Source organism: Notolepis coatsorum (assembly GCF_963971535.1).
Source record: "Notolepis coatsorum genome assembly, chromosome: 2".
In the NCBI taxonomy this organism is placed as follows: domain Eukaryota; kingdom Metazoa; phylum Chordata; class Actinopteri; order Aulopiformes; family Paralepididae; genus Notolepis; species Notolepis coatsorum.
Genome location: NC_140166.1, coordinates 209,589,528 through 209,661,616, shown reverse-complemented (window position 1 = coordinate 209,661,616; position 72,089 = coordinate 209,589,528).

Sequence of the window (72,089 nt, the reverse complement as noted above, 5' to 3'; positions counted from 1 at the left end):
ACCCTGGCAAGTGTTTTTTCAGTTTTTTGTTTGTTTAAAGGGCCCATAGAGCAGAGGCCCATACTACTAAATCATACACAGGCTTGCAATATATCCCAGATGTCCACTCTAGCCTTTAAAGACCAAGGTGAAAACCTTGTGTATAGCCAACTGGTCGAAGAGTGAGTGTGGTGGTGCTTCAGGCCTGCCAAGGGTGTCCAAGATTGAGGGATGTGAGCATGTGTGATTAAATTGAAAGCAGATATGGGGTGTTGAAACTGGGAATGAAATTCCACCGGTTATCAGCCGAGCGGTGCAAAGTGTACTGTCACTATGTAGTGTCCTTACCGCCTGGAGAGGCAATGTGTGCTGTGTTAACTCCAGCAGGAGCTAATGTTGCTTTTTAAATTGAACAGGAATCTTTCAAAGAAAGGTTCACCCTTTCTGCCCATCATGCCTTGCCCGGGCATTTTAGTTATTTCAACCTTCCTGACCTGTGGATAGTTCTGCCCTGCACATCTTTTTAAATACCACACGCTGGATTTTATTTGTGGGGTAGGTTCATATATATTATTGAAGAGTCTGATTTGTAGATTAAAAACAATATTCTTTTTAAATGTTCAATCTTAACACATTGTAAATCAGAATATAGATCTGTTGTACTCCAGTGTTTAACATTGCCCATGCCACCAAACCTTTTACAACCACAAAGTACAGAAAATATTATTTAAAATGTATATTTGTCTAGTTTTTATAGTTCTGTACTTTTATAATACTTATATTAGTCTGATCCTAGTATCAAGAGTTCAGTCAATCAACCAGAGAATGAAAACGTTCTATGCATTCTTAGCTCTCATAGGTATAAGGTCTACATTCTAGCATTCACGAAAGGTTTCTTATCTGGGATTTGTTTAATGTTTAATGTTTGTTTAAATTAATAATTAGTTTAACAGGATTTAAGAATGCGGAAAAGCAGTTGTAGATAGGCCAGATTGGTGTGTGCCCATAACAAATTAACATGGTGATCGCGTTCACATCGATTCTACAGACATCCTTGGATTTAAGTAATTACAATAATAATAAATACGACAATATTTGTATGATTAACAATTACGTTTCACATTTATAGTCATGTTTCAAAGAGGCATCGTGATGTCCTAAAATAAATAAAAGCACTACACAAACACTGAATAACAGTGAATAAATAAATAAATAAGAACTAAACACAATTGCTCGGATATAGCTATAGTGGAATAGAATGTAGGCTATTGTATTAACTGTATTGTATTAATAGCGCATATACGTCTTGTATATTGATATTTGTTGTGTATTGTGTTTAAATTTTTTTTTTTTTACCTTGCTTAGTGTGCACATTGTGGAGCCAGTGGAGCAACATTCCACTGGGCAAATAAAACCTTGAACTTGCATGGGGGCTTGAACATCAATTGAACCATGCCATCCAATAATCAGCACTGTCCACCTTGGGCTTTTTAGCCTCTGGGACATTCCAGGGGGAGCTAGGAGACAGGGTGAGCATATGGAATCATATACTGTAACTGTCCACACAATACATCCAATTCCAATATACTGAACAACATCAGTCAAGAGAGGATTCTATGCCATTGCTGTTCTACCCAACACCATTGGCACAATTGACTGCATGCAAGTGCGCATCAAGGCACCCTACCAAGATGCGTTTCCATGTTTCAACAGAAAGCAATACCACTCCTTCAACGTTCAAATCATCTGCAATGCCCAGACTTTCATTTCATTTTTTCATTAGGAGATTGCGGATATGCGCTGGCCCCCTGGATGATGACCCTCTCACCAACCCCCAGATGGAGCAGGAGGTGGCCTACAATGAGAGCCATGGGCGCACTTGTTCCACCATCGAGCGCAGCATCGGACTGCTGAAAAGACGCTGGATGTGTTTGGATTCAGCAGCTGACACACATCACAAAACAATGAGCTCGCTGTTCCTCCTCCAGTGGCCAGTATCTTTCTCCTGTGTTTTGCCATTCTTTGTTCACCGGAAACATGACTCGTCCCATGCCGCTTTCTTTAGGTGGCCTTGTACCCTTGTTGTGTTTCTTTTTCAAATGTAGCCAAGACCCTAACCCTATCAAAACAGCAGTCAAAGTGTATATTGTCAGCACTACATTTGTTTACCAATGATTTTAAGTGTTATTAGCGAAAATGAGTTTATAAAACACCTCTGCACATTGCACCGGAAACATGACGGCGTCATGAAATCGTTGTAGTCCTAAGAAAGAGGAGACCCAGGGCTTTCGATGGACGTCAACATTTCATAAAACTACACTACCCAGCTCACACCAGCTGCAGTCAAAGCTGCAGCCACTTGACGTGAAAAAGAAATATTGACGTGAATTATATCTCACAAACAAACTGAACAAACCTCAACGTTATTGCCATAAAATACAATGTATATTCTTTCTGTGAACGTCTAGGAAAAAAACACGTCTCAATCCGGTAAAAGAAATGGCGGAGCTATGGACATTATACAAAAGTAACTGTACTTACAGTAGATTTCATTCACAGTCTTTGCTGCCCGGTAACGGGCACCTGGTGGTACTAAATCCAGATTTAACTCTGCCATTGGAAAGAGGAGATTTGGGCCGATCCATAGATGTATGACGTCACCATAATAAGGTCATCTATAGGCCTGATATTCTATATTAATTTACTTAGGTATGTATTTTTAGGTGAATTTTCTGAAAATATAGCTAGGGCTAGGTTAAAGATTTTTTTTTACCGTTTTGAAGTATCGATTTTGGCACCGGGATTGAACAAAATAAAACGATAAACAACCCTAGTGTAACATGCCACAAATTAAGACAAAGTGACTAAGTGACTACTTGTACTGTTTGTTAAAAGCAACAGATTGGATGGTTCTCTGTACGTTGATACACAGTAATTACACACAGGTTCTCTGTATGTTGATACACAGTAACTACACACAGGTTTTCTGTATGTTGATACACAGTAACTACACACAGGTTCTCTGTATGTTGATACACAGTAACTACACACAGGTTCTCTGTATGTTGATACACAGTAACTACACACAGGTTTTCTGTACGTTGATACACAGTAACTACACACAGGTTCTCATGTGAAAAGTTGAAGGCTCACCAGCCGAGTCAAAGATATTTACAGTCATTTTTAGTTTGTGACAAAAACAAAACAAGACATTCAGTATTTGATCTTGTGTGAGGTGAGGTAAGGTGAGGTCGCAGCCTAGGGTGTTCTGGGAAAGTACTTACCAAAGAGTGGAGCCCGCAAATCATGGATATGGCTTTCTTGGCCCAGCTGGGAGGCCCTCCCCTGGGTTGTGAGAAGATCCTCCTCAGAGAAGACCCCCTCCACCAAGGTAAGGAGAGATGGCACCTCCTTATCGCCCTCCTCAGAGAAGACCCCCTCCACCAAGGTAAGGAGAGATGGCACCTCCTTATCGCCCTCCTCAGAGAACACCCCCTCCACCAAGGTAAGGAGAGATGGCACCTCCTTATCGCCCTCCTCAGAGAAGACCCCCTCCACCAAGGTAAGGAGAGATGGCACCTCCTCAGAGAACACCCCCTCCACCAAGGTAAGGAGAGATGGCACCTCCTTATCGCCCTCCTCAGAGAAGACCCCCTCCACCAAGGTAAGGAGAGATGGCACCTCCTCAGAGAAGACGCCCTCCACCAAGGTGAGGAGAGATGGCACCTCCTTATCGCCCTCCTCAGAGAAGACCCCCTCCTCCACCAGGGTAAGTAGAGATGGCACCTCCTTATCGCCCTCCTCAGAGAAGCCCCCTTCCACCAGGGTAAGTAGAGACGCTAGCACCCACAGCAGCATCTGGTGGGAGCAGGCGACACATGAGAAGTTACATAAAATAATTATTGGTATGTTTTTTTCTTAACGTGCACCGGGACATATACGTGCTCACGAGCACTTGCGCGCAAGTCATGTCACTTTGCGAGCGTCTAGCGGCTCGGGCTGCATTTTTTGCCAAGCATATAATATACCATTCGAAAGATCTATTTGTTGCCGTTTGAATGCCACCTCACTCGACCAAATCAGTGCCTCGGTTCTCGAGTTACATGACGATAATATCATGACATATGTCAGGCAAGCTTCTTTTTATGCGCCACGTGTCAGATGACCACCGCGGACTCCAGATGCTCCAGAACTGCCAATCATCCACTGATGGTCAGAGTTGTAGCCAACGAGTGTAGTTTCCAACGATACCCCACGTGTGTGTGTGTGTGTGTGTGGGGGGGGGGGGGGGGGTACGAATAAGGGAACTAGGTGAAGGTTGACGAGCGAAAACCAGAAGTGAATCAGACTTCAGAACACACAGCAGTGGATGAGGAAATGGATTTTGGAACGCTTTCCTTTTTGTTGTCTGTTTTACTTGGACGTCTCTCAAAGACCCATTTCTGAATGGATCTTTATAATATTTGGACCTGTACTACATAAGACTTCAGGCTATGGAACCGCAGTGTGTTCCAGCTTATAACTCTATGCTGGAATATTGTAATATGGAATCTTGCAACCACTATAGAAAAATGTGAGTACACAAGTTAAAGTTCAACTCAAGTTTAGACCTCTGTTTGTTATGGTTTGACACCGACCCCAAACGCAACGACACAAGAGAGTAGGATTCAGAGTTGCCAAATACGAGGGCTTGTTTATTTGGTACTAGGAATAAGAGAAACAGGGAAAGCAAGTCAAACAAGACAGGTACAATGATCAAGGGGCAAAGTTCTGCTGCTCTGCAGCTTCTCCCGTGAGGGTTGTCTTGGGAAGCAGGTGTTGACTTCTGAACCGCTCTGCAGAATCCTCTCGGTGGGTTCTCAGATGTTGTTGCGAGACCGAGAGAGGGAGAGAGGGAACGAGTCAGTGACAGAGCAGTCTTAAACGAGCAGGAGAACAGGGTGTACAATTCTTCGTGTTAACAACACAGTGAGCACAGTTCCAAACACAGCCCAAGTGAATCTCTTCGTGTTAACAACACAGAGAGCACAATTCCAAAAACAGCCCAAGTGAAACTCTTCGTGTTAACAACACAGAGAGCTAAATCCAAACACAGTCCCAGTGAATATCTTCATGTAAACACACAGTGAATATCTTCATGTAAACACACAGTGAATATCTTCATGTAAACACACAGTCCAATTGTGAAATAATATCTTCGGTGTGAGCAAACACACAGTGAATCTCTTCATGTAAACACACAGTCCAATTGTGAAATAATATCTTCGGTGTGAGCAAGCACACAGAGGGAGATGGTAGATCCCAAAATATTATTCCATAAAGGAAATAGCAAAAATAGATAATGGCTGGGTGAGTGACTGTTTGACAAAAAGGTGGTAGTCTTCAGTGTAAATTTACACACGAAAAATGGAATAGGTCAAGAACAGTCAAAAAGATAACTCACCCAGACGAGATGCGTAATTGGAACTGGAACAACAGTGGAGGCGAGCGCGCGCCACGGGAGCAGGAATCCAAGCGAAGGCTTCTAGGAATTCCTGGAGAACAGCACAGAGAAAAAGGCAGCAGCAGCAGCAACGGGGAAAAACATCCAGAGACAAATCAAGGCGACAAAACAAGACGATCCAACAACTTAGGGTGGGGAGAAACGGGGTATAAATAATGAGGGATCGATTGATTGAAAAGCGTGGGGAAGTGAGAGAACCAATCAGCGGCGTCTCTGATGACGTCAACGGGGAGAAAGCAGTGACAGCTGGGGAATGTGATTGAAAAGCGTGGGGAAGTGAGAGAACCAATCAGCGACGTCTCTGATGACGTCAACGGGGAGAAACGTGTGAACGAGGGGATAGAACCAATTGACAGAAAAAATGAATGAAAACAAAGCGAGGGTGGTTAAAGGAACAGAACGAGTGAGAGCGCAAGGACAGAAACCTCACAGTACCCCCCCCTCCACGGGAGCCACCCGGCGACCAGGCCGACCCGGCTCGTCAGGATGGGCCCGATGGAAGTCGGCGATCAAGCCGGGATCCACGATGAGCTGCCGGGAGACCCAGCTACGCTCCTCAGGGCCGTAACCCTCCCAGTCCACCAGGTATTGGAACCCCCGGCCCCGCCGACGAACGCCCATCAATCGGCGGACCTGCCACTGGGGGTGACCATCCACTAGCACAGGAGGCGGCGGATCAGGAGCTGGAGGCATAAGGGGACAGAGGGAGACGGGCTTAACCCGGGAGACATGGAACACGGGGTGGATGTGCATGGATGCAGGAAGCTTCAGGCGCAGGGCCGCCGGACTGAGTACTTTCAGGACCTCGAAAGGCCCGACGAAGCGGGGGTTGAGCTTCTTGGCCGAGGACCGTAGCGGGAGGTCCTTCGCGGAGAGCCACACCCTCTGCCCAGGGCGGTAAGTCGGCGCGGGAACCCGGCGCCGGTCGGCACCACGACAGGCGCGCTCAGATGTTCGGAGCAGCGCGGTCCTGGTGATCTCCCAAACTCGACGGCAGCGGTCGAGGTGGACCTGCACGGAGGGAACTGCCACTTCCGTCTCCAGTGCGGGAAAAAGAGGGGGCTGGTAGCCCAGGGAGGCCTCAAAAGGGGAGAGGCCGGTGGCGGAACTGACCATTGAGTTGATGGAGTACTCAACCCAGGGAAGGAAACGGCTCCAGGATGCCGGCCTCTCGGCTGCCACACACCGAAGAGCAGACTCCACGCTCTGGTTCATCCTCTCCGTCTGCCCGTTTGTCTGGGGGTGATAGCCAGAGGAGAGACTGACCGTTGCCCCCAATCCTTTGCAGAAAGCCCGCCATACCTGGGAGGTGAACTGGGGCCCCCGGTCAGAGACGATGTCCTGGGGAAAGCCGTGAAGGCGGAACACGTGGTGCGTCAGGAGGTCCGCCGTCTCGGCTGCTGAGGGAAGCTTGGAGAGGGCCACGAGGTGGACCCCCTTGCTGAATCGATCCACCACGGTCAGAAGGCAGGTGTTCCCCTGGGAGGAGGGTAGACCAGTGACGAAGTCGAGCGCCACATGTGACCACGGACGGCTTGGAACGGGAAGGGGCTGCAAGAGCCCGGAGGGTGCCTGGTGAGAGGCCTTGCTGCGGGCACAGACCGCGCAGGCCAATACGAACTCCTTGACGTCGTTCCGCATGGTGGGCCACCAGAAACGACGAGCCAGGAAGGAGAACGTGCGATGGACGCCTGGGTGGCAGGCGAACCGGCTGGTATGGCCCCACAGCAGTACCTGGGACCGGACAGAGTCGGGGACGAAGAGACGGCTCCTAGGGACGTTGCTTGGAGCACGTTGGAAGCGAAGGGCACGCCTCACCACACCCTCGATGCCCAAGGTGATGGCTCCAACCACTCGGGCCTCCGGGATGATGGGAGATGGGACCTCAGAGGGTGGAGCCCCCTTGGAGTGCATCCGGGACAGAGAGTCGGCCTTCGTGTTGCGGGAACCGGGGCGGAAGGTCAGCGAGAAGTCGAACCGACTGAGGAAACTGGCCCATCTCGCCTGCCGACCGTTGAGGCGCCTGGAAGCGCGGATGAACGTTAGGTTCTTGTGGTCCGTCCAGATGGTAAAAGGCTCCTCGGCACCCTCTAGCCAATGACGCCACTCCTCCAGCGCAGCCACGACCGCCAGTAGCTCCCGATTGCCGGTGTCGTAGTTCCTCTCGGCGGGGAGGAAGCGACGCGAGTAGAAGGCGCAAGGATGTACCTTCTGGTCGGAAGGAGAACGTTGGGATAGGACAGCGCCCAGACCAGAATCCGAGGCGTCCACCTCCACGATGAACTGTCTCTTGGGGTCAGGGTGGAGCAGGATAGGGGCGGAAGTGAACCTTCTCTTGAGGGAGCGGAACGCAGCGCATGCCGCTGGGGACCAGTCGAACGGCAGAGCGGGGGAGGTCAGCTTGGTAAGAGGCTCCGCCACTTGACTGTAGTTCCGGATGAACCTTCGGTAGAAGTTGGCGAACCCGAGGAAACTCTGTGACTCCTTCCGAGTGGTGGGTTCCGGCCAATCCTCCACAGCCTGGATCTTGCGAGGATCCGCTCGGGTCAAGCCCTTCTCAACGATGAAGCCCAGGTACTCGACGGAGTTGGAGTGGAAACGGCACTTCTCCGCCTTGACGAAGAGCCGATTGTGGAGGAGGCGCTCCAGCACCCGGCGAACATGCAGGATGTGTTCCTCGAGGGTCCTGGAAAAGATAAGAATGTCGTCCAGGTACACCACCACGAACACCTCCAGCATGTCACGGAGGACATCGTTCATGAGTGCCTGGAATACCGCCGGGGCGTTGGTGAGGCCGAACGGCATCACAAGGTACTCATAGTGGCCCCTGGGGGTCTTGAAGGCGGTCTTCCATTCATCGCCCTCACGGATACGGACAAGATGGTAGGCACTTCGGAGATCCAGCTTGGTGAAGAACGAGGCCTGGGTCAGTGGCTCGAAGGTGGAGCTCATGAGAGGTAGGGGGTATTTGTTCTTGATGGTGATCTCGTTGAGCTGACGATAGTCGATGCAGGGCCGCAGGTCTCCATCCTTCTTACCAACAAAGAAGAACCCGGCTGCCACCGGGGAGGAGGAAGGCCGAATGAGTCCTGCTTCCAATGACTCAGAGATGTAGAGATCCATCGCCTTCTTCTCCGGGACAGTCAGACTGTAGAGGCGGCTGCCGGGAAGGGGAGCCCCTTGGCGGAGGTCGATGGCGCAGTCATAGGGGCGGTGAGGTGGAAGGGCCTGAGCCCTGGTCTTGCTGAATACCTCCATGAGGTCGTGGTACTCGGGAGGAATGGACGAGGGGTCCGGGGGCAACTCACCAGCCGGTCTCCGGGGCGGGGGACAGGACGCCGCCTGCAGACAGCGGGCGTGACAGGAGGAGCTCCAGCCCCTGATGGTACCGGAGGACCAGGCGATGTGGGGCTCGTGCAGCGCGAGCCAGGGCCTACCCAGGACCACCGGGACAAGGGGGGATTGGGTAATGAGGAACTGGATTCTCTCGACGTGGTTCCCAGCGATGGTCAGCACGACTGGGCCGGTGCGTTGAGAGATGTCGGCCAGGCAGTGTTGGTCCAACGAAAAGATCTCCAAGGGCCTCACAAGGGCCTCAAGAGGTATGTTGGCTTGGGTGGCAAACTCGAAGTCGAGGAAGTTCTCGTCTGCCCCAGAGTCGATGAGGGCCTCCACCGTGGCATGTTGGTCCCCCCAGGCCAGGGTGACGCTCATCAGATGGTCAGGTGGTGCGCGGCGCTGGGACTGGGAAAAACGTCTCACCAGGATCTCTCGGGGTCTTGGTGAGCCCGATCCTTTGGCCGGGTAGGGCAGTCGGCGATACGGTGTCCCGCACCTCCGCAGTAGAGGCAGAGACCGGACCTGAGCCTTGCCTGACGCTCCGCCTGGCTCAGATGAGAGCGTCCCAGCTGCATGGGTTCCTCTTCGCGCACCGGACGGGGAAGCCTGTTACCATCAGTAGTGTTGGGGACGGGGCGTCCAGGAGTCCGGGGTGCTTCAGGAGGTGACAGTCGGGTCCTCTCGCGCCTTCTCTCCAGGAGGCGTCCGTCAATACGGATGACAAGGCTAAACAGCTCCTCGAGGGAGTCGGGCACCTCCCTGGTAGCGAGCTGGTCCCGGACTGCGTCACTGAGCCCCCTTATGAAGGTTAGGCGAAGAGCAGGTTCGTTCCATCCACTCTCCACCGCCGCCAGTCGAAACTCTATGACATAGTCCGTCACCCTGCCGCTCCCTTGTCGGAAGGTCCCCAACCGGGCTCCAGGGTCCAGACCTCGGGCTGGATGGTGGAACACTCTGCGGAGCTCCGCCACGAAGTCTGGGTAGGAGAACAAAAAATCTGCTTCCATTGCCCAGGAGGAAGTGACCCACTGGGCAGCATGGCCTGAAAGTAGGTTGGTTATAAAAGCCACTCGGGACCCATGAGCAGAAAAACGGCTTGGTTGATGACGGAAAACCAACTCACATTGCATGATGAATGTGGCACACTCCTCGGGATTACCGTCGAACAGCCGTGGGACGGAGAGATGGGGTTCCCGAGGTGCGAGATCTGCTGGGGCTGCGGGGAATGTTCCTGAAGGGTATGAGAGATGAAAAGTGTTAACGGCGTCGCCCAGCGAGTTAAGCTGAGCGAGAATCTTGGACTGTTGTCCCGCCATAGCGGCCATAGAACCCTGCATAGGCAAGACCTGGTCCCTGAGGTCTTGCACCGCAGCCGCAGCCCGCTCTAATTGGAGACCGTGATCCCTGGTCAACTCGACTTGAATAGCAAGTGCGGTTTTGACCCTCTCTGTGTCGGCTGGGGTCGTCATATTGTTGGTTGGATCGTAATGTTATGGTTTGACACCGACCCCAAACGCAACGACACAAGAGAGTAGGATTCAGAGTTGCCAAATACGAGGGCTTGTTTATTTGGTACTAGGAATAAGAGAAACAGGGAAAGCAAGTCAAACAAGACAGGTACAATGATCAAGGGGCAAAGTTCTGCTGCTCTGCAGCTTCTCCCGTGAGGGTTGTCTTGGGAAGCAGGTGTTGACTTCTGAACCGCTCTGCAGAATCCTCTCGGTGGGTTCTCAGATGTTGTTGCGAGACCGAGAGAGGGAGAGAGGGAACGAGTCAGTGACAGAGCAGTCTTAAACGAGCAGGAGAACAGGGTGTACAATTCTTCGTGTTAACAACACAGTGAGCACAGTTCCAAACACAGCCCAAGTGAATCTCTTCGTGTTAACAACACAGAGAGCACAATTCCAAAAACAGCCCAAGTGAAACTCTTCGTGTTAACAACACAGAGAGCTAAATCCAAACACAGTCCCAGTGAATATCTTCATGTAAACACACAGTGAATATCTTCATGTAAACACACAGTGAATATCTTCATGTAAACACACAGTCCAATTGTGAAATAATATCTTCGGTGTGAGCAAACACACAGTGAATATCTTCATGTAAACACACAGTCCAATTGTGAAATAATATCTTCGGTGTGAGCAAGCACACAGAGGGAGATGGTAGATCCCAAAATATTATTCCATAAAGGAAATAGCAAAAATAGATAATGGCTGGGTGAGTGACTGTTTGACAAAAAGGTGGTAGTCTTCAGTGTAAATTTACACACGAAAAATGGAATAGGTCAAGAACAGTCAAAAAGATAACTCACCCAGACGAGATGCGTAATTGGAACTGGAACAACAGTGGAGGCGAGCGCGCGCCACGGGAGCAGGAATCCAAGCGAAGGCTTCTAGGAATTCCTGGAGAACAGCACAGAGAAAAAGGCAGCAGCAGCAGCAACGGGGAAAAACATCCAGAGACAAATCAAGGCGACAAAACAAGACGATCCAACAACTTAGGGTGGGGAGAAACGGGGTATAAATAATGAGGGATCGATTGATTGAAAAGCGTGGGGAAGTGAGAGAACCAATCAGCGGCGTCTCTGATGACGTCAACGGGGAGAAAGCAGTGACAGCTGGGGAATGTGATTGAAAAGCGTGGGGAAGTGAGAGAACCAATCAGCGACGTCTCTGATGACGTCAACGGGGAGAAACGTGTGAACGAGGGGATAGAACCAATTGACAGAAAAAATGAATGAAAACAAAGCGAGGGTGGTTAAAGGAACAGAACGAGTGAGAGCGCAAGGACAGAAACCTCACACTGTTACTCTATTTCATTAGCACTAAAAGTGATTATTCCCTTCTCTGCCTGGCTATCCCACACACAAGAGTACAGCTTTTTACAAACTGGGCAGTACACTAGGTAGGAAATAAAAAGTTAATGAATTGCTTTCATCTCCCTTGTGACATCACAACGAGCAATACTTCTGAAGAGTGTGTAAAGCGTGTTCATCTGAAAACAAGTAATTTCCCCCAGCGCCTAAATAACATTTCAAACCGTCAATTCTTTTTCCCATATTATGTCCCCTTTATTGTTGTTGTTATTATTTTGTCAACTTGTGAAATCTACAATGTAATTTACTTTAACTGCACTATGGAAGACTGGCCCCCTGTGGCCATGAGTTGTAACTGTACCATGTTTAAACATGAAGGTTGATAGAAAACAGCAACAGAAAATACATTTCTTCAAGCAAGGCAGCTTTGGGCACTGTTTTACATTTTTGTTCATTTTTTATGCTCTAGAAATAAGACCATAGCCTTTTATGGATTTCGTGGCATTGGTTATACCCGACCACAAGAGTTGGTTTAGAAGCTAAAGTAATAATTTTAGATGCAAAGCACCTCTATAACTCTATCACTCACTCACTCACTCACTCACTCACTCACTCACTCACTCACTCACTCACTCACTCACTCACTCGTTCACACGCTGCCCACTAGTGGCATCCCACAAGCATCAGCTTGACATATCAACAAGAACAATCAACACTTTCAGACCACACTGACACAGAGCACTCAGAGATAACCATCTCAACACCACGGTATGAAAGCTCCTGGTAGAACACCATAACGTTTGACTGATATTCTGTTTTGATTCTGAGCCGTGTTTTTAGGTTAGCTAAGTAAGTTCTGTATTGCCTATTTGGTGAGGAGAGAGAGAGAGAGAGAGAGAGAGAGAGAGAGAGAGAGAGAGAGAGAGAGAGAGAGAGAGAGAGAGAGAGCCCAGCCTCTCACTCCCCGTCCTGAGATGTGTTTTACTATTTAGATAGACAGACAGATTTATTCATCCCCTAGGGGAAATTCAGGGTATCTCATAGCTCACACAGGTAAATAGACAAGTACAAACAATAAAAATGACACAGACAATGACAGTCGTTCACCAACTATGGCCACATCATGAATTAAAAGTAAGCACATGAAAAAATGTAAGTACATCAGATCTACCTAACATCGTAATAATAATAAAAATGTGATAAATAAAACAGGTGTATAAAACAGGTGTGGGGAGGTAAATGGGGTACGGGATACAAACAACCGCCCCAAGTCAAGGTCCCCCGCACTAGACTGAGTTGTTAAACAGTCTGATGGCTGTGGGGACAAAGGACCTCCTGTGCCGCTCAGTCCGCGAGCTCAGGGAGATGATCCATCCGCTGCAGCTGCTGCTCTGCCCCACCAGGGTGTGGTGGAGACTAGAGGGTGGTTGGCATTGTCCATGATGGCCAGCAGCTTGCCAGCAGTCTCCTCCCCACCACTGAGCCAGCCTTCTTGACCAGCTTATCTAGCCGCCTGGGATCCCTGGCCGTGATATTGCCACCCCAGCAGACAGTGGCATAAAAAAAGACTGCAGAGTTGGGGCTGCAGCAGTGAGGAGGAGATGGTGCTCATTGGCCTTGTCCACCTCACCCTCTGCCTGGCTGTCTACCTGCTTATAGCCGGTGATGGTTTTCATTCCCCTCCATACCTCTCTGTTGTTGTTGTTGTGCTGCAGCTTCCTCACTGTTGGATTTCGGGTCCTCAGCCAGTAATCACCTCGTCACCTGTGGTTCCATGAAGTTTCTGCGTTGTTTATCTCTTTCTCATCGTACTGACTGATACCCTCTCTCCCTCCCCGGTGATACATTCGTCTCAGAATGACACACTGGAAACATGATACCTTTCCTTGATGGTGATGTTTATTTCCATAAACAAACAGTTCTGAAAGGTCTTTGATGGCTAATTGAATTCATTATCTCTACCGTTTCTTCTGCTATTAGTCCGATGGTAGTTGAGGCCTAGTCATTAGCCAAAAGCCATACAGTTATAGTCCTTAGGAACGGCTGACAGCCCATAGCAACCGTGCAATGTCTCCCGTCACCTACGCCCCAAATCTCTCAGTCTCTCTCTCTCAGTCTCTCTCTCTCTCTACCCTGCCCCCATCACCTATAAGTGATGACCAGACTGCCACAGCGCTGCTCACTGGTGTCTGTGGCTGAGGACATTGGCTGCTATCACTCACACACTGGTCTGTTTATGGAGAGTCTAACACTCTGCCCCTGTATGCTCCCCAGCCCTGTCGGTGTTAATTATAATGCCTGAGTGTCAGAGTAGATGTCTGCTGTCAGTGTCAGAGTAGATGTCTGCTGTCATTTACAGATATTTACATTATATACACATATGAAAAACAAGTGCTATTCTTTCACTCTCCACCTTCTTTTTATAGTCCTCATTGGCCTGCTTCAGACTCCTCTTTAGTTCCTGTTGCACCTGCTTGCGCTTTTCCTTGTCATCCTTCCTGAATGCAGCCTTTTTCTGATTAATAAGCCTTGTAAGGTCATCCAGGGCTTGTTGTTTTGCGAAAGCAGCGCATGGTCCTTGCTGGTACAACCATGTCCCTGCAGAATGTCAGGTAGCTGATGGTACAGTCAACCTTCCTGTCAATGTCCAAGATCCCCTTATTCCCGTCTGTGTCCTGCAGGACATCCCAGTCTATACACTCACATAGCAGGCTCTCAGAGACTCTCTGGCCTCTGGTGTCCATTTCCTGAATGTCTGGGTGGTTACGGGCTGCCTCAGTACAGGGTTTGTAGCAGGGCTGGAGGTGAACCAAATTATGATCTGATCTGCCAATTGATGGGAGGGCTGTGGCAGCATATGCTTCCTTGGCATTTGCATACAGCAGATCAAGTGTGTTGTTCTCTCTTGTGGGACAATTGACATACTGTACAAAGCCAGTTACATGGGAGGCAAGGCTGACATGGTTAAAATCACCAGTTACATGGAAGGCAAGGCTGACATGGTTAAAATCACCAGTTAGATTGGGAGGCAAGGCTGACATGGTTAAAATCAGCCAAAAGTTCCACGTCGTTTTGATTGAAAACTTTATTAACAGATTGCAGAATGGGTGCAATATAGTACGGCTCAATACACACAATTGTTAAGGGGATGCAGACCAGAGAAAGACTTTCGTCTTGTTTACACCAGGGTCCCCCATTTTCAATTCATAATGCAAGAGTGACAGCATATCTTTTCCTTAACTGTTATGTGACCTGGGTTGCACCATCGATTGTTCCCATAAAGGATTAGACCCCCAACTTTGCTCTTTCTGCTCATTCTGGCATCTCTGTCTGCATGGACTGCAGTGAAGCCTGGTATGTCAACACAGGAGTCTGCGATGTTATCATTCAGCCAGCTCTCACAGAAACACACCAAGCTGCACTCCCGGCAGGGGCGGACTGGGACACAAATTCAGCCCGGGACATTCAGACGCACCAGCCCACGCACCGGCCCCGAAACTGGCCGTTATTAAACACTCGTCCAGTATTAAACAACCCAAGGCTGTGGCTAAGGAGTCAACATCAGGGAGACCAAAACCGCCCCTAGATGTGCACTCGTGCACAGTGCACACACACACACACGCACACACACATATATACCGTAACTTCCTGTCATTGGCATACGTTTTCTTTTTTTTTTTACTAACATCTTAGTGCCTCATTAGCCTAGGGATTAAGGATACGTGAAGTATTAACTACACCATAATAATATTGAGGTTTTGATCCATATAAATGTCTGTGCTACACAATTTCAGTTAGATTCGATTTATTGTCTTTTAATTTTGCTCGCCGTTTAATCACCATCGAAAGACCTCCCACTTCCTCCCAGACACCCATTCCAAGAGCCTGTTCGCTTTCCAGGTCTCTCTCTCTCTCTGTCTGTCTGTCTGTCTGTCTGTCTGTCTGTCTGTCTGTCTGTCTGTCTGTCTGTCTGTCTGTCTGTCTGTCTGTCTGTCTGTCTGTCTGTCTGTCTGTCTGTCTGTCTGTCTGTCTGTCTGTCTGTCTGTCTGTCTGTCTGTCTGTCTGTCTGTCTGTCTGTCTGTCTGTCTGTCTCTCTCTCTCTGACTGTCTGTTTGTCTGTCTGTCACTCTCTCTGTCTCTCCCCCAATTAAACTGTCCTACTCTACATCACCAGCATGTTTCGCAGCAAGTCACTTGTTCCTTCCTCTACTAAACAGGTCTGTAATTTTCAAATATTGTTCTGCGTCTTTTACTAGCAATTTTAGTTTTTTTATTCTAGCTTTTTCAGCTCCACCATTTCTTTTTTTACAGGGGCCAATTTCGAATTGCATATCATTCTTGGTTGACACTGAAGTTAGTAAAATGCCATCCGAATTATGAAAAAGCTTTCTTGATGGAGAAACAGTGTATCAAAAATCTGAAAGAAGGAAAGATAGCCTACTGTTTGAAATTATCCCAGTTGTTAGATTACTGCTTCTCTCTGCTGATCAGCTCTTCCACCTTAGAGCTATATCTCCAGGCAGCCTCACGTTGTTCACTAAGCACAACATTTGACGACACAGAAGAGAATCTTCATTCAAACAGCAATGGCAGGCAGCTCGCACAGTAGAAGCAATCGTCCGTGTTATCTGATTTGGAGAGTATTCCTTCATTAAAAGGACAACAAAAAACATCTCTGAAGGCTTATATTGTCAGAGAATAGGCTACGGTGTCAGAGAATTTGGAGAATTAGGCTACGCGGTATGCTCCAAATGGCATTGAGTTTCTCTCGTTCGATGTCACGGATAGGCTAGGGGACACAAATTCAGCCTGAGACGTTCAGAGTCGCTCCGGCCCGCACGCACACATGCACACACACTATTGTCACCTATGTGTGTTGTTGCGCTCTGGGTAGTGTATCTGTAGTAGAGCGCTGTGTAGGCTACATCATCTGGATGGACTGTTTCTGTGCGAGCAAGCATGCGTACTATGGAATTTAATCCTGCCGGCGCCACTGCCGGCCCAAACACCGGCCCACACACCGGCCCACACTCTGGCCCACACACCGGCCCACACTCTGGCCCACACACTGGCCCACACACCGGCCCACACACCGGCCCACACTCTGGCCCACACACTGGACCACACACTGGACCACACACCGGCCCACACTCTGGCCCACACACTGGCCCACACACTGGCCCACACTCTGGCCCACACACTGGCCCACACACTGGCCCACACACTGGCCCACACACTGGCCCACACACTGGCCCACACACCGGCCCACACACCGGCCCACACTCTGGCCCACACTCTGGCCCACACTCTGGCCCACACACTGGCCCACACACCGGCCCACACACCGGCCCACACACTGGCCCACACACTGGCCCACACACCGGCCCACACTCTGGCCCACACTCTGGCCCACACTCTGGCCCACACTCTGGCCCACACACCGGCCCACACACCGGCCCACACACTGGCCCACACACCGGCCCACACACCGGCCCACACACCGGCCCACACACCGGCCCACACTCTGGCCCACACTCTGGCCCACACACTGGCCCACACACTGGCCCACACACCGGCCCACACACCGGCCCACACACCGGCCCACACACCGGCCCACACACCGGCCCACACACCGGCCCACACACTGGCCCACACACTGGCCCACACACTGGCCCACACACTGGCCCACACACCGACTCTAGGGATTCCCCGATCGATCAGCCAGCGATCGGTATCGGCCGATATTCAGTATAAATATGAGATTGGTGAATTCCGATAATGCTTTATTTCTGCCGATCGTGAAAACCGATCGAAAAACATGATCCAATTCTTAGCGGAGATCTCACTCGCTGAGTTCTGTCTCAGGCACACAGAGCTGCAAACTGCCGCTCCTCCTCCTGCCCCTCCCGCACCCGTGTAAACACAGAGGAGGCTCCTCTGCTCTAGTCTAGTCACAGTGCTTGAAGTCTCTGACATCAAGGCCACCTAATCATCCCTTAATTGGCTGACATCAATCCCTGTCTCCTGAGCCGTTCAGCCATTGTGTAGTCTGATGTGTGCCTGGTGCCAGTGTATGGCAGCCATTGTTGGGTGCTAACAGTGGCGGTGAAGGAGGCAATGTCCACCCTACTTTGTGGGGAGTGCTTTGAGTGTCTAGAAAATAGATATATAAATGCAATGATCATTCATTCATCTAAATTGGAAGAAAATTGTATTTTGGAGACAAAGTAACTGAAAGCAATCTGATTATGTGACTGGATTTCTGTAATGTAGATTACACTGCTGTGTATTTCGAGCAGGTGATCAGCCCAGTACATTTTGAAAGTAATGTACTCACCAGCTATATACTCCTCAGATTAAAGGGTTGGACATGGATCATTTGATTTGAACCTGTGTTACAGAATCCCTCCAACGTTTTGGAACTTCAAGCTGTTCGGCGGCTGGGTGGCGCAGCGGACATTGCGCTCGTCACCAACGCAAGAGACATGGGTTCAAATCCGGCTGTCGGCGTTGCCTCCGGCTTGGGCCGGCCGTCATACTGGCTCAATTGGCAGAGTCAGCGGGTGGAAGTCGATGGGTGGTAATCTGGACGTTGTGGACAGCGACTCCTACAGGTCGGTTGGGGGACGCCTGCACAGCAGAGACAGGAAATAGCGGGGGTAGTGTGAGCCTCCCACACGTTACACCTCGCCAATGAGAGTCCGTGCTGGCAGGTGGAAAGATGTGACAGGCTGCCTCCTCGTGTACCGGAGGGGACACGTGATGCAAGGCGTCTATCCTCCCTACAACCGACCTGTGGGGGGCATATGCGAGCAACGTTCAAGACAGGGGAGGGGAGAATTGGAAAAACAGCTAAATTGGGATGGGAGATTTTTTTTTAAACAAGGAGAAAAAGTTGATACAAAAAAAGAACTTCAAGCTGTTGTGGGTAAACTGATCTCTATTGTCCCAGCAGACCCTGGACATTCCTGCCCAGGCCCAGAGGCCCGGCTACGGAACACACCTCATTTACATTTACATTTAGTCATTTAGCTGAATGCTTTTATCCAAAGCGACTTACAAGTTCTGTACGACAAGTCAGCAGGAAGGGTACAACTCTTTCAGCTGAGTAACAATGATCAAACAGTGCTGAAACTTGGGTGCTGCAGTATTGAGTGCATAGACATAATACATATTAGTATAGTAGTGCATGGTAGTATAGGACAGTAAGCTCTGTGTCGTTAATTACTTAACTGACACTTGACACCTTTCGAGGGGCCTGAGCCCTGGATTAATATTTTAAGGCACTTATATCAATGAGTTTCACTGCAGTATCTGCCAAGACAAGGCCCAGATCAGATGCGTCATATAGTGGGAGCTGAAACATAGACATATCTGCTTAGGTTAAAACTGGCTGCCAGCAACGACAAAAATAATATTGGCCTACTTTTTGTTTTCTTTTACACACACTGGCAAACAGTAGCCCTTATGTAGATACATAGGAGAAGATCATGGGGTGACAACAACAGAGTACAAGGGGCTCAAGGGACTGAAACATTGTTCCCAATAAAAAGTGAATTACAAAAAATAAAAAGGACAGTGTGCAGGGAGCTCATTGTTTCTTTTACACACAAGTAAGCAGACTGAAACAAACAGGACAGCAGACTGAAACAAACAGACAGAACAGCAGACTGAAACAAACAGGATAGCAGACAGAAACAAGCAGGACAGCAGACTGAAACAGACAGGACAGCAGGCTGAAACAAACAGACAGAACAGCAGACAGAAACAAACAGGACAGCAGACTGAAACAAACAGACAGAACAGCAGACTGATACAAACAGGACAGCAGACTGAAACAGAAAGGATAGCAGACTGAAACAATATATTTTCAGAACATTTGCCTAAAAGTACATACCTAAGTAAATGGAAGATTGCTCCACTTCTACAAGGCCCATTTGCATGTTCTTGGTATCTAGGGACTAGGGATGCCCCGATCACGTTTTTTGCCACCGATACCGATCACCGATCGTCTGAGTCATATTGGCCGATACACTGCCGATACCGATCGCTTTTGGTTTTCTTATAGCAGCTGGCAGCATTATACTGTAGGTCTAACACAGGCATTATCAAAGTCCGGTCTAAATGATCTAATCTAATCTTAGAAATTAAGTAAAGTGAATAGTAGTGGGTGTTAAGCATAACAGTATCTAAGTTAATTTACTTCTGACCATTATAGTCAAAGTATTTTCCTATGAACTGAAACTTATAAGATGTTCTCAGTGTTCAGTTACAGCAGGGGTCTCAAACTCAATTTACCTGGGGGCCGCTGGAGGTAGAGTCTGGGTGAGGCTGGGCCGCATCAAATATTCCACAAAAAAGAGGTTTCAAGTATTAAAAAAAAAAAGTACAACTGATCCAATCTTCTCAATCTTTAGCAATAACATTTCAGAACATGAACAGTTCTTCAGAACATGAACGGTTCTTCAGAACATAGGCTTCTCAGTGGTGTCAGTGGACTCATCCACAGCTATGGAAATGCACTGTGCATTTTTCTATTCTATCACAAAGCTGTTCAAATCAAATCACCAGCCAGTATTTCAGTTATTCTGGTTACTGTGCTATCTGAGGGGGATTTGCTTTTGTTTGCCTTCAAACATGGTCTCCATCACTTCAGTCATACATTATTTTATTATGTATGCATCAGAGAATGGCTTCTTGTGTTTAGCCAAAACCCATGCCACTGAGTGAGGACTTTGTTGCTTTTTCTTGTTGTGACATAGATTTAACAATAATTCTGCTTGCAGCTTGATATGATGATTTCATTCCATTTATTTTTGTGGTTCTTTCTTAGCACTGAATTTTGAGGAAAGGTTGCATCAAAATAATTGTTTTGTTTCGTTGTGGCGATTCAAATTGCCACTCTTCACAAGAGCTACCGTTTCTTGGCATATTAGGCACATTGGTTTGGTGCTGGGAGGATGCACGCATATTTTTCAGTCCATTCACCTTTGAATTGCAGCGATTTTCACTGTCGACTTTTCTTTTACTTGCCATCTTTGAACATGCCACATTTTTCTACTAGCTGCCTGCTGGCGAAACTAGGCTACTAGCTACATTGATCTCACAGAGATAAAACTGGGAACGAGGTGTCACGTACGTGGGTTGTTCATTATCATTATTGCCATATATTTTAACACCATGTAACATCAGGGTAATATATTATTTGTGTTTTCTATGTGTGGTGTTGTGTCATCTCCTAATCGCTGTTTCTGTTTCCGCAGATGCCACTCATCTCCCTGATTGGATTGGTTGCCCCTGATTGGTGCATCTTCAAGACAGGCAGTGGAGATGGGTGGTTAAGAGATTGGGAGGTGGCACACATCGGGGCGCCTCATTCTCTGTCAGTTGCCAGTGATCAGAGGATTGGGAGGTTGCCATTGCTTTGTTTGCCACTGTGTGTGGACTCCAGTAGCAGGATATATATATACTATTGTTGTGGGCCTTAGAGCCATTTGCCTTCCTGCCTGGAAGTGGGTATATATATATATATCTATTTGTGTTGCTCTGGTGCTAAGTAGAATACTGTATATTATATTATATCATATTGTATTATATATATATATTATTCTCTTATACTGTAGTGCTCTATGGCTGGGTGGTTCCCAGTGTTTACTTTATATTTTGCTTAGTGTTATTTGGTCGTATTTAGATATTGCCTGTTTGTTCTCCAATTACCCTTTGCCCTTTGTGTTTGTGCTGTGGGTTTCAATCCCCACGATAATAAATATTATTTCCCCTTTGGGAACAGTAGGTTTAAATCCCCGCTATAATAAATATCATTTACTATTTGGAACAACGCCTTGTGTTTATTTTCTTTACCTGCCTGGGACCTTGCTTAATGCACTACTGGAGGGTCTGGTTTTCACATACAGCCCGCTCCAGCTTATATTCTATATTGTCTTTAGACATTACTATGTGACACGAGGTTACTAGCTACAGTACCTGCAGATTAGACTAGATGCGCTGTCAACTCTCGCTCTGACTCGAACCGTTGAAAGAGACGACACGCATTCCGTGAAGACCTGCCATACTCTGCCTCTGATTCGCAGACTGTTGGTGGGGGGGGGGAACGCTGACGGGACGTTGAATGTGATTGGACCAGAGTAGACAGAAGCAGACAGTGAAGCAGTGCTTGCAGAGGAGATAGCGGAAATTTTTTAGGATGCCTGCCATATGCACTGGATGACAGGATATATTTTCCTTCCACTTTACTTGGTATCACTCCGGAATCACGTTTCAACCAAGTCACTAACGTAACGTTGCTGTCATGAGCCTGCGCTATGGTAGCCTACAAGTGATAAAATAAATAAAACGTCCAACTCGCGTAACGACTCGGCAAAAAGTTGCGCGCGGGCCGCACATAGGGCTGTCTTAAATACTTCGAAGCTTTGCAGCTTTGTTCGATGGGCATGGGATTCGAATATGAAAAGAAAATTCGATTATTAAAAAAAATATATATATATATATATCTTATATGATTTTTTTCTTTTTTGCAAAATCAACTCTGCCTCTCTTTGTTAACTACAACAAGCAATGCTGTTTGTTATTTAAGATGAGGCCGGACTCGGCACTGACAGATTTGTGTTCATTGTGCTGCTTTTATAAAGCCTCAAATGACGGCTTACAATATTTCATGAAAACAAAGTGTTTTGTTTGTCTAAGATTTAAAAAGGTTTAAACTTTACAGCACTGACAAAGTTGAACAAAGTGCTGTACAAGTTTAAACAAGCACAACATTAAATATTTTTTTTTTTAAACAAAAAAAATTTAATCTTTGAAAAGAATGTAAAGAATTTACTTTGATGTCAAGTAGGGGGCCGCAAAATATCATCCAGCGGGCCGCAATTGGCCCGCGGGCCGCGAGATTGAGACCCCTGAGTTACAGCTATGAAGCATGATAGCTAATTAGCCAACAGCTGCAAAAACGAATGATGTTATAAGGCCATGTTTAGACGGAGAGTCTGAACAGAAACCGCAAAAGTCGTCTTGCAGTCTCACTTTTAATGTTGCGTTTATGCATGACGAGGCTGTAAAGACTCGAGACGATGGAGCCCCGCTGTCACACGTTTGGCGCAGATGTCACATGACCAGAAACGTCAGTGGCCAATCAGATCGCGCAAACCGAATGCGGAAGTGCAACTCCGTTAGGGAAAATATTCACGCAACCCATACACTACACTGCCTCAGGTCGTTGAGACAACCAGGCATGCTGTGAAGACCCGCCCTACTCTGCCTCTGATTCGCAGACTGTGGGTGGGGGAATGTGATTGGACCAAAGCAGAGTCACACTGACAGTGGCTCCAGTCACTAATAGTTGCGATAGCCGCTGGACTGATTCTTGTGTATTTAAAAGTACTGCCAATGTAGCCTTCAGGTGATCTCCGTGGATAGAGAATCAGACATGCTTGTTCGCTTTGTTTACGCTTCTAGGCTACTGGCGCATGCCTGTGACGTAAGCAGTACGCGACGAGAGCCTCGACAACCCTTTCGTCATAGTTTTATGCGGTTTGACTGTTCAGATGATAGCGCGAAGGTGTATCGTTTCTAGGATTTCCACCCAGAACGGTGGTCTCACTTTTTTGCGGATTCTCCCCGCAAAAACGCTGTTGCCGTATAAACAAAAGGCACATCCGAATTTTTTTTTTCCGGATTCACCTGCTAGCGTTTCCGTCTAAACATGGCCTAAGTTATAAGACATTGATATCAGGAGCTATCTGTAGCTACTGCTAGCCGGCTAGATAACGTTAGACAACGCTGCATGTATTAAACTAAAGTGAATAGTTTACTGGGTCATTTTGTTTAAACAGTAACGTTAGCTAGATAGCTAACGTTAGCTAGATAGCTAACGTTAGCTCACGGAACAACGATAGCTAGTTAGCCAACTCTAGCCAACAACTGCGAAAACGAATGCCAAAATGATATCAGACGTTGATATCAGGAGCTATCAGTAGCTAGATAACATTAGACAACGACCCATGCATTAAACTAAAGTGAATAGTTGACTGGGCCATTTTGTTTAATGCTTGTTATGTTGAAAGAGCAGCTCATGCACTCGACTCTTGCCGGAGAATTTGTTGACATGAGGGGTCTGTGAGGGGGAGGGGGAGGGGCAGTGCGCTGCAGCAGCAGCTGTGTGTGTGCCACTGCCTGAGAGAGAAGACAGAGTGAGAACTCCGCTGAGAATTGGATCATGTTTTTCGCGCGTGTCATCGATCGGTTTTCACGATCGGCGAAAATAAAGCATTATCGGAATTCACCGATCTCATATTTATACTGAATATCGGCCGATACCGATCGCTGGCCGATCGATCGGGGCATCCCTACTAGGGACATCTATGGACCTCATGGAATGTATTCCCAGTGTCAGAAATATTGTGTCTGTTACTAGGCTTGAGTAAATTGTAATGAACCAAAGGAGAATATCAATTATTATTATTATTTGACAGTGAATAACACCATGCTAACATTGACCAGCACCTTCTGGAGATCAAGTGTACAAAGTTTCTAAGCAAATTAATAAAGGGCAGATGATTTACAGGTGTTTTTGTGGATACAAATGCCTGATGGATCAAATGTTTATAGAGTGAAAAGTACCAGGCTAAAGTAAAATGTTGATAAGCCTTGACTCCACGCATTACATCTTTACTTAGCCAGGGGGACATCACTGGGAGAGACGGCAAGAGGAGACCGCAGGGGGAGACCAGAGTGAAAGAGTGGCGGGTTTAATGGCATCTCGCTTTCCCCTCAAAAGGGAGAACCCAGGCTGGCAGCATTTTATGCGGTCAGAGGTTGCAGCCAGAGGTGTCAGGTGAAGGTGCAGGATAAAAACTGTGATTTTGTTATTTTTGTTTAGGATCAGCATAGGACTTCTCAAAAACCGTAGCAAACACTACAAGACGCAAGACTCTACAAGCAAACACTACAAGACACTTTAAAAAAAATTGCAGATCATCCAATACATTGTTTGAAAGTTGAATATGGCGCCTTTCGATCGTCACCACACTCAGCCTATTGTGTGCTTTGGCTCTCAAAAACCTTTTGTAAAACATTCATTTTCCGTGGAATTTTTATAAACTTTGGACCTGTACTACATACAACTTCAGGCTATGGAACCATTATGTTTTAGTGGGAGTAGTGCAAGGGATAGAGCACACATCCCTGTGGATCTCCTGGATTGTTGCCTATGCTGCTATTTCTATACTTATTGCCTTCTTTTTTGACCTACTTTATTGTTGATGCTGCTCCAAGGCCGAGGAGCCAAGAACAAAAGGATTTCACTCCTCTATGCTGTAACAGTGTATGAACGAGGTGACAATAAAATCTGGATCTGAATGTGAATCAGCCATAAACTATATAAATAGTAGGGGTGTAATGGTACACAAAAACCACAGTTTGGTATATACCTCGGTTCGGTATGGGTTTTCGGTACAGTGGGGGAAAGTTTGGCTTTCCATGTTTCACTCAGGGGTGATGTAGTGTGCAGTTACTGTTAAGTAGGGCTGTCAATAAATAGTCTATATTCAAATTAATAATGGACGTGTAAAAAAATATTAGATTGTGAGAAAAACTGCCTGAATGCAGTGCATGACTGACACTTTCACATTCACTTTCATTGAGTTGAAGAACGTGTAGTAACAAATGAACAACAACCGGTTGCGAAGACAGTTGTTTGCACTCTAAGCAATCTCAAGCCGCGTTGGAAATACTTTAGATTTTGTGGAACCTTGAGACAAAGTTGTATGCAAGCTATGTAAACTACAGCTGGCCTACCTTCTTTTTTATGCTAACGCTATTTTGGGAGTTCTATAGCGTCAAGAATGTAAGTAGCCTACTTTTCAGTTTTTAGCACTTTATTGTAAATCATCCCTCAGGGTAAAACTTTATTGAATAGAAAAAGAAGCGTCACCAGGCGGTCAGGTGGCGTAACGGAGATTGCGTTTGTCACCAACCCCGGAGACGCTGGATTCGCCTGTTCGAATCCAGCTCACAGCTCCGGGGTTGTCACCAGCTTGGCTGGCCATTCACACTAATACAATTGGCAGTATTAGAGGGTGGGAGAAGCTGGCGGGGTGGGTCCGGGTCGTTGTAAACAGCGACTCCTACAGTTCGGTCAGGGCGCCTGCTAAGCGCGGATAGGATCTAAGGGCGGTAGTGTGATCCTTCCACACGTTACACGCTCTCAGTGAGAGTCCGCGCTGCCAGGTGAAAAGAAGCGGTTGATTGGCTAGACGTGTGTCGGAGGAAGCACGTGATAGCCTCCACTCTCCCAGACCGACTGTGGGGGGTAAATGCGCAGCGACCAGGAAGGGGATTGGGAATTGGCATAACGACTAACATTGGGATGTGAGAAAATCGGAGGAAAAAGGAGGGGGAAAAAGATTAAAAAAAAAAAAAAAAAAAGCGTCATGCAGGTCCCTAATGGTTTGATTATTTCCCGTTTCATGCCAACAAAATGGGATATCACTTCATGTTTATCACACCTTGTTCAGAGGTGCGTTGCTGTATATGAATGTCCGTTCCATATGCCGTAAACTTTAATTAATTTAATAATTAACGAGAGACAGCCCCTTCTCAATCTAGCACCAATCCGAGAAGGTGAGAAGCCGTGCAGCTCAGTGAGGATTATGTTCTTCGACTTCTCCAGCGCCTTCAACACCATCCAGCCTTCACTGCTAGCGGAGAAGTTCACAGTGATGCAGATGGAGCACAGCTTGGTGGCCTGTATCACGGACTACCTCACTGACAGACCACAGTACGTCAGACTAGAGGACAGTCAGTCTGACATACTGGTGGTGAGCAACACCGGCACCCCCAAGGAACTGTGCTGTCACCCTTCCTTTTCACCCTCTATACCGACTTCTGCCACAACTCAAGCGGGTGCCACCTGCAGAAGTTCTCTGACAACTCCTCGATTGTAAGCTACATCACAGACGACAATGAGGAGGAGTATAGAGCCCTGGTGGAGAGCTTTGTGGGCTGGAGTGACAGCAACCACCTCCAACTCAACACCCGTAAAACCAAGGAGCTGGTGGTGGACTTCCGGAGGGGCAAGAAGAGCCCCCCCAGACTCCCATCACCATCCGAGGGGATGAGGTGGAGGTGGTGGAGACATATAAGTTCCTTGGGGTACACCTGGACTGATCAGACAACACAGAGGCCCTCTACAGGAAGGGAAAGAGCAGACTGTTCTTCCTAAGGAGACTCTGGGGGGCTACATCAACTTGAGGGACACCAACAATCCGAACAAGCTGGTGAGGAAGGCTGTGTCTGTGGTGGGAGTCGAGCTGGTCAGACTAGAGGTGGTGGCAGAGAGGGGGATGAGAAGGAAGCCAGGGCTCTACAGTGTGACTATTTCACTTGCATTTGCCTCTAGAAATAGATATGTGCGAACTGGAAAAATTAGGTCTTCTAGCTCTGGCTTGTCGTTTGTGTTCGCCATATTATGTTAAATTACAGGTAATCTCTCAGTGGTGCAGCATGGGCTGAACGAACAACATCAGGCCCTTTGCCAGACCCGGCGCCATGGGCGGGCATTAGGGGGCCGGGCCCGCCCACTGAGTCAGCTGTGCCCACCCTGGTCAATTTTTTATTTATTTTTTTTTCAATCAAAGTCGACTATCCAAATCCTTAGTCGGGGACAGCCCTAGTAGGCACTGATGTCAACAACAACACTACTGAAACTAGCACAGCATGTGATAATTCGTTTTCTACCCTCAAGAACGTCTTTACAGAATATCGTCTTAGTATGCTTCATTTAATTCAGTTGGCATTTGAGAAGGACTTAACAAAAAAGTTCAGGAATGAGTGGAGGGACAGTGTTTTAAGAAGATTTCACTCTGTCCCCAAACGCCGCTTGCCACTCTACTAATGATGATGAGTAGCCTGTGGAGAATTTTTTTTTGCTTTTTTATGCACCTTATTTTTGTCAGTTCAGTTCAGTTTGTCAGTGAATTCAGAAGTGTTGAATAAATGGAGACTTTTCAAAGATATAGAATAGAATAGAATAGAAATGTATTATTCTGAGGGAAATTTGACACTGCAAATCACTCAACATTAAACATTTAGACAGAACAAGTCACGAATAAGAATAACAAAACAAATGGCCTAAGAATAGAATACAATGAAATAGAATAAAAATAGAATAAAAGATACAGTAAATAAATACAGTAAACATATACTGAAGTCTACAGTAGGTGTAATATTGCACAGTGCTGTTTAAAAAGTAAGTGTCCAGGAAGATGGTAACTGTCACTCTGTGCTCAGTGATGCAGTGAGGTACAGTGATTGTATAGTCTGATGGCTGTCGGAATGAAGTGCTGCATTTAGGTAGTGTGAGCCTAGCACTGAACATGCTCCTCCTGTCAGTCAAGTCTGTGTATAGTGGGTGGGAGGGGTTTTCCCTGATGGCCTGGAGCTTAGCAAGGTTCCTCCACTCCGCCACCCTCGCTAGGGAGTCCAGCTCAACTCCAACCACGCTACTGGCCTTCCTGACCATCTTATCCAGCCTGTTTGTGTCCCCTGCTCTCAGTCCGCTGCCCCAGCAGGTCTGTTATATATATCCGTTCAGTCTGTTTTTATATAAGTGAATGTTCTTAAGATAGAGAGAAATTAGATTTTTCAATTGCCTCTCTGCTGTTTAGTTCAGCACTGTGGGCAGCGCCAAGCAAGCCACAGTGCCGTTGTCCCAGCTGAAACGTATAAAAGGGAACCTGTGTTGAAAAACCATTGTGCCCCCCCGAGAACATTTTATGCCCCCCCACTAATTTGTTTCTGCAGCCTGGTCTGCCCTTTGCAAGTAATATTTTGGGAAGGGGGTGAACTTTGAGTTTTGAATTTAGTTCAAAGTTCAAAAAGAATCTGCACGTGAATTCCGTTAAAGTGGTTAAAATAACGTTATATTCGTGTATTCGTTCGGTACACAGTGCGTACTGAACCGAAGGTCCCGTACAGAAATGGTTCGGTACGAATACGTGTACCGTTACACGCACCCCTAATAAATAGTCACCTCTCTGCCACAAGGATGTAAAAATAACAAGGCAGCAAAACAATCTTCCTTATCGCAGGCTTTTATATCTTTATTTTATGACCTGTTTCTAAAAATTATCTCCTGCACACCAAACCTTGACAGAGTGCTTCCTGCCTTTAGAACGTCATGCACGGGGAGTAGTCAAGGTTAGGAGGAGATCTGTGTCAGATAACACAACACACGGCAGCCACATAACCATGCATGTAATCAATACCCTATTACTGGACAGCCGATAAACTGTGACACTAGTGTTACAGCTGTATACTACAAATACTTTCACCAGCACTATCATCACCACTATCACCACCACCAACACTATCACCACCACCATCACCACCACTATCACCACCACAAGGCAGATGGCTGACAGTGCTGCTGTGCATTGAAACCTGTGGAAAACAATCTGCCTCAAATCTTCTCAATTTGCTCCATCAAACTTCTAGAACTTCAGTTGTAAGTGTTTTCCTGCAACACGCTGAAGTAAAATTATAAGTAAAATTGTGACAGAAACTGGATTGAACCCAAGCTCCAGCAGCAGCCAGATACTTCCTGCCCAGGCCCAGACTTCACCAACTCAGCTACCACCATCAGGCCAGGCCCAGGCTTCAGCAGCTCAGCTACCAACATCAGGCCAGGCCCAGGCTTCACCTGCTCAGCTACCACCATCAGGCCTAGGCTTCACCTGCTCAGCTACCACCATCAGGCCTAGGCTTCACCTGCTCAGCTACCACCATCAGGCCAGACTTCACCTGCTCAGCTACCACCATCAGGCCAGACTTCACCTGCTCAGCTACCACCATCAGGCCAGACTTCACCTGCTCAGCTACCACCATCAGGCCAGGCCCAGGCTTCACCTGCTCAGCTACCACCATCAGGCCAGACTTCACCTGCTCAGCTACCACCATCAGGCCTAGGCTTCACCTGCTCAGCTACCACCATCAGGCCTAGGCTTCACCTGCTCAGCTACCACCATCAGGCCTAGGCTTCACCTGCTCAGCTACCACCATCAGGCCTAGGCTTCACCTGCTCAGCTACCACCATCAGGCCAGACTTCACCTGCTCAGCTACCACCATCAGGCCAGACTTCACCTGCTCAGCTACCACCATCAGGCCTAGGCTTCACCTGCTCAGCTACCACCATCAGGCCAGGCCCAGGATCTGCTGTGTGATGATTTATTCACTTATCTTTTAGATTTAGACATTAAGGATGGCCCCTTTTATTATTCTAGTTCTAGTTTTATCTACCCTGGACACAGGATCTTTTACTAACTTTGTGCAATTGCATGAACAGAACACTGTGATTTCCCCAGTGGTGAGTGTCTCAATGTAAGGAGTTTGCTGTCAAAGTCGAAAATTGATCATATTAGTAGTAAACTCTACAAAGGTTGGCATCTTCTGTATTTCTGGAATGTGGCTAGATGCTAGCATTAATGATTCCAAAATACACATTGACAATTACTCTGATCTAGATAATATCATGTGTGAAATGTTATGGGTTGATATTAGTCTCCCCAAAACCAAGCCCATTCTCTTTGGCATAATTATGCTACTGTTACATGTTGCTATAATGTAAAGAATATCTATCTATCTATCTATCTATCTATCTATCTATCTATCTATCTATCTATCTATCTATCTATCTATCTATCTATCTATCTATCTATCTATCTATCTATCTATCTATCTATCTATCTATCTATCTATCTATCAGTCTATAATTCCATCTATTGTAAATTACTTAACCTCTTAAGCCCAAGCGGTCCGGTACCGGTACGAGATTTATATCACGCTATAAACCCATCAATACAGAATGTATTAATTAATGTTGCATTTCTTTTTCAAATGTAGCCAAGAGTAAAGACCCTAACCCTGTCAAAACAGCAGTCAAAGTGTATATTTTCAGCACTACCTTTGTTTACCAATGATTTTAAGTGTTATTAGTGAAATATGAGTTTATAGAAATCTCAGCACATCGAGTCGGAAAAAAGGCGCTTATTGACGTGAGGACTTGGCGCAACCTAACTTGAGTGTAGTCTTTTGAGAGAATAAACCCAGGGCTTTCGATTGGCTTTCGAATTTCAAAAAACGACACTTCCCAGCTCACGCCAGCCTGTGTCAATCACCTGACTTCTAGCGTGAAGCTTTTTTTCCCTCATAATTCTTTCGGAATCATATCTCACGGGTGGAACAAATCTGAATGTTATTGCCATAAAATAGAATGCAGTTTGTTTCTCGACCTTTCTGTGAACGTCTAGCAAAAAAAACGCATTGCAATCTGATGAAAAATGTCGGAGCAATTTACATTATAAAAAAAGTAACAGTACTTACAGTAGATTTAGTTTACGGTGTTTGCTGCCCTGTCAGGGGCGCCTGGTGGTACTAAAGCCAGATTGAACTCTGCCATTGGAAAGGTGAGATTTGGCCCGATCCATAGATGTGTGACTTGGCCATAATAAGGTCATTTATATGCCTGATATTCTATATTCTATAATCATATTTCAAATTGCATGTGTCCGGAATGGCAGAATTCAGTACTGCATCTACAAAACCTCCTGTAAATCATCTGCCCTTTATTCATTTGCTTAGATTTTTTGTACGCGTGATCATGTCTGGTCGATTTTAGCATGGTGTTATTCACCGTCAAAGATGAAAAAAGAGGAGCGCCTGAGTGGCGCACCGCATTACTGCCTCGCAGACCCACGCGACCGACCCAGGTTCGCCTCTCACTCCCGGACGGATTTGCCGCATGTCCTCCCCCACATCCTCTCCCGTTCTCCCTCTCCTCTGTCGGTCATGTCTGACCATAAAAGCTGTAAAAATGCTAAAAATAAATATTTAAAAAAATTAAAAAAAATTAAAAGAAATTGATATTCTTCTTTGGTTCATTACAATTTACTCACGCCTAGTAACATACACAATATTTCTGACACTGAGAATACATTCCCTGAGATCCATAGATGTCCCTAGATACCAAGAACATGCAAATGGCCTTGTAGAAGTGGAGCAATATTCCATTTACTTAGGTAAGTATTCTTAGGCGAATTTTCTGAAAATATGGCTAGCGCTTAAGAGGTTAAAGTAAAAAACACTACACTTTTAGCACCACTATGGATTAAAAGCCCCCCACCATGCATGTGGAAAAGGCTTACTTGACAGAATATTGCACCAAATGTTGATACCTATTACTTATCCCAGTTGTAAAATCGTTCTATTTAGGCTAGTATGTTCTCATCTATTTCTAGAAATGTAATTTGTGTCCTGTGTTTTTACCTCAAACCTCTTATGTCTGTAAGTATTAGCTGGCAAGGTCTAACATAATGGTACAGCAAAATCTAAAGAAAAGAAAATCATCAGAGGTTTTTCACTGTCACCCAATCAACCAAAAAGGCGCCCTTTACCAGAGACACTATATGATGGAAAGACTGAGCACTAGGGTTGGGTACCGTTCACATTTGAAAAGCTACCGGTACCTGGGAATTGATACCGGTACCTGCGAATCGATCCCGGACCCGACGGTACCTTTTTTGGTACTTTCATTATAACAAACATTTTATTTCTGTTGTAAAACTAAACTAAAGTCTAAACTTCTCAATTTCAACATTGTTATCACACCACACAAACCCCTCCCTACCTCCCTCTCCCAAACCGTCCATACAACCTTTTTTTTTTATGTTGCATGATCATGTATACATTTATTATGTATTATTATTTTTTAAGTTTAAATATCAACATTATCTGGCCATCCTCAGTAAATACTATCAAACTCCTCTGACCTCATCTGGTATTTCCAAAGACCAGAGATGGGACGCACACACACACACACACACACACACACACACACACACACACACACACACACACACACACACACACACACACACACACACACACACACACACACACACACACACACACACACACACACACACACACACACACACACACACACACACACACACACACACACACACACACACACACACACACACACGTCACACACACACACGTCCTGAGTGATGCTAATCATACATAATATACATCATATACAAATACGTTCTAAAATGAAGCTATCCCAATTCTAGAGAAACCACTGGCCAAAGTACAATCTAAAAGTACAGTAAAACACAGTCAACATTTAGCAGTGGAATCACTGCAGCACCAATGATTTGCTGTATCTTGTTGTTCTACTTTTCTGCTGGATTCTGCTGTCTGACCTTTTATTCCAACTGAACTGCAGATGGATAGGCTGAGTAGGATCATTGAGGATCTGATTTGTATTATTATTATTATTATTATTATTATTATTATTATTATTATTATTATTATTATTATTATTATTATTATTATTATTATTATTATTATTATTATTATTATTATTATTATTATTATTATATAAGCCTAATGTTACCTCCCCACATTAGGCTGGCCCCAATGCTCCCAATGAACACTCTAAAAGTATTCAGTTTCCTAAGGAAGAACAACCTAGTCAAGTCAAGTCAAGAGTTTTATTTGTCACGGTATACGAGTATACAATGAAATGCGGGTGGTCTTGCCCGCAACGATGTGCATAATACAATAGTAATAACATATAATAGAATCCAATAGAACGACATTGTGCAATAAACAAGTAAACAGAGTAGGGCATATCGGTATATGTACATAAGTTATTTACAGAGCATGGTAGGACATGCTAGGTCCTGTGGTAGTGCAATACACTGTTAGCTACGGATGAGGCACTGGGTCTTTATGTACATGCTATATTATACAATCTCAAGTTATACTATACTATTCTTAAAGTGACCTTTCCTTAGTGGCCATAAGTGTGGGCGTGTGCAGCATGAGTGTGTGCTTGCTCATGTTAAAGTGGCTGCTAGTGTGTGAGCGTGTACAGTGTGTGTGTCGTGTGTGTGCTCATGTGTGCTTGTGTGTGGAGAGTTCAGTGTTCAAGGCTCTGATGGCCTGGGGGAAGAAGCTGAGCCGAAGTCTCTCTGTCCTAGTAGCTGGTGTTCGCAGGCGTCTGCCTGACCTCAGCAGCATGAACAGGCTGTTGTTGGGGTGGTGAGGGTCTTTCATTATTCTGCAGGCTCTGGATTTGCACCTCTTGTTGTATAGAACCTGCAGCGGTGGTAGTGCAATACCCGTGGTACGCTCGCAGGGACCGAAACTAAAGCCTGCCGCCCGCCAGGGGCGGTCAGTTTTTACCTTTGGCGCTTGACACTTAGAGGGCTGCCCGCCGTGTGGTGTGTAGACGTGTAGTTCATAACGATACTCTTATTTTGATTGTGCGAGTACAGATTATAGCCGCTCTCGTCTTTTTTTTCTCCGCCGCGAGATCGTTAAAAAACTACAAGTCCCACATTGCACTCAAGTCAACGGTCCAATCACAGTAGAGTGACGTGACTGGTTTCATGAGAAAGAAAGCAAATGACCAATCGGAAGCTCTCATTTGGCTTGTTTACTTCCTGAAATGCCACCATTGCGATATGCGGGCTGAGCTACCGTTACTGTTTAAACAATGACCCAGTCAACTATTCACTTTTAGTTTAATACATGACGAGGCATTGTCTAACGGTATCTAGCTGGCTAGCTACTGATAGCTGCTGATATCAACAAATGCTCCAGCAATAGTCGACTCGAGTGCATAATACCTCCGTTCCCTCGTTAGCTAGCTTAGCTAGCTCACGTTAGATCTTATCTGTCCCAGTAAACTAAATTGTCTTAACGTTATCTACCGGGCTAGCAGTAGCTACAGATAGCTCCTGATATCAATGTCTTATAACATTGATTGAATGCGTATTCTAGCTGAGGGCATGTTGAATGTGATTTGACAATAGAACCGTAACGTTATAAATAGGGTCCAGCTGCATCGCCGGAGAATCCTTGCATGCTGAATGTAGGGTCTAGCTGAATATAGGGTCTAGCTGCAGGGCCGGAGAATCCTTGCTGGAGCTGGAGGCTACTCAAGTATACACACAGACAGTGGAGCTGTTTGCAGATAGCAAGCATTTTGACTTATTGCGTGGTGGCGATGTCTCGCAGATAATACAACTACAAGTATGATTATATAATATATATTTTATTTCAATTTTTTTTTTATATAAAATATATATATATTTTTTTTAATCAAAAAAATTTTGGCAGGTAAGAAATATGCTTGGCGGGTAGACTCTTTCTATCTACCCGCCACTGGCCGGTGAGTCAAAAAGTTAATTTCGCTCCCTGTACGCTCGGCTGAGCGCACCACTTTCTGTAGGGCCTTCTTGTCCTGTGCCATGCTGTTTCCATATACCAGGCAGTGATGTTTCCAGTCAAGATGTTCTCTACAGCTTCCCAGATACTCTGAACTTCCTTAACTGTCTCAGGTGGTAGAGGTAGAGCTGCCGCGGTATCAGGGAACAAAATTAACTTTTTGACTTACCAGCCATTTGGCTGGTAGATTTTAAAAACTACCAGCCAGGCAGATTTTTTACCAGCCAAAAATTTAAAATAGCTTTTTAGTATATCGCCATGTGTTATTATTACTATATAATACTCTCATATGCTATTTTCAATTAATATCATAAACAACATAAGGAATATTAGCATAATTTTGAGTGGACTGAAGGAATGAGTCAGCGTTAATAGTTTTAAATGCAAATAATTTATTGAAACATAGAAGTGGGGTCGGGGACACACACACTGTTTCAACTCACCACCCCCGCATCATATTGTAGTCTAGTCTGTCTTCAAACTTCCACTCCTCTCGAAACCTTTTTATATTTGAATATCAACATTATCTGTGCATCCTCAGTAATCCTCAGTTTACTACAATATACTCCTCTCCTGAGTCCTGACTAGTGACTTCATCGTCTTTCCAAACGCACGCACACACACAGAGAAAGGGAGAGTGCCCCCCCCCCCCATTTCCCTTTCCCCAGTCCACACTGTCTGCTGTTCTCTATGGCTCTGCCGCTGATCAGGATTAGCTTGTTAGCTTACGCTAACATAACGTTCATTTCGGGCGATGTGGGCATAAAGGAATGGCGACGATGCAATGCATGTTAGATGCATTTGACCCGTTGTGAGAAGAAGAAAAAACCACAGACTTATTTCGGCTCGCAAAATAGGCGCACTGCTGTGTAGCTCTGCTCTCAGGGAACAAACTTAACTTTTTGACTTACCAGCCATTTGGCTGGTAGATTTTAAAAACGACCAGCCAGGCAGATTTTTTACCAGCCATTGGCGGTTGGCTGGTACTTATTTTGTTCCCTGCGCGGTATTGATGTTTTCCTTACCGCACAAATTTGCGAAATATTTCCTACCGCTGCGGTTATTACCGCACACACACACACACAAAAAAAAAAGTTTGAATGCATTTTTTTTTTGTAGTCTACTCTTTATAGCATATAGCCTGCCTCTAGTCTAAATGTCTATCTTTAGAGGATGACTTTGCAGCATGAATATTGTTTGGGATTCGGCAAGCACGCATTTGTTATTAAAAGTGAAACACGGATTCGAAGTCTCCCCTCTGGTCGTGCGCCGTTCACTCTGTGTCCCGGGCGCCTGTATCAGTTCCGCAACCGTTTCCATTTCCGGGGTAGGCCTGATTGGCCGCGACAGGCACGTGACGCGCGTGGCACGCCCCCGCGGCAGCCCCAGCGGCAAGCGCGCTACGGCTGGAGTTCACTTCGCCTTTCACATCGCTGCCGTTGGCGAAAGCAGGATGAGAGAGCGTAGATTTCGCTGTGTATCATTTAATCATTTAACATTTGAAAGACATACATTGTTGTCATACAGAAGTACAGAATACTTTTATCCAAAATGCTTCTTACTGTTACACTGTTAGAGACAAATGAATGACTAATTCGGTCAGAAATAACATAACTAATAACGTTAGTAAGCACTGCTTATATGCTTATTATGTCTGCGGGGTACAGTAAACGTTTCTCCCGGTACATTCTGAAGAGCACACTGCTGTATGTTGGAGAACCAGCGGTCTTCCGCTCCTCCTCACTCGAGTGAGAGCAAAGCCGCCTGTGTGAGACGCGAGCAGGAAGGAGGAGATGGGACTCGGAGTCCTTCCAATCGGAATATGTTGTTTCTTTACACATATGTTGGATTATGAATATGTCTTTATAGCTACAAATGAATGACTAATTCGGTCAGAAAGCAGTAACACAACAGTTGCAATGTTGTGTTACTGCTTCTCGGCATAAGACCGTCTCTGGTTTGCTCCAGCGGACACCAGAGCTCAGCGATGCCGCTCGCGTGAGCATATTCTCCCCGCTGGTGATCGCAGCACGGAGGGTCGCGGACCAGCCTGGCAGCATAGCTATAAAGACATATTCATAATCCAACATATGTGTAAAGAAACAACATATTCCGATTGGAAGGACTCCGAGTCCCATCTCCTCCTTCCTGCTCGCGTCTCACACAGGCGGCTTTGCTCTCACTCGAGTGAGGAGGAGCGGAAGACCGCTGGTTCTCCAACATACAGCGGTGTGCACTTCAGAATGTACCGGGAGAAACGTTTACTGTACCCTGCAGACATAATAAGCATATAAGCAGTGCTTACTAACGTTATTAGTTACGTTATTTCTGACCGAATTAGTCATTCATTTGTCTAGCACAGTCTCTAACAGTGTAACAGTAAGAAGCATTTTGGATAAAAGTATTCTGTACTTCTGTATGACAACAATGTATGCCTTTCAAATGTTAAATGATAAAATGATACACAGCGAAATCTACGCTCTCTCATCCTGCTTTCGCCAACGGCAGCGATGTGAAAGGCGAAGTGAACTCCAGCCGTAGCGCGTTTGCCGCTGGGGCTGCCGCGGGGGCGTGCCACGCGCGTCACGTGCCTGTCGCGGCCAATCAGGCCTACCCCGGAAATGGAAACGGTTGCGGAACTGATACAGGCGTCGCGGGCAGGGGTGGTAGTGCCCGGCGGCGTGAATATTTTCGGCAACCAACTTGTGTTTAGCGTTTCTCTGATTGGCCACTACGCCCATGTGACCGCGGCAGCGCGAGAGAGCTGCAGCGCGGAAATAGGCTGTCTATTGCCATTCTCTAAGACAAACTCTAACCTTAACCAGCTCCTTAACAGCGCCTAAACTTAACCGTTCTAACCATAACCAACTCCGAAACAATGCCTAACCTTAACCTTAACCATAACCAACTCCGAAAGAATGCCTAACCTTAACCATAACCAACTCCGAAAGAATATTGCCATTCTCTAAGACAAACTCTAACCTTAACCAGCTCCTTAACAGCGCCTAAACTTAACCCTTCTAACCATAACCAACTCCGAAACAATGCCTAACCTTAACCAACTCCGAAACAATGCTTAAAGTTAACATGCCTAAACTTAACCAGCGAAAGAATGCACGTTAAAAAATAAATAAAAAAAAATTGAAGGGAATCGAACTTGCCAGCAACGGACCGCAGGATCCACAGCAATGCAGCGCTGCCAGTTGAGCTAGTTCTGGATATTAAAAAAGGGGGGATTACTGCTACATAATGCTGCCGCGACGGAGCTCCGCGGCAGAGCGGCTGCCGCTACGCTCTGCTGCTGCCGCGTCGCCGCGGGGGCGTGGCTAGACGCAAGTTGGGCATGGCTAGACACAAGTTGGTTGCCTTTAATATTTAGGCCGCCTGGCGGTTACCCCCCCGACCCTTTCTTCTTATTATTATTATAACGTTACTACTTATGATTACAAAGGCATTCGTTTTGTGGCATTAACGTTATATAGTTACACGTTCAATAACATCAGCGTATTTACCGGACCATAGCAAGGCAAGCGTTACTCAATTCATATCTCAGTTCCTTTCTTTGCTCAGAGCGTGCCGAGTTGTACCCATTCTGCGATCTGTTAATAAAGTTTTCAATCAGACAAGTGTATAGAACGAAGGGCTTTTATTATAACATTTGTTGCAGTAAAATCATTATGCCTCGTTCCCCCTGAGGAGCGACGGTAATCCACTCCGGTCTCCGGCGGGAGCTAACGTATTAGCCGTGTTGTGAGCTCTGATCAATGGCTGACATTCAGGAAGTAAAAACCTAATACGCGCTTGCCGATTGGTGGTAACACACTGCAGGACGCTCCAACGTGTGACGCGTCTCTCTTCTGACCAATCAGTGGTCTGCAGTGTTTCATGTGACTTTTCTGGTACCCAATAGGGTCGCTTGCAACCTCGACAGAGGAGTAGGGTATATCTGCAGAGCAGCAAGCCCAACGAGAGCAGGGTACTTTATTATTATTATAAAAAACAGCGGTGATGCGGTATTCAGACTACTCTGCGGTGGGCGTGATGTAACAGCGATACCGCTTCTGGTACCCAATAGGGTCGCTTGCAACCTTGACAGAGGAGTAGGGTATATCTGCAGAGCAGCAAGCCCAACGAGAGCAGGGTACTTTATTATTATTATAAAAAACAGCGGTGATGCTGTATTCAGCCTACTCTGCGGTGGGCGTGATGTAACAGCGATACCGCGGTAATACCGATACCGCAGAAGCTCTAGGTAGAGGCGCTGCTTCGCCTTTTTTTACGACTGAGTCTATGTGTGTTGTCCATGTCAGATCCTCTGAGATGTGGACCCCCAGGTACTTAAAGCTGCTCACCCTGTCCACGGTAGCCCCGTTTATCCTCAGTGGTGTGTGTGTCTCCTGCTGTCCTCTCCTATAATCCACGATCAGCTCCTTGGTTTTACCAATGTTCAGGAGCAGGCTGTTGTCCTGGCACCAGCGTTCCAGTACCTCAACCTCCTCCCAGTAGGCCTTCTTGTCGTTGTCCGAGATCAGCTCCACCACCACTGTGTCGTCCGCAAACTTCACTATTGAGTTGGAGCTGAACTTGGCCACACAGTGGTGTGTGTATAGTGAGTACAGCAGGGGGCTCAGAACACAGCCCTGGGGGGACCCGATGCTCAGGGTGATGGTGTCGGAGGTCAGACCCCCCACCCTGACCGCCTGGGGCCTGTCGCTCAGAAAGTCCAGTATCCAGGCGCTCAGAGCGGAGCTCAGACCCAGCTCGATCGGCTTGTCCACTAGTCTGGTGGGGACTATGGTGTTGAACGCTGAGCTGTAGTCAATGAACAACAGTCTCACATAGCCCCCCTTCTGGCGGTCAAGGTGAGAGAGGGTGCTGTGCAGTACTTGGGAGACCGTATCATCAGTGGACCTGTTTGGCCTGTATGCAAATTGCATAGGGTCCATATCACTGGGGAGGGAGGCACAAATGTGATCCTTGACCAGCCTCTCGAAACATTTCATGGCCACAGAGGTGAGTGCCACCGGTCTGTAGTCATTGAGACCTGTTGGGGAGGTTTTCTTTGTTACAGGGATGATGGTAGACATCTTGAAGCAGGCAGGGACCACTGACTCCGCCAGGGATCGATTAAATATGGCGGTGAACACAGGGGCTAGCTGGTTGGCACAGGACTTAAGTATGCGTCCTGTTATACCATCTGGGCCAGCAGCTTTTCTGGTGTTCACCTGCATAAATGCTCTTCTCACACTGTGTACCGACAATGAGAGAGCGTCCCCGCCCCCCCGCGGAAGCTATGTTGTAGCTTCATAGACTTACTCTTTGCCCATTCATTAAATCTTAATTGATTGTCAATTTCAACTCCAAGATATTTATAAATTGAGACCCGCTCAACTAATTCACCATTGATCTTGGAGAAGGGAACTGTTATCTTGTTTTTACTCAAATCTATGACAATGTATTTGGTTTTCTTTAAATTGACCTCACGAAGATGATCTGAGCACAATTGAATAAAACCTGGTACTAATGCTTTTATCTCAATGAAGAGGGGGCATTTATCCCCAAACGTGGTCACTTAAAAAAAATTATGTTTATTGAATAGCTGTTGTGAGTTTCTTTTCTGACTAAGTGGATTATTTCTCCTAATACCTTTGTAATGACATATATATTAATAATAATTTCAGAGTCACACCTTTATGAAATTATGTTGCAATCTTTTTAAAATAACAATATTACGGTAGATCAATTTAGCTTAAAATGTTTTGATGGAATCATTTCATAGTTTGAGATGAAGATTGATCAAACAAGAGGTGGACGCAGGCAAATACTGTGGCATAGTCATGCTTTGATTTGATTTTTTTTTATTACGGATCCCCATTAGCTTGTGCCATGGCAACCAGCTAGTCTTCCTGGGGTCCACACAAAAAAACATACAAAAACAATTATTGCAAAACAGAATTATTAAAAGTCAGTACTCAATAGGCGGTTAGGTGGCCGAGCGGAGATTGCGTTCGTCACCAGCCCCGGAGCTGTGAGCACAGCTCCGGGGTTGTCACCAGCTTGGCTGGCCGTCTGCACTAATACAATTGGCTGTATTAGAGGGTGGGAGAAGCTGGCGGGGTGGGTCCGGGTCGTTGTAAACAGCGACTCCTACAGTTCGGTCGGGGCGCCTGCTAAGCGCGGATAGGACTCGAGGGGGATAGTGTGGTCCTCCCACACGCTACGCCCTCTCGATGAGAATCCGCGCTGCCAGGTGAAAAGAAGCGGTGATTGGCTGGACGTGTGTCGGAGGAAGCACGTGGTAGCCTCCACTCTCTCAGATGATCTGACTGTGGGGGGTAAGTGCGCAGCGACCAGGAAGGGACTGGGAATTGGCATACGACTAACATTGGGATGGGAGAAAATCGGAGGAAAATGGAGGGGGAAAAAGACCAAAAAATAAAAATAAAAAATCAGTACTCAACATACAATACACAATGAAACTAACAATTAAGATGGCTAAAATTACATGCTGGACCTCCAAAATGCCTTCGACACTGTCAATCACTCCATTCTGATTGACAAGTTAAAAGCAATTGGTTTTGATAGTACATTCTCTTCGGTTCAAATAACAAACTCAGCAAGACCGACGGCTTCTCAGTTGCAGTGGGTGACAATATTGTCACAAGGAAAGACGAAATTACCTACCTGGGTTCCATCCTAGAGGCAAATCTTTCCTGTGACAAAATGGCATCCAATGTAATAAAAAAAGTCAACCAACGAACTAGATTCTTGTACCGGATCTCCTCTCTGGTAAACAAGAATACCCTGAAGACTCTGGCAGGAGCACTCATTCAAGGGTACTACGACTATGCTTGCACCTCATGGTAGCAAAGCACCTCAAAGGCGCTTAAAACTAAATTACAAACATCACAAAACAAACTGGTCAGACTACTACTTGACCTTACCCCCAGAACCCACCTCACCCCTGCCCACTTTGGCAACCTAGGATGGCTTAGAGTAGACGACAGAGTACAGCAACTTGCAATGGGCCTGGTCTACAAGATACACTACACGACCAAGGTACCCATGTACATGTCAAAATACTTCCCAAAGGTCAGTGAATACCACGATCACAACACCAGAGGGAGCTCCACAAATCATGTTAAACCCAGATTCGGCTCAAACAAGGGACTAAACACGTTTCGCAATTATGCCACATCAATGTGGAATGCCCTACCCAAAGCTGTAAAGGAATGTGAATCACTACCCACTTTCAAAACCACTCTCAAAGAACACCTACGGGAGACTGCAATTCGAAACTGGCCCCTGTAAATGTCCTAACCCAACCCCCTCCAATGTACAGTAAATGACCAAGTATGGTTGTCAATATTCCAATGTACAGTTTTGCTTGTACAGTTGTACAGTGTCCCCCCCCCCCCCACCACCCACCCACCCAACCCCACCCCACCTACCCAACCTCCTCCAATGTACAGTTTCTACGTCAAATGTATATACTCTCTTTTCTGGACTCTTTTTGTATCACAAACAGTACTGTATTTGCAAATCTGGTATGTCATAAATGTATAGATGTAGCAGTACTGTCTATCTGTATGTCATGTATGTCATTATGTCCTGATGAATTGAAAATGGGGGACCCTGATGTAAACAAGACGAAAGTATTTCTCTGGTCTGCATCCGCTTAACAATTGTGTGTATTGAGCTGTACTGCATTGTACCCATTCTGCAATCTGTTAATAAAGTTTTCAATCAATCAATCAATCAGCCTATCTCATTAATCAGGAGAGTTTGAACAGGAGTAAACCAGCTTGCTTTCAGAAACAAGTTCCCTAATGCATATAGGCTATACTTTTTTATGAGAATTGAAATAGCTTCACTTGTGCATAATAGGATACATTTATATTTATTTATAGTTTATACTACGGATAAAGAGTATACATACTTTCGCGCTTACCTTTGCTGAATTTGACAACCTTCCCAATCATGGACGTGAATAGAATGATCAAAACGTTGATGCAGTTTTAAAATGATAGCAATCCACAGACGACAGCACTTCACTAGTCCCTCTTGGTATTTTTGGCGATCCCATTACAATACTGTAGCATGCTTGCGCAATCCCCGTTTCAATCAAGAAATGTGCGGTAGCATTATTTGTTTATTTCAAAACTTTCAGATGGTCGCCGATAATTGGCTGGTCCTGCTGGTAATTGATTTTCCTAAAAAGAAAAAAAACGGAGATGCTGGTCATCGATGAAAAGGAAAATATACGTCCTGGTTCATCATAGGTATCTTCACTCAAATGCGTGCGTCTCCCCCATTGAATTAGGCTCATGATAGTAAATTGAAGCTCATACAGATGTGTGTGTCCGATGTCATGTGTGTTTTTTAAGCCGGCAGTCTCAAATTTCCCTGCGCACAATACACAGGTTTCTATGACATGACGATAAACAAAACACCAAGTTGTAGCACCTTTCGCCTCCCATTTCCAGAATAGGTCTATACTTGAGTTATTATACCCAGAAAATGTTGCTCTTCACTCTTCAGGCCGCTACACTCACTGCTGGTGCGCTTCGAAGAATGCGACGCGCGACACTTGCCGCTGTGTCTGTAGTGCGCATGTTAAGCAAATAAGGCTGATTGATTGATTGATTGATTGATTGATTGATTGATTGATTGATTGATTGATTGAAAACTTTATTAACAGATTGCAGAATGGGTACAATACAGTACAGCTCAATACACACAATTGTTAAGGGGATGCAGACCAGAGAAAGACGTTTGTCTTGTTTACATCAGGGTCCCCCATTTTCAATTCATAGTAGAGAGGCAAAGGCTGCTGGATATTCACTATACACACCAAACCGAGACAGGCGCAAGAATGATACAGGAGACTAATATATATTTATTAAAACAAATGATCGATTTAATCTGTCTTACATTTTTTGATTTAAGACCGAAGCTTGTAACAGATATTTACTTGAGTAAAATCATGGAATTAATGTAAAATAAACACAAAGAAAGTATATTTAGATTCAAATACTATTTTAATAGTATTTAATAGTAATATAAATCATATTAACAAAAACAATTGTTCCATCTTCATGTCAGAGGATTTTCAAAAAGGTGTATGAGTCGATGCAAAAAAAGAACAAGCAAATATACTGCTGAAAGTTCAGAACGTTGAAAATGTTTCACTCCATAGATTAAGATACATTTATTTTAATGCTTTAATTAATTTAAATTAATCTCCAAAATTAAAGCATTCATTTTGACAGCCCTAATATATATAAATTATTGTAGGAGGAACTGGCTGTGCCAGAACCTTCAGAATGAAGCATCACTCACCAAAACACAGACACAATAATATTATCTGAAGCTAGTAGCCCACTGTGACCAAAGACTGCAATAAAGCAGCAATCACTTTCATGACCACATTTTGATTTCCCGCAAGCGTTAAGGTGCATCTCTCAGGCTGTGGTGACTTTCCAAGACTGGCTCCGGCCCAGGCTTTTTAAAATCCCCTTCTCTGACTGTGGATCTCCAGTTGGGATAAAAAAAAAAAAAATAGCAAAAAAGTGCCAAATAGCAGATAAACCCTTTCACTACCCCACTACCAAAGGTTTAACCATTTCACAGCGACAATACAGAAGGTTAACCCTTTCACTACCACACTACCAAAGGGTTAACCCTTTCACGGCGACAATACAGAAGGTTAACCCTTTCACTACCACACGTGACACGACAAAGGGGCCTGTAGTGTGGTAGTGAAAGGGTTAACCTTCTGTAGTGTGGTTGTGAAAGGGTTCAACTGCACCGAGGCCTGCCACTCCTTCTATGGGCAGCACTGCGGCTCACTGCGGTGCTACTGCTGGTGCTTGACCCTGCCACCCTCCACTGCCCAGGGAGCCTCAGCCAGAGGCATGTTTGACAGCGTGAGAGCAGGTTGTTGGCTGGCGGGAGCACCAGAGCAGGAGACAGGTGCACACAGGGTCCTATAGGGTCACACCGCTAAACCAAGACGTGTATTCATGACCACCATGCTCAGTGAGCTGCATCCATCTGTGGTTAAAATAATACAAAAGATACAAAGTTTGTATAGCGAGGGCCTGGTGAATGTGTGCTCTATCATGTAGTACCTAGTATTGAATTAGCTAGATGTTTGTGTTGGATGACATGGTGAATGTGTGCTCTGCCTCTGTGTAGTACCTAGTATTGAATTAGCTAGATGTTTGTGTTGGATGACATGGTGAATGTGTGCTCTGCCTCTGTGTAGTACCTAGTATTGAATTAGCTAGATGTTTGGGGGGGGGCGTGACCAGGCGATTTCCACTCCAGTTTATTTTATTTTATTTTTATTTTGACAATCAATAACAAATGCACAGCCAACAGTCATGCATACATAATACTAATAATAGTCTCTAGAGCCCTGCTCAAAAGGCAGTCAATTATAATGTTGACTAAATAGAAGGGAGAGAATTTGAAATATGAAGTTGACACATCACTCCTATTAAGTTGATTCAACTTACTTTACTTTAAAACAACCCACTGCAAATCAACTTGAATTTAAAGATAATTCAGTTGAGACACTTTTTTCTTTTGCTAGGCCACACCCCTTGACAACCACATCTGGCCTGGCAAAGAGAACTTGATCAAATTGTGATAATAATAATAATAATAATAATAATAATAATAATAATAATAATAATAATAATAATAATAATAATAATAATAATAATAATAATACAGATGTAGTAGAAGTAGTAGTAATAATAATAACAATAATATAAATACAGATACAAACATGGTAATGGCTTCAAAGTTCTTGAAGCCTTATTGTGTTCAGTCATAATCACTTATAACAAGGTCAAGGCCCTACATAGAGCCTGTATAAGACAAACCAGGCCAGTCAGACAGCTGATCAAGGGCTCTTCAGCAGGGCCTAACTGGGCCAGACTCTTCAGCAGGGCCTAGCTGGGCCAGACTCTTCAACAGGGCTGATATGAGCCAGACTCTTGACCGGGCCTAGCTGGGCCAGACTCTTCAACAGGGCCTAGCTGGGCTAGACTCTTCAGCAGGGCCTAGCTGGGCCAGACTCTTCAACAGGGCCTAGCTGGGCTAGACTCTTCAGCAGGGCCTAGCTGGGCCAGACTCTTCAACAGGGCTGATATGAGCCAGACTCTTGACCGGGCCTAGCTGGGCTAGATTCTTCAGCAGGGCCTAACTGGGCCAGATTCTTCAGCAGGGCCTAGCTGGGCTAGCCGCTTCAGCAGGGCCTAGCTGGGCCATACTCGTTAGCAGGGCCTAGCTGGACCAGACTCTTTGGTTAAAAGGTATGAGGAGCAGGCTAACCTTTGGTCTCACAGAGAAGACTGAGATGAGTGGCTCCAGTGGAGATTCCACACTCGTCAGCCAGGCCTGTCGCCCAGCACACATGGCCAGGCCACGACCCCACAGCAGGGTGCCATGTCCTCAACCTGCCCAGCCCACACAAAGTCCTACCCCAACCTGGCCGCTAAACAAACACAGCCAGTCTGCTTGGAAATAATGATACTGTTGTAATACCAACGTTTGTCAAAAGAGAAGTTGGTTCACTTTGCAGCCATCTTGATAACAGGGACTAACAAGACATAACCCCTGTCTTTGTTGTTCTTTACTTTATTTTCCATATCTTTTTCAACAAGTTACATGAAAAATGACGTGACATTACAAGACAGCACAACATATTATGACATTACAGGTGGATAACAAGTAAGTCGCTTTGGATAAAAGCGTCAGCTAAATGACTAAATGTAAATGTAAATAACAAACATTAACAAGACAACTAAACTGAACAGAAGACGTGACAAACTATGGGGTTCAGGGGGAAGTCATGATGTAATCAAAGCACATTATGGATTAGTTCGATTTATTGCATTGGGTTTTGAAATGTTGAGGTGGTATGGAGACAGAGGAATCAGCTGTGAATGAATTGCAGGAATGGAGACCAGGTTTTATCAAATGGGGTTATATTGTCCTTTATGATTGCTGTTAGAGTTTTCCTGGTTTTAGTGGACTGTTAGCAGGTTGTACCAGTGGTTAATTGATCGTTTCGTTTTGTTTTTCCAGTTATATATGTTTTTCTTGGCCACAGTTATTGCAATTGGGATGTATCTTTGGAGATGTTTTGGGATTGTGAGTGAGGAGAGGTGGCCTAACGGAGAGGTGGAAGGCGAGAGGGGGATGCTGAGGTTGAGGATCTTGGATAGCTCTCACATGACCTCCAACCAAAACAAACCAACTGGGGTGCAGAGCTAGAATGCATGGTGGTGGTTGTCTATTGCTTTTGGACAGTGAGTGCAGGTGTTGTTGTCTGTAAAGCCCATGACAAGCATGCTGTGGGTGGTGATGTGTGCTCCATGTAGTACCTAGTATTGAATTAGCTAGATGTTTGTGTTGGATGACATGGTGAATGTGTGCTCTGTGTAGTACATTGTATTGAATTACTGTAGCTTGATGTTTGTGTTGGATGACATGGTGAATGTGTTGTTTCCCAGTTTATGTCTGATTGATGTATGTTCAAGTCTGATATCCATTTGTTTATTGGAATTTAAATGGTGGTACCATAGTGTGAGAATATTCAGTTTTTTTCCACATAGACCAGCATCTATGCATGTGACTCTGCCACAGAGTCCTTGGTTACCATGGCAACCATTCACAGCACGATTATAAGCCTTTTAGTGGAGATTGTGATTCATTTTAAACATCTTTAAAACTCACATGTCACCTCAAGATGCAGTACACTTTTTAAATTTTACTCAACATAAAATTACATTATGTTTCATCACTGCCACCATCTTTAGTGTGACAGATTTCCTCCATTCAAAACTACCACAGTGCTCCGTCTTTTCATTATATAGACTGTCTCTGATAATACTACTCGACTCCACTCCCTGACATCTCTCCTTCTGCCCCTATAATGTTTCTTCTTCTTCTTCTTGGCCCCCTTAACTTAACTCCAAGCGGAGCATAGGCCATCAACACGGTGGTGTAGTGGTTAACACTGTCGCCTCACAGCAAGAAGGTCCAGGGTTCGATTCCCGCTTGGGGACCATGTTTCCATGATGCCAGTTACCCAGGTGGGGTATCTCCCAGGCCTTTCTGTGTGGAGTTTGCATGTTCTCCCCGTGCTCGCAAGGGTTTCCCCCCCGATAAGATAAACCCAATGGAAAAACATGCACAACAATAGATCGCTAACGCTGTGGCGTCCTTGACGAAGACGGACAGGAGCACTTGGATTGGTCCCCTGGCGCGGCTCACGTTGACGCCTGTCTGCTCCCGGCTGCCCTTGGGGGGGAAGGACGACGGGATGGGTTAATTGCAGATACGAATTGCATGCATGCATCGCATGTGTGCCGATTGATGACCTCTGAGCAGGTCCTAAATTATTAATTATATTATTATAACTCTTCCCAATCCAGCACGGCCTATAATGTTTAAGCTATTTCTTTCTTTTTTACCCAGGGACAGTGCACATTAATCAACATCTTCCGTTTCCACATCAATGTAAATGTACCAGAATTAGCTAATGAGCTAGTTTTCATCTGTAGTCCCTGCCTAGTGCCTACCATGCATGTCTTTATGGTGTGGGAGGAAACTCACGTGAACACATGCAAACTCACAGAAAGGCCCCATTGTACAAGGCTTATTGCATTCATATGTAGCTCTAATATGGCCCAGTGATTATGAATAAACCCCAATACATCTCTATCCTCCCTTCTGTGTTTTGGCTGCCACAAGTGGACTTCCCAGTGGATGTCTGTGGCTTGAAAACATAACTCAGTGATTAACCTGTGACCTGAGGTCAGGCCCTCGCTGTGCCACTGAGCAAACTTGTAAAAGGATACACATGTTAAAGGTAGAATTTGTAATGCTGGAACAGCGACCTCTAGGCAAAATAGATCCGCTTAGTATTGCACTTTGTTTACATATTTAGTTTTGGTTTGATGAATGAAACTTGTATTTTAAATGGACCCTACAGTATTTTAAATGGACCCTACAGCTACATTGGACCAGTCATGTGTTGATGTGTTGTTTGCGTGTTTATAGCACAAGTGCTCGTTTTCAACCTCAGTCCATTGAGGTTTTTCTAAAAGATTGAATAAAATGAACAGTATAATACAGAATTAAAATCACAAATCAGAACAAATAGTTACTAGAACAAGAGTCCATGATCAAAACAACAAAACCATGTGTGGATTGGAATTGAGTGGGGATAGGGGGAGGGGTTTATATTGCTGACCAGCAGTCTCTACCAAGAGAGGTCTGGAGACATTCACACAATAATAAGCTATATTGTATATTTTGTATAGTGTTTGGTCTTTATTCTTTTAATTGTATGAAGCACAATTTCAGGAGGGTCATACAGAACCAATAATTTCACTATAACGTACATGTACCTTGTATGTGACTCAACAAAACTTGAAACTTACCAAACACATCAGAACAAAACAGAAAATGTAAACAAAGTGCAATACCAAACGGGGCTCTTTTGGCATTACAGATTCTATCTTTCCAGACATGTTTGTGTAGTTCTCTTTATTCCTTTTGCATTTCTGTGCAGTGATAGCAGGTAAGCCATTGGAAAAGCATGGTATTGTATATTACAAGATCCAGTAATAATCCACCCTTCTCCCACATTAACTCCTGCCTGTATGCAATAAAAGTCTGGATGCAACAAAATGTCATCAAACTGAACAGTGACAAAACTGAACTTCGCTTCAAGTCCACCCTCAGCAGAATCAACAAGCCCACACTCGCCACTGATGGCACCACTGTCTTCCATTCTTCCGAGGCACGCAACCTTGGCGTGATTCTTGATTCCACCCTCTCCCTTGAGACCCATATCTGCCAAATTGTCAAATCCTCTTTCTACCATTTTCGCAGTATTGCTAAAAGCAGGCCCCCTCTCTCCACGCCCTGCTGCTGCAACACTGATTAATGCCTTCATCTTCTCCCGTCTTGACTACTGCAACTCAACTCCTCAATGTTATAGCTCCATCAATAGACTGTTCCAGAACTCATGCGCCAGACTTTTAACTCACACCAAATGTCACAGGGTGGTGGTGTACGTATACGGACCCAATAGCAGACAAGTGGAGACGGCAGCAAGTCCAAGGGTTTTAATGACACAAAACGAATAACAGAACAAGGGAACAAAAAGTAACAAAACAAAACCTCTCAGTGACAACTGGAAGAGGGGAAAAAGTAAACACAAACTCTAAGTACTAACATGGGGAACACTTACTTGGAAACATGGAACTAGAAACATGGAACGAGCAACATAGACAGTGTAGTAGAGACAATGAACCGACACAGAGAACAGGCAACACAGAGCTGAAATACACAGGAACAAATGACAAACGAGAAACACCTGGGATGATTACAACTGGAGACACCTGGGAGGAAAAACAGACTGACAAAGAACTACAAGAACTACAACTATGGACAACAAGACAAACACCAGACACTGGCACAAAACAAGCAGACTACAGACACTAACAGATAACCTAATAACAGACAGTAACTACAACGACTAAGACTAAACAGATAACATAATACAAGACAAGAGTAACACTAGACTAACAAGGGAACATGAAGAGCAAGAGAGAGAATGGGAGAGAGAGAGCAAGAGTCGAGAGAGATAAGGGAAATAACACTAAGGGACAGAAATACAAGGAACAAACATACAGGGACGGGGAGAGGTAGAGCAGGGGAGAACAGCTCAGTAGAACCGGTGGGACTTTACACCAAATCCACATCACCCAGTCTTAAAATACCTCAATTGGCTTCCTGTCTCCCACTGGATCAACTACAAAATCCGGTCTTCACCTACAGTCAGGACCATACATATCTAGACTGTACATTGACACAATTTTGGCTTTGTACACCACCACAATGGACTTGAAATTAAACAATCAAAATGTGCTTTAAGCGCAGACATTCAACTTTAATTTGAGGGTACTTACATCCAAACCAGGTGAACAGTGTATATATTACAACAGTTCCCCCACATTTTAAGGGACCAAAAGTAATTGGACAAATTAACTTGTCTGGAACCCATAGACATCACCAGACACTGGGTTTGGTCCCTGGTGATGCTCTGCCAGGCCTCTACTGCAACTGTCTTCAGTTCCTGCTTGTTCTTGGGGCATTTTCCCTTCAGTTTAGTCTTCAGCCATGGATTCAGGTCAGGTAATTTGCATAACATTCCACTTCTTTGCTTTAAAAAACTCTTTGGTTGCTTTTGCAGTATGCTTCGGGTCATTGTCCATCTGCACTGTGATGCGCCTGAAGCATTTGGCTGAATATGAGCAGATAATATTGCCCACTGATGCTGATGAAGTGATTTGGATCCTTTCCTTCTTCATACTCTTATCTTCCCATCATTTTGGTACAAGTTGATCTTTGTCTCATCTGTCCATAGGATGTTGGCCTAGAACTGTACAGGCTATTTTACATGTTATTTTGGCTAACTCTAATCTGGTCTTCCTGTTTAAATATATATATATATCTATTTTGTCTACATCTTGTGGTGAACCCTCTTCCGTATTCACTCTGGTGAGGTTTTCTCTTGATTGTTGACTTTGACACAGCTATACCTACCTCCTGGAGAGTGTTCTTGAACTGACCAACTGTTGTGAAGGGGTTCTTCTTCACTAGGGAAATAATTATTGTCATCCATCATATGTATATATTTTCTGTTAGGATCTCTTGGTAACAGTACTGTATATTTGCATATCATATATGTCACAAATGTAACAGTACTATATACCTGTATGTCATGTATGTCATAAATGTCATGATGTCATGTATGTTGTGTATGTCATAAATGTCACTATGAATTGAAAATGGGGGACCGTGTAAACAAGACAAACGTCTTTCTCTCGTCTGCATCCCCTTGACAATTGTGTGAATTGAGCCATACTGTATTGTACCCATTCTGCAATCTGTTAAATAAAGTTTTAATTCATTCATTCATCCACCACAGTGTCCTGTGGTCTTACAGGCTTTTGGTGTTGCTGAGCTCACCAGTGCATTCTTTCTTTTTAAGAATGTACTGTACTAAACAGTTGTTATATTACGTCATAGCTTACGCTCTGCGCTCTACTGGAACATATCCCAAATCAGCCTATATACTGAATACATTTCTCCACATGTACCTGTACACCCCCATCCGCTCTTCTACATAAGCAGGGGTGTGGCCATACTAACAGCTCCTTCCATATTTTCACCACGGCGAGTGTCTGTATACACCACTTGAGTTTAGTGTAAAATAGTTGGAAAGGAGCTACGTTGAAGAGAAGGAGCTGCGTTGACATTATATCTTTGTTTTCTCTCTCACTATTTTTCGAGGAAATACAGCGATAATGTCTTCGCCACCGGAGATAATTGATTGAATTGAATTGAGTGTCTAGAAGATGATGATCATTCTGACCTCCACTGGAGCTTCGTACTGGGGCTCGCGTCGCTGAGCAATCCCCGCCGGCATACCTCCGGCTCTGTAGTTGGACACTTTGCTTGGGAGGCGCTCTGCAGTGTGAGGGCTGGCGGCCTCTCTGGGGCGGGGGATGTTTTTGCAACGCGGGCGCCAGGTGTGTTGGTTGTGGGGGGAACAGCTACACAGCTTACGAAGGTCCGGCTCCAGGCTGGTATCCTTTTTTCGCTGCCTCTTAGCGGCGTGGAGAGGGTTCTGGTTTGATGCCCGCGTTAACATGAGCTCCTCATCGGGAGCTTTGTTTTTTCCTGGGACCGTGATTCCGAATCTGCGGTTCAATTCCCCGGGTCTTTGGACAAACGGTTACCCACTGTCGCTGCGATGGCCCCGTTTTTTCAAAGAAATGAAAAGCCCCGGTGCGAGGGAGGTGAGCTTGGTGTTTCATTATGAGAATATCTCCATGCTCAAGTCGGCTATAGTCCGCGAGGGACTTGTTGCCGGCACCGCTGAGGTAAACACCGTTCTGTAGTGGGACGTGTATTGCCTTCTTTTTCCCTTCTCTCTTCGGATGAGAAGAGGGAAAGACAGCGGCTGTCTGAAGTGTTGGCCTGTATTGCTTTTCCCACGTTGTACAGTTGTTCAGTGGTAGCCGCTTAGCTTGCTTCTTAGCCGGGTTGAGCTAACAGTTAGCCAGTTAGCTGTTTAGCAACGACATTAGCGGCCCGTTTTCGCTCGGCTGGGAACGTTAGCTTGATGCTATCAGTTAGTCTAGAGCAGTGGTTCTCAAACTTTTTACACCAAGTACCACCTGAGAACGTAGCTGGCTCTCCAAGTACCACCATATGACCGGCGTTAAAATACAGTCTATTCAGCTATGCACAGTTCACGCAGGAGGCAAATGTATTCCTAATACCATTATTTATTGTTAACTTTTGTCAGACACAGCCACAATGTACAAAGAGATAGCACTAGAACTAGCAAACGCTTCCACACAACTCATACAATGCAAGGGGCATTGAGAACATAATAACTAACATTCTCACATAGCAAGTGAGAAAATTAAGAACAACTGTATTCAGCAAATGTACTTAATTCTCTCTCTATCTCTCTCTCTCTCTCTCACTCTCTCTCTCTCTCTCTCTCTCTCTCTCTCTCACACAGCAAGCAATTGTCCGTCATTCTCTCTCTCTCTCTCTCTCTCTCACACACACACACACACACACACACACACACACACACACACACACACACACACACACACACACACACACACACACACACACACACACACACACACACACACACAATTATTTTGTTACAAAAACTTAATTTCCTGCATTCTGGTGCAGGAATTTTTGAATTTTTACCCTTTAAATGCCAGTGTTTGTGTGATGGCATCACAAATTATTGTTAAAAAAAACACACAAAAAGTAAAATATTTTCAATATGTCAAATGCAAAGTAAATTTTTCTGGGGGGGATTATTACAGGCTAGGCATGTGTCAATGATTAGCAGCAACACATATTTTGATGTATTTTTTGTAATGTCAGATTTAACACCAACTCTTTTCAGAAAAGTGGGAGTATTTCATTTTTTATCTGACATTACAAGAAATCTAAAAATAAATGTTTATGATCAGGGCTGAAGTTGAATTAAAGATTTATGACTGTTTAGACTGCATTACTCTCTGTCACAGTGATCTCCTGGTTGTTCCCCACTTAGATTATCTAACTATCGCGCCGCCGCAACCAGAAACACTGGCCTGGCCTGCTTCTAAGTTCAGTGGCCTGACTGCAAAAAAAAAAAAAAAAAAAAACATTTTTTTTTTTTTTTTTTTTTTAGCTTTTTTGGAAATGTTTTCAAGTACCCGTACCACAGTTTGAGAACCACTGGTCTAGAGTTAGCTGTTAGCTTGTGCTACAACCATTAAACATTAGCCGTGAGAATAGCAGGCCCTGGCACTCTGACTACGACATCATCTTTGACAGAAGATGTAGTCGGGCCTGCACCATGACCGGCTGCAGGAGGGGGGCGTCTCGCCGGAGCTTCTTTTTGCCCCGCCAGCGAGAGGCCTTCGTCAATGTGGAGACCAGCCTGTGTTGCGGCCTTTCGTCCTGCGCTCCTTGGTGCAGGTAAGATGTCCGTTGGACATTACCCCACTCTTCCTTCCTTCCCCTCCTGAATGTTTTGTTAATAACGATGTTTTTTTCCAAAACGTATGTTACTTCACTACATTTGGAGATACGACATGTGCTGTGTGTGAATTGTCTTGGTCGCTTGTATAGCTTGGGTAGTGTTGGCCAAAGCTTGTGCTTTTCTCTCTACCTAGAAACAGCGTTGTTTTTTACGTGAGTAAAAATTAACTGGGTTTTTGTTGTATGATGAGAAGTTGTGTGTGTTCATGTAACGTTAGACAACGTGGCTGAGCCCACAACTGGCTGGGTTACCCTACAATGCTGTGCATAGTGGCATGTGATCGCGGGATGAGTCCCTCTCTCAGCTTGTGATGACAATAACAAGTGGCAAGTTCTTTCACACATGAACAGGGCTGTGCCTGTTTAAACAAGGTCTTCGGCGGTGCTGTCGTGCATGATGTAAAGCTTACTCTACACATTGGCGTCGTATCAGGGGTAAGGTGGTGAGGGGTGGGTTTCCCAGGTTTTCCCCTGGGCCCCCCCCCCCTCCCCTCAAACATGATTTTGTTACAATATGTGTGTTGTTTCACTATGTTTTTGGGGATACGGTGTAACCCCTCAGCTTCTGCTGGGGTTGTGCTCTTGCTTAGAGAGGCAATTTTTTCTGAAAATTGTTTGGTCGCTGTCATGTGGACTTAGCAAGGCCTGCTGTGACCAGTACTTAATCGAGGACTTGTGTCTTCTCTCGTCATAAAAAATGGCGTTCCTCTTACAGTAGTGAGAGTGTACTTTTGCCCTTTTTTGTTGTGATGGAGGGTTGTGTGTGTCGTTTTCGCGTTTAAGATCCACAACTGGGTTAGGTGTTGGCCTACAGAAGTTACATGTGTAAGCTCTTGTACCAGGACCCTTGGCCCCTCTCTTGGTCTGTGTTTTTTCTTCCTTTAGGGTAAAGGTGTAAAAATTCAGGTGGCAGGTTCGCACATGAGCCTATGTGAAGCTGTTACCTTGACAGGTATACATGCGCTTCATGTAGTGCGCTATGACTGGTGTCATGGCTCTGCTTTGTCATTGCATCGTATCAGGGGTGAGGGGTCATGAGGGGGTGAACTGATAAACCCTCCCTCCCCTTTTTTCTGATTGGTCAGGAGGTTGGACCTCCTGTCCTTCGGGCTTCCTGTCACGTTGCTGGGTCAGCGCGTCACAGGGTAGGGAGGGGGGGGGGGAGTTCCCTGGTTCCATGCCATATTTGGGCGGTGGGTCACGGAATTCCCCCCGCCATAGAGTACGTCACTGGGCACGTTTCTATTGGTTGTGAGACGTCTGTGAGTTCTTTTCAGGCTCCATGTTGTGGACCTCTGTTATTGTCAAGATGAGTTATGCGGTACGTAAGAACTTAAAAAGAAGTTCTGCTCTGCGCTCTGTTGTATGTGTCTTGAGCTTGGTAGGTGATGCAATGCAGTAGAGACAATTTGTTCTTCTGCTCTGCTCCCTACTAGTAGTGTATATTGGGTCAGAGCCTCCTCCTCAGGGAGTTTCAGAGCCTCCTCCTCAGAGAGTTTCAGAGCCTCCTCTGTGAGTTTCAGAACCTCCCTCTCAGTGAGAGAGCCTCCTCAGAGTTTCAGAGCCTCCTCCTCAGAGAGTCTTAGTCCAATTGTTACATGAACCTTTTTAGACACGTAGCTCAATGTTGCATATATCTTTTCAATTATTACTCACGTGGGAAGTCTCTCTCTGGGGTTCCCTGTCTCCTCTCTTTTATACAGGGCAGGGTTGACAGGGGTGTTTTCCCTCGGACGCGTCATATGGGACCCATATCTGTGTCTTGGCCAGCTTCCTGCCGCTCTCCCAGGCGGCTTGGAGGGAATGTTATCTGGGTTCTTGTTAGAATTACCATTGATATGTTTTGGGTCTCGATGTGTACATAGTGCTGGCCCTGGGTGCTTCTGTGTGGAACCACGCATGGGCTTGCGCGCCTTGGTTGCTCATCATTGAAACTGCGTTTTTATGGGGCAACTAGGATGGAGTTTTGTCTCTTACGAGCGCCTGTGTACTAGGTTAGTCTCGATGAATTCTCGTTCATCTCTGGGGGGAGATAACGGAATAGATCAAAGCATTGGCGGAGGGGTCTCACGCCTTTGGGGTGGGCCACCGGGTGCGGTGCTTTGTGTTCTGACCATCTTGGTGGCGCCCTCTGTGATGTTTTAGATCGACACGCGTACCTACCCCCCTCCTGGGACTGGGGATGGCGGCGTAATTAGGACACGGGACTGGTTCTGGTCGCGCCGGACCAGGTCAGTTAACCCGTTGTCCGCCGTGGCACAGATCTGCTGTTCTGGTACCCTGCGTGTTATCCTTCACTGTTGCTTGGTCCATATTGTGTTGTACCTTGCGCTGTGCTAAAGGAGCCTGGTCCTTCTCCATTCTTTTTTCGCCCCTCTCTTCTCCTGCTTGGCGGGGCTGGGAGGGGGCTATTGAGGTGGTTATTGTACCCCTCTGGCATCCCTGTGTACGTCCCGGTCCGCCAGGCCCAGGTCCGGACTCGTTCTCGTCGACCTGTTAGCCTGGGTTAACCCCTTCTTGAGAACTGAAACACTTGTACTGCTGTATAGCCGGTGTATACCCGCAGTTGTGTTTGAGTTTTTTTCTTGGGGGGGTTATAGGAACAACCGTCTCCTGTTAGGTGGTGGTTGGTTTCCAGGTGTGTTGGTAGCGGAGTCGACTCTCGGGTTAGGCCGGGCTTGACCCTGTCTGCCTGTGAGTGTGCCCCGCACCTTTCATGACGTCTGCCAATCGTGTCTGCCTTCTCTGCCTCTGCCCCTCTAGAGGGTCGGGTTTTTTTTGTACACCCCTTCCGCCGGGGTGCTGTTTTCAGGAGACCCCTTTGGCGCCTGTCTAGTCCACAGTGCTCCAGGCTCAGGTCGAGTCCTTTTGACCTGTTACCTGGATTGAGGGATCAACCTCTTTGGGGGTTGTCTCCCCGGTGCGCTGCCTGGTCCCGCTGTGGGTGTAGCCTCTTGAGTTCTTCAGGGCGGCGTGCTGTAGGGGGGAAGGGCCTGCTCTTGGATGGGCCCTGTCCGATACGCTGGCGATGTGGGGGGTGGTGTCACTAGTGACCGCCTGGTGGGGTCTCGATGCTGCGGCGTCGTTGGCCTCACCAGGCCCCCTTTTCCGGGGGGTCCAGTCCCTTCCTGGGGCTGGGTCCTCCTTCGCGCTCCGCTGCTACAGCCTTGCCACGGGGTTGGGTTTTTGCCCTTGACCCCATGATATTAGGGGTTGTAACAGGGGTTTTGTTTCTTCCCGTTCGTTCCCTAGTGGCATGTGGGTTGCGCGTTTGTGTAGTCGTGGGTTCTTCTGTGGGAAGGTATGTCCCACGGTTTGCTCACCCTGTGAGCCCTCGCGGCCCTCGCAGGAATGGGAGTGGCTGGATCTGCGCTGACATGGCTGACATCATACCTCAATGACCGCTCCTACCAAGTGTCATGGAGAGGGACTCTGTCGGCCACCCGCCCCCTCCGGACGGGTGTCCCCCAGGGCTCGGTCCTAGGACCCCTTCTCTTCTCCCTCTACACTAAATCACTGGGTAACATTATCACGTCTCATGGCTTCTCATATCATTGTTATGCCGATGATACTCAACTCTTCCTCTCCTTCCCTCCCTCAGATATCCACGTCTCTGAGCGGATCTCGGCCTGTCTGTCCGACATCTCCGCCTGGATGACGACCAACCACCTCAAACTGAACCTAAGCAAAACAGAATTGCTCCACCTGCCGGCCAAATCCTCCCCCCTGACCGACCTCTCCATCACAGTCGAGAATGCAGCTGTGACCGCGTCGCCGACCGCCAAGAACCTTGGTGTTGTCCTCGACGACCAGTTGAACTTCTCTGCTCACATCGCAGCGACAACCAGAACCTGCAGATTCCTCCTGAGCAACGTCAGAAGGATACGCCCCTTCCTGACAAAAGAAGCCACCCAACTCCTCGTCCAATCAACAGTCATCTCCCGCCTCGACTACTGCAACGCACTGCTAGCTGGCCTCCCGGCCACTGCCACCAAGCCTCTTCAACTCATTCAAAATGCAGCGGCCCGCCTGATCTCAAACCTACCGAAGTCGGCCCATGTCACCCCACTTCTTAGGGACCTGCACTGGCTCCCCATTGCTGCACGTATCCGCTTCAAGGCCCTCGACCTAGCATACCGTGCGGCAAAGGGAACCGCTCCCGCCTACCTCCGGTCAATGGTCTCTAACTACACACCCTCAAGACCCCTACGCTCTGCATCTTCTGGCCGCCTCAGATCTACTCCTATCCAAGCTCCCGGAGGGTCATCAAAAAGAAGCCGCCTATTCTCAGTCCTTGCCCCACAATGGTGGAATGAACTACCCATCCCAGTTAGGACAGCCGAATCCCGTCCAATCTTTCGCCGTCGACTAAAGACTCACTTCTTCAACCATTATCTGAAATGATAAAAAAAAAAGAAAAAAAAAATCTAACCCCGACTAACCTTAATGTCATGCACTTGTCCTAATAAACTAACCTACACTGTAACACGCAACACTTTGATGAACATTGTTACTCAGCTGATAGAGTTATACCCTTCTTGCTGTCTTGTCGCACAGAACTTGTAAGTCGCTTTGGATAAAAGCGTCAGCTAAATGACTAAATGTAAATGTAAAATGTAAGTTGCTAAACCCTCTTCGCACAGTCGGATCGGATTCCGTCCCGTCCTCCACTAGGGGGGTCCGGGGGCTCGGGTCCTCCCTGGTTCTGATGGTTGTGGGGTGCCTCAGCGGGTACATTTGTTGAGCTTCCGCTCTGCTCAGCTCCTGTGTTCCAGTAGAGCGCAGAGCGTAAGCTATGACGTATTATAACATACGGTTATCTATATAACCATAGTTATATGAGTAATAGCGAGCGCTCTGCTCTGGACTCACTGAGGACCCCGTGGTCTTCGCCTTCGGTGGTGAAAGACTTGGGAAGGAGCTGTTAGTATGGCCACACCCCTGCTTATGTAGAGGAGCGGATGGGGGTGTGGCCAGGCGGATGGGTGTGTACAGGTACATGTGGAGAAATGTATTCAGTATATAGGCTGATATGGGATATGTTCCAGTAGAGCGCAGAGCGCTCGCTATTACTCATATAACTATGGTTATATAGATAACCGTATGATTTGGCTACACCTAACCTTTTTGCTATCTCTCTGATGGGTACCAAAGTATAATATTAAGTATAGCTTTTAACACACTAAGCAGCCTAAAACTTAAGTGGTTTCAATTTAACACAACTTCAGTATCATTTATAAAAACACAAGAAATATAGGCCTATTGAAGTATACACTTAATTATACTTTTTCTTCACTTGGGGAGCCATGTTATCCATCCATGGTATCATCCATGTTGTCATCCACAATTGTTCGTACGATTTCAAAGCATGTTAATTGGTCAGTATGTGGGTCCAGGTTGCTGTCCAGGTCCAAGATGTGTCAGTCAGAATAAAAAGGGTGTGGAACTTGATCCTGGACAGACAGACACACACCGCTGGAGAACAGCTACCCTGCCTTCTGTGCTAAGGGTTTTAATTAAAACCAAATGATGGTTCTCTGACCAGAGGCAAAAGCTCAGGTTTCACACATGAAAGGGGAGAAAAGGGGCATGAAAAGCACCAAGCCAGACCCACTTCTTTGTTGCGTCTGGTATATGAAAGCTGCACCCCCCCCCCCCCCCCCCCCCCCCCCATAGTGTCCTCCCCAGGGGCTGCCCATGCCGTCTCACCCACAGGCCACCTACATGGGAGCGAGGACCCCCTGTCTGTATGCAGTCGACCCCCAAGCCCCCTGAACACAGAGCATGTGCAGGTCAAGGATCCACTTTAAACAGTGGGCCACCTGCCCCTTCTGTCCACAGCACTGCTCTGTGATCTCATGTCTAAATCTGTTCGCTATTTACTGCAGATTCTACAACCGCATTACAACTTGTCGTGTGGATGCCTGTGTCGAGCACTACTCCTACTACTAGACCATTAGTCATTAACTTGTCATGTGGACGCCTGTGTCGAGCACTACTCCTACTACTAGACCATTAGTCATTAACTTGTTATTTGTATGTCTGATATAGTGTGACTTAGCTGAATAACCACCCAAGCTGACAGAGAAATGTATTTTGGGGTAGGGGGGGGGGGTTATTCTGAGGCATCATATCCTTTATCCTTATAATCATTTCCATGAAGCCACAAACAATGATGTTGGTTTTGGGAGCAGATCAGCCATGCAAGGGTTTTATTATTTCCTTTCATATATATTTTCTTCATAACATTAAGAAGAAACCTAACAATGCAGTCAGGCACAATGGAATGTTTTTGAGAATTAGATACCACAGCCTGGAAGAATAAACTACTTTTAAGCTGTAAATTATGACGACTTGCAGCTTTGCTGCTTGGCCAAAACAATTACAACAGTGACCTCTAGGCAAAAGAGCACCGCTTGGTTTTATTATAAGTTATGTTTACTTTTTTGTTTCGGCCTGACGTTGGAGTTTAACTTGTATTGACTCTGCTGTTGGGAGAAAGTAATAACATGACCTGAAATTAACAAACATTATTCATCAACATTATTTAAATATCAGACGACTGTGATTTCCTTATTGGGGAAGCTTCGAAGATGGTGCGTGATTCAGTAAAGAATCACCCAGATAGGGTGAAATAACTGTACATCACCATGGGTAATAAACTGAAAGAGAGGTCCCGGTTAGAGATATTAGAAAAGACAGGAGCAACTCTGGATAGCATGTGTGTAGTTATGGTCAAACAGCCAATAAAAGTCACAAATCGAAGGATGTGGTCTCACATTTTGAAGGAATCATTTGAGGACCTTTTCACCAAATTACATCATGATTTTGATGAACAATTCAGGGTTATTATGGTACATAATATACACATGGTGATGCTACTGGGATAAAACTATATATTTCCTGGCAACAGATCAATCTGAGAGATTGATTGATAAAGCACTAGATATAAAGCAATGGTCACCAATAGGCGGACCAGACTCTGTCCTATCCAGACCGAGAACCCAGAAATTATTGCAGCCTTTCGATCCTTTGAGGTTTAGTGGCCCAGGAAACTCAGACCAAATCATCTCTGTGATGTTACTCAGCCAATCAAATATGTGCATTACAATAAGCATTGCAACTTGAGTCAGTGTGTGAGTGAGATACACCCACGCACACAGGGGAGAGAGACGAGACGAGAGACTACAGTCAGAGAAATAAGTAAGTCAAAGATAAGTAATTGCACATGGCATGCTCTAAAAAGAGAAAAGTAGACTCTGAAAACAGAGTTGGACCAACTCATACATTGTTCCCACAGACATTTCTGTCACAGGTACGGTGGTGTATGTACAGTAGGACCCAATTGCAGACAAGTGGAGACGGCAGCAAGTCCAAGGGTTTTAATGACACAAAACGAATATACAGAACAAGGGAACAAAAAAGAACAAAATAAAACCTCTCAGTGACAACTGAAAAAAAAAGTAAACACAAACTCTAAGTACTAACTTAGTACTTACTTGACAACATGGAACTTGAAACATAGAACGAGCAACATAGACAGAGTAGTTCAGACAATGAACCGACACAGAGAACAGGCAACAAGGAACTCAAATACACAGTAACAAATGACAAACGAGAAACACCTTGGATGATTACAACTAGACACCTGCATGGGAGGTAAACGGACTGACAAAGAACTACAAGAAACAACACAATGAACTACAATTATGGACGACAAGACACTGGGACAAAACAAGCAGACTGACACTAAACAGAGAACCTAATAACAGACAAGACTAGAGTAACACTAGACTAACAGGGGAACTTGAAGAGCAAGAGAGAAGAGGTGGTGAGAGTGAGCAAGAGAGAGATAAGGGAAAGAACACTAAGGGACAGAAATACAAGGAACAAACATACAGGGACGGGGAGAGGTAGAGCAGGGGAGAACAGTCCATGAACCGGTGGGACATTACAATTTCAAACCCAGTACGTCTCATATGTTCAGAGAATGTGGCGAGAATAAAAAAAACAGCGTTGTGAAGCGCCACTACGAGAAAAAACATACCCACTCAAAATCAAACTTGAAAAATCTAGTCGATTTTGGAAATCCACTAGAATTCATTCACTGCCCAGTTAACAAAAAAGAAGAAAAAGGGAAACTCAAGCTACACTTTTTATAAAATGTTTCTGAAATTAAGCACTTTATTTTAAGATGCACATTTTTCAAAAGCTCACTGTTGTGTATTCTAATTTTAGTTATTTTACTTGAAATAAAAAAAATAACATGTATTTATTATTAGAGTGCTTATTATTTATAATCCCTCCAGTTCAATGTGAAAACTGCCAATACATATTGTTGAAATATTATTGTACTTTATGTGATTTGACAGTCAGTTGTAGATGTATGTAGTATGTATCTCATCCTTAATCCTGTCCCAGGCTCATAATGATGACTCACCACATAACTCATAAACATAGTGTATGTAGCTCTTATAAACTATATCTCTAAAGTGAAGAAAAAAGAAAGAAAGATCAAAGTGACTCATTCAAGGTAAAATACCTTTAAACGAGCTCAGAGAGAGGGAAGAAGGGTGTGGGTCTCTAAAAGTCAAGCACCAGCCATATAGCTGAGGCTTCCCTTCCAGTAGGGGTGAGCAGAATATAAACATTACTACCTGAACAAAAACGGAAGGCTGTACATCGGGCCTCAGGACGGGGGCCCCTGGAACTGCTACAAAACTAGAATAAATAAACAACAGCAGAAACAGAACACTTTCTTTGACGTCAACCTGGCAAAAGGACATTCAAAGCACAAGAGCAGAATGACACGTCCTCCAGAGGTATTTTTGGCAGGGACTTTAGTGTTTATGTCTTCGTCCACTTGTCCACTTGTCTTTTCCAGTCTGCAGCAGAGTTGGGGCTATTTTGGTTTTCCACAGAGCAGGAAATTCAACTTTTCTTTTTTCTAAAATTCACAAATTCATTAGCCACACAGTATTTTTTTCACCCAAACATGTCCTTTCTTTTCATGTGATGTCACAATGGTAACTCCATTTTGTATCCCTCCTATAGAGAGCATTAAGTAACATTTTCGCTGATGGAAGTGCATTGGGAAATTGTGCCCCCCACCGAGTTCTAACCCCGGGAGAAAATCTAGCGTCGATCCACGCACGGTCATGCGCGTGGGAGCTCGCGCAAAATAACCCAAATCATTCCACGTCGCGCAAAACTTTTCCCCCAACGTTTTCGCTGATGGAAGGGCATTCTCGAAGACACGCTGATGCCATCTTGGTATTGGGGAAACAAACGGATTTCTACTGATCAAATGTATGCGTTGAGCTCTGTTTTTATTACACGTTTTATCACATTCTTGTTCATTTCATAAAATCTTTCATATAATTTGTTTTGAAAATATTGAGGCCAACATGGCATTTCACTATTTCGAAAGCCTTTCTGGTGATTCTAAGGCGAGATATGAGTCAAAGCTCGCCCTGATTGACTTGAAATCATGTCCATACAAAACACCTGCAGACCATTGGGAAAACAACCCAAAGACATGGCCATCTCTCGAATAATAAATAGTATACTAGTAACATATAAAAATGAAAAAGGCATGTAGGCTGCACATACACTGAGAATGGACTAGGCCTATATGGCGAAGTAGCTAGCAGCTAACATGTATCTGCTGTTTACAGCCTCACAGCCAATACAACTTAATTTACTATATAAATATTTGTTCCTTATTCTCACCTGTTATGAAATGGGTATAGCAGATATAGGTATGATTTGACTTGGGGGACCAGTGTCTGCTACGTGTGCCCTCTTGATAGCCGCCAGCCACTTTTTCCTCCGTGACGCCTCGACTCTGGTATTATATAAAACTTGCGATTTGGATTTTTGTTTTTGTTATTAGTACAAAACGTAACACAGCAGCTCTTTGGCATTGTGATGCACTGAAGAAAATTACCCTTGATTGTGTTTAATTTGCCGCTTTTCCGATCCGTTTCTGCACTAAATGAAGCGTTCACAATGTACCCGGGGTAAATGTTTCCCCCATGCCATAGTTGCGTAGCAACAACAGACAGGAAGTTGACTTCGAGAATTGGGAAGTTGTAGAACTGACCGAGATCTACCCCGTTAATATTTTCGCAGGCATCGGAATACGGCTGTGCCCGTGGGAGCCCACCCAAAATCACAATTTCCCCCTTTGGCTAGCCCCTTTCGTGACTGTGATGCACGCCAACAAGGTTTGGCTGAGTGAATCCACAGTCCCTTGCTCCCCCATAAGAAACCACCCTATTTTAACTCTGAAGAACTGGTCCGACGCGAAACGTTCGTTATACAAATATCGCAGAGAAATTTCAAAGGTACTCACAGTTGCACAAGGGTCTTGGACAGTCTTTTCAAACGCAATGGTTTGAAAGCTTGGCGTTGCTAATAAACATTTTAAAGAATTTTTATAAACGTGTAAACAGCGAAGAACATATGGCTGCTCTCCCCCGATGCCGTCTCTGTGATGTTTACACTCAGCCAAACCTTGTTGGCGTGCATCACAGTCACGAAAGGGGCTACCCTTATAGTGATTAGTCATAGTTACTCCTGCTGTTTACCCGCGCTCTATTGCCCACCTGCCTACACTGTAAAAACTGATCGTCATCTGGTCATTCTTTAACTATCAGCTAATTGTATTCAACCAAAACTGTGTAAAATGCTATTCATAAATGGTTCAAATTCATTGAATTCAGCTCAATTCGATTTCAAACGGCACATAGTATTTTTTATTATGTATAGGTTACTAATAATTATTTAATAAATATGAATGAACCCCAATCCCAGTTTTTTCAGTGTACCCACATGGAGGTCAGGAAACCTTGACCGCCTGCCTACCCATGTGGAGGTCAGGACACCTTGACCTTTGACCCCCCCCTCCCATTTGGCGTTAGATGTTATTTTAGCACACACCACACTACTGACATTTTGGATTAGATGTTATTTTAGATGTTTCTGTTCAAATAAAATCTTATGTCCAAACAAATGCATGCAGTTACATTGTCCAATTACCTATATTTATTACTTTTTGGGTGGGGGCGCAAGCGCAGGGATTTTTGGCTAGTGAAAATGCTGAGTGGCTAGTGACTTTGGAAAACCACTAGCCACAGTGGCTGGTGAGCCAAAAAGTTAATGTCAAGCCCTGCATACAACGACAGATTGATGTAACTGTGTTGAAATGCAAACATGAACTTCATGTTATTCTATCATGTTTGCTTATAACCTGGAAGTAAGTCATAACAGATTTAGCTACAACAGATAAAAGAAAAAGACATCTGGACAGACAGGCAAAATGTTTGTGTAAAGGAATCAGAGTATGGAATATGATGGTGGGAAATTCCAAGAGTTTCTAAAAGGCTGAAGAAAACAACTGTCCTGAGCGGCCTCCACCTCTCAAAACATCTAACATACATTTAATAGTGTGAACCTCCATCCTGGTATAACTGACATAATCTAAAGAGGATCATTATATCTGCTTTGTGCTGAGAGGGTGAGGCAGAGTTTGTTCTTGTTGGGAGCCAGCAGATTGACAGGGGGCAGACAGCAAGAGGGAGAGACAGGGACAGAGAGGGAGAAAGGAAAAGTCTACGCACTACTCAAGATGCAGAGCGTAGGGGTCTTGAGGGTGTGTAGTTAGAGACCATTGACCGAAGGTAGGTGGGAGCGGTTCCCTTTGCCGCACGGTATGCCAGGTTGAGGGCCTTGAAGCGGATTCGTGCAGCAATGGGGAGCCAGTGCAGGTCCCTAAGAAGTGGGGTGACATGGACCGACTTCGGTAGGTTTGAGATCAGGCGGGCCACTGCGTTCTGAATGAGTTGAAGAGGCTTGGTGGCAGTGGTCGGGAGGCCAGCGAGCAGTGCGTTGCAGTAGTTGAGGCGGGAGATGACTGGTGATTGGACGAGGAGTTGGGTGGCTTCTTTTGTCAGGAAGGGGCGGATCCTTCGGACATTGCTCAGGAGGAATATGCAGGTTCTGGTTGTCGCTGCAATGTGAGTGGAGAAGTTCGTCGAGGACAACACCAAGGTTCTTGGTGGTCGGGGACCATCTCTGTTTATATAAACTACCATTCCCATACGTCTTCACCTCCAATGCCTCGCAACCCACCACACACCACTGGTTCCAGTCTCACCTTAAAACAGTAATCTCCTACATAGGCCTCCCAGCTCATCTTATAAGAGCAGCAACCACAGCGGCCCACAATGACATACAAGAGCCCACGAGCAAACATCTGGGATGCTGGTCATCTAATGCATTTAACTAATCCAAACCAACCCCTCTCATCTCCACCAAGCCCAAATATCCCTCCTCCAGTAGTACCAAATATCGCCCCCTTCGTCTGTGTGTTATTTGTGGCGGATGCACAAATTGTTGGGGTCTCTTTCCCATAAAATGATATATAACATCTACCTCTATCGGGCAAGCGCTCAGCTCCCCCACTGAGGCCACTCCACCAGGAGTGGGCGGCTCCATGTGCATCCTCCCCAAGGCTGTTGCATCGTTGCTAATAAACGATACATTTCTATGGAATCCTTTAAACGTATTCTTTGTGTCTGTTGTCATTTGTGCTGGTTGAACTTGCGTTGAAAGCTAGTTTAGCGTTATCTAAAAGCTAAAAACAGCATGTCATGTGCATTTACAAATTTTGCCAACAACATGTCACCCACTTTGCGTTGCGTTCATAGATAGACTATAGTATTGATACGGACATGCCCTTCCACGAGTGGAGAGACCGGTTGCAGACAGAGTGGAGGTAATGTAATTATTACAAATGGTAACTGACAGACAATTTTGACGGACAATACACATTACGCATCGGGTATATTGATGTGCAGTGTTATGTCATTATATTATTAAATTAATGTAAAGACATAATACAATCTGTAGTGTGAGTGTGTGACTCTGCGCAATATATCGTTATTGCTGGTGCCATGCATTTTTGGACGTGTTCTAAAAATAGATTTCCCTAAATAATACTCAAGCACTACTCAAGTAATTCATGCAAGTACTCAATCTGCCCATTCCTAACGCATTTAATAATCGATTCTCGATTCATCATGATTATTAAATTATTATTGATCAATTCAATAGATTTGATTCTTTATGCCATTAACCTTTATGTTACAAAGCTAGTACAGTATTTTGCTTTCTGCTTGGCTAATCTTGACAATCTGTAGGATTTCGTTTACAGTTATAAAAGTCATCAGAAAGTTGAAACCATATCACACTGGAAACTTGATTTTTGGAATTTGTGAATACATTTTTAATCTTTAGAAGATATAACTTAAGACGGTAGCATCCCTGACCAGCCTGCTGCAAGGTGCCTGTACAGTACACTGATCCTGTGTCACAAACAAAGTACACTACCATGGCTATCAATTATACATGATGGGGGATACATGATGGGTGTGTGTCTCAGCCAGTTGAAATGCAAGTCGACGGCAGTCTGCACATTGACACCTAGGATGGGGGGGGGGGGGATCACATGTCCGATACAGAAAACTCTGCATCTGATGTCCCAAACGCGTGTACCGGTTCCGCAACAGTAAGTGACTTCCGGGTAGGCCTGATTGGCCCCGACAGGCACGTGACGCGGCAAACTCAGGACGCGCAACGAGGCTGCTGAGAGCTGTCGCGCGGAAATAGGCTGTCTATTGCCATTCTCTAACACAAACTCTAACCTTAACCAGCTCCTTAACAGCGCCTAAACTTAACCGTTCTAACCTTAACCAACTCCGAAACAATGCCTAACCTTAACCTTAACCATGCCTAACCTTAACCATAGAAAGAATATTGCCATTCTCTAACACAAACTCTAACCTTAACCAGCTCCTTAACAGCGCCTAAACTTAACCGTTCTAACCTTAACCAACTCCGAAACAATGCCTAACCTTAACCTTAACCATGCCTAACCTTAACCGGCGAAAGAATACACGTTAAAAAAAAAATCACGTTAAAAAAAAAAAATTCGATGGGATTCAAACTTGTCAACAACGGACCGCAGGATCGCAGGACCGCTGCTCTGCGAGGTGAGCTAAAGCGCTGAATGATAGTCATAGCGGATTTGGACGGTTACATCATTCCGCAAGCTCTGCCGCGCGGCAGAGAAAGTTGCGCGTCACGTGCCTGTCAGGGCCAATCAGGCCTACCCCGGAAGTCACTTACTGTTGCGGAACAGCTACACGCGTCCCAAACCCTAATGCTGCTCAGAGTGATGTACGAGCACCAGAGTGCTGTGTACTTAAGAAGTGGAGTGAATGGCCAACGAGGCACTGAGGGCAGCGTCTGCGGTCGAGCTCCCTGTCCAAAGCACCTATACCTGCAGACTTCCATAAACGTGTGGTTGAGTGAACATGGTCCTCATTCCAAATTATTGCAAATCTTACAAACAGCACCTTTAAGACCAAGTTGGTTTATCAATTAACTGTCTTAGAGGAGACAGCCCTATGCTAAATTATAGACTAGATTTAATCTATAGTCTTCAATTTCACTGGTGGCCCACTAGAACTCCCTCAAGAGCCCCTTGGGGTCACTGGACCACTGTTATAAACCACCAAACTGAAAATTTTCGGTGGCAGCATAGTCATTACAACAGACACTGATGTATTGGGTTTGAGTCTCTTGGATTCCGTAGTGATGTCACACTAGGAAATCAAGACACACAGAGTTGTAATCTGCAGCCCGATGCATGAAGAGACACGTAAACGAAAAGCCAATAAATATGAAGTTAACTTTGAACCTCGGTTGTCAAGCCTCATCAATATAACAGATACACCTAGCTAACATGGGGTGGGCTGCTTTGAGTGAACGATACACACTCACAATCTACATCAACTCTGTTGACATATGGATCTGGGATATTTGACGCGCTTCAATGGAACCGGGAGAACCGCTCCAATCTGCCGACAAGGAAAAGTGAGACCGGAGACATTTACACAGGCCAAGATACAAGGTTACAAAGGGTGCTCGATACCGCCGTCTAGCTGGATGCAGCCGGTATTGTACTTTGGCGATCTCAGACTCATTCCCTATGGTAACACCAAGGTACCTGGATGAATAATGAATACAAATATCAAATAAAGGAATAAACTACCAAAACCAGAGAAATCTCGGGTCTGGCGAGTTAACCCGACTTATCTCGGGTTTGGCCTCCATGGAGTTAAGAACTGACAATCAGGGAATTTAAACATTGATTGTTGACATTGTATTTTTGTGTTTATTTTAAAGAAAGGAAAGTCTACTGCTGGTTGAGCATATGCATACTTTATGTTGATGGCCTTTGTCTAATAATGTGGCCACAAAAATAGAACGGTTTAATTATTTATTTTGTTTGCACTAAGTTTGACAAATGTAGCCTATATTTTTCAGTCAGTTCGGTCTTTGTGTGCCAAACATTATTTAAGGCAAACCGCTGTAAACGTTTTTTTTTTTTTACCAAATAAATGAGAAGCATGTTTAAATCAGCAATGCCTCCCCTCTTGCTGTACCAAAATCTCTCCTCTAACCGGTCACTTGTCAAAATGATGTGCCTGATGTCAAACTGCCTCATTCTTTCAGTTTTTGCATGACTACGTCCTTGAGAATAACTGAAAAGTTGGATTATTTTTAGGCTATATATCTTATGCTGATGTATGGTATTTTTAGAGTGTTATTTTTTTTATTTTATAAAAACAACATATACCTAACCCGAAAAACGTGATACGAACCGAAACATGGATTTTGTGAACCGTTCCACCCCTAACTAAAGCACATTATAATATCTTGGAAGTATGCTTTCACGAAGTTTACATTCACCCCTGGCACTCTAAAGAAATCAAATGCACTCCAAATAAGGATTTATTTGGGTACCGAAACAAATGCATTTGCCAGGTCTAAAAATACCACATGTAAATCTCTTTTCTCTATCTTGACTGATCTAGTGCCATATCATGCTTGTGCATCCATGCATCCGGCAAACCCTGGGATTTTTTGAGTGAGTCATAATTTGGCATGTCGATCTAGAAGTTTTGAGTTGAGATCTTCCACGGATCTGAGAACCTCCAGCTTGAACCAGAACCCATCATAAACGTTTTGTATGGCAGGTGTAGGGTTACTTATGGTGGAGTGCAATGTTGAATTTCTATTTATTTATCAATTTCTATTAACTGACTGTAGTTTGATTTACTACACCCATACATGCCACTTGCATTTTGTGGTGTAAATAATGCTTATAACATCACTTCTGTATCTTTCACTGTTAGTTATCCCCCTAAATCATTCCCCTTTTTATCTCTTAAAATAAAGATTGAACTACACTTTTGATTATGTAATCTGATGTTGAATTATGCTAAATAAAATACAAAAACCTTAATACAAAAACCTACTCTGTCAATAATCAAACTATAAAGGAAGGAGTCTGTCTGTCCTTCACATGTCTTGAGAACCATTCATCCAATCGAGTTCATGTCCAGTGGTTATATTGCCGAGGAGAGGACCCAGTAGGGGTCTGGTGTCGAATTTGGTGACATTTGGCCAGATGGTGGTGCTATAGTGCGGGTCTGTCTGACATGTCTCTGCTGTGCGTGTGTGTTTGTGTATAACTATAAATCATAACTATCTTCAGGTCAAATGTATTGTTCTTAGTAGGGCTGGGCGATATAACGATAATGATAAATATCGCGATATATTTTAATAATCGATATCGAATATCGAAATTAAAAAAATAAATCGAAAAATCGTGTTTCTTTTTATTATTATTATTATTTTTCTTTTTTTTTGTGACCTGCAACAGGGCAGTTTTAAAACCAGAGACAGTGGACAGACTTGTCTTTTTTGCCTGCAACTTAAAGTAATGGCTTTGCTTGTCCAAATGACAATACTGACCAAATTGAGATTTCTTTTTTCTCTTGTCCATTTATTTTGTTTGCTTTCTAATTTAAAATACAGTTTGAAACCGTCTGTACACAGTAGGCTATGTGTGCTAGCAGAACTAGACTCCAGTCACGAGTCACGGTGCACATGTGTGGTGGTTTGTCCACCAAAAAAGCGCCAAAAGATCGAAAATAAACGAGCAGAGCCAGAACTGTTTAACTCCCCTGGAGCCACAGCCAGCAGAGAAGCCCGTTTACTTTAGCTTTTAAACCAGCTGCAGCCTGAGAACTGGAGTGTGAGGGGATGTAACACTAAAGATGGCGGCAATGACAAAGAATTGCTGCAAAATAAACATACATCTGTTGCAAAAAATAATAATAATAATACTTATAACAATTCGATAAGTATCGATATCGAGAAATATGATAACATTATCATATCGTTATCGCGATATGATTTTTTTCCATATCGCCCAGCCCTAGTTGTTAGTATTGTTAGAATAATTCAATTGCACATCCATTTGCTCTACAATATTGGTGAAATATCAGTTATCACGCAGGCACAGACAATGAAAGCCAAATTCTTTACTG